The sequence below is a fragment of the Brienomyrus brachyistius genome, chromosome 6, assembly GCF_023856365.1.
Source record: "Brienomyrus brachyistius isolate T26 chromosome 6, BBRACH_0.4, whole genome shotgun sequence".
NCBI classification, from domain to species: Eukaryota; Metazoa; Chordata; class Actinopteri; order Osteoglossiformes; family Mormyridae; genus Brienomyrus; species Brienomyrus brachyistius.
In genome coordinates, this window is record NC_064538.1 from 12,266,804 (window position 1) to 12,327,751 (window position 60,948).

The 60,948-nt window shown below is 42.4% G+C and overlaps 1 protein-coding gene across 4 annotated transcripts; it reads right to left on the minus strand.

The window, feature by feature from the left end:
* Positions 1 to 23,866: 23,866 nt before the first annotated feature.
* Positions 23,867 to 57,970, minus strand: mbd1a (methyl-CpG binding domain protein 1a). Of its 4 annotated transcripts, none has more exons than XM_049017360.1 (20): positions 57,770 to 57,967; positions 48,839 to 48,900; positions 45,661 to 46,380; positions 44,015 to 44,152; positions 41,771 to 41,897; positions 40,921 to 41,585; positions 40,708 to 40,790; positions 39,287 to 39,333; positions 32,758 to 32,826; positions 31,490 to 31,654; positions 31,057 to 31,140; positions 29,127 to 29,174; positions 28,136 to 28,186; positions 27,883 to 27,945; positions 27,412 to 27,606; positions 26,702 to 26,941; positions 26,499 to 26,585; positions 26,230 to 26,355; positions 25,999 to 26,127; positions 23,867 to 25,905 (listed from the first exon to the last, which is right to left on the minus strand). In XM_049017360.1, the coding sequence occupies exons 1-20, from the start codon at positions 57,860 to 57,862 to the stop codon at positions 25,435 to 25,437; spliced, it is 3,663 nt and encodes a 1,220-aa protein (XP_048873317.1). In that variant the 5' UTR covers positions 57,863 to 57,967; the 3' UTR covers positions 23,867 to 25,434. The 4 variants fall into 4 exon arrangements, with proteins under 4 accessions (XP_048873317.1, XP_048873318.1, XP_048873319.1 ...); XM_049017361.1 differs by lacking the exon at positions 57,770 to 57,967 and adding an exon at positions 54,758 to 57,640; XM_049017362.1 differs by lacking the exon at positions 44,015 to 44,152 and having other exon boundaries at positions 57,770 to 57,970.
* Between the last annotated feature and the right edge of the window lie 2,978 nt (positions 57,971 to 60,948).

Consider the following 60,948-nt stretch of genomic DNA (forward strand, 5'->3'; position numbering starts at 1 on the left):
CAATCCAGTCCATGGAGACAGCCCACGTTTTTGCTCCCTCCCAGCTCCTGGATTGTGGACTGCCTGGCAGGGAGCTGGGATGGATCAAAAACGTGGAGTGGCAAATCGAGAATCACTGCATTAATGCATCCTGTTAATGAGTCAGCTTTGTAATAACCTGCCTAGTCTTTCATCCAGATACCCATCAATCCAACGCAACAATATAAAATACACCTGATGCACAGAGGGAAATATGCTGTGACGATATATTATTATTAATTCTTTACATAACCAACACTTATATCCAAGGCAGCAATGCAATTATTTAATTCATAAAACTGGATTTTGTAATAGAGCAATTTACACAGGCGCAGGTTCCCTTCACTGAGCTGGGTTTGGGTCCGTAATCACACACTCCCTGCCGCAATTTATTACTAAAAGAATTTTGGGGAAAAGAAAACAACACCTTTCTTTTCAGGTAGTTCGATCTTCATTACCACATATAATTTAAATCCAGAATGTTTCATTTTTGACTGCTTTTCCTTTATTTTATCTTCCAGCTTTTTCCTTGCATTCCCTTGTTACTCCAGCTAGCCCGACATATCACTGCACCACTGGTATCATTTCTTCCATTTCTGCTTTCATTCCGCTACCATCTCCCTGCACCCATGCATTTTGGTGCAATGCTGCACCAAGGAAGAAAAGAAAAAGATTAACAAGCATCCTACAAGCAAACGCATCTAATCATTTTTTTTTTCAGCCAGTCAAACAGACACAAGCTGGAATGTTCTGAAGTCAATGTCTATCTCCCTGTGCGTCTCTCTCTCTCTCGCTCACTCGCTCCCTGATGCTAGCTAGGCGTTTGATTCAAAACATGACCTAAATTTTTATGCCTGAGTGAAGCAATGAGATCTGTCACGGTTCGAGTTCTCCCCAGCACCACGGGGCTCAATAAGCTCAGTCGCACAATGAGGAAAAGCTACACAGCAAAGAAGACGGTCAATGGCAAAAGCAACCACTGCATGGCAACAAAGTAGAAAATCCCATTCTATAAATAACGGCATATCACAGGCAGGCAGCTCTCATAATGTAGCCAATAACCTTTCACCCCCAGAGCACTGTCAGAGGGATGGGGGATATGGGGTGCGAATGGGCGACAATGAGGGCAAGAGTGGTCCGATGGTGTACATTACGATTAGTCTCAAATCCAGATGTGTTCGCTGAGCTAGAGGGGTCATTCTTACGTGAACGGTCCGGTTCAAGAATTGGTGACAGGTGCATGCAAATATTTGAAACGGAAAACCATTATAGACTGGACCACTGCGTTGTCTACTGCACCATGTGGACAGAAACATAGCCTAGTTCCTCCAGGCCCCCTCTGTAATAACACACCTCTACCAGTAGTTACATACCGCGACCAGTTGTTTTCTCACTGGTCCAATTCATTTGTCTCGCTTCATCGATCCCTTTGAAAAATTTCAGTCCCGTCTCTTCAGTTCTTTTTGCTCTCCAGAAATATTTTAATAAATTTGTCAGTGTAAACCAGATCTTACAATCCAATTCTTCTGGCATACCTTTTCATAAGTGCATTGAACAAGTCAACAAGTCCACCAAAACATTGACAAAGCCATTGTCTGAATCCATACGGACGGATTTTTCAAATGAGAAACATTCATCCTCAACATTCAACAAATACAATCATTCTCCATTTAAAGCTTGACTTGAAATTAAGACATTTTCCCATTTATGTTTAACTGTCATAGTTAAATTGTTAAATGGCAGAGGTAAGGATATAAATGGTAATAAAAGGAGTTAAAGCAGAATTGGGGTCATCGGATTTCATTGTCAGTCAGTACACGTAATCCCAGCTGTTACTGGGTGTAGCTGCAGATTTTCACAGTGAAATACAAAATTATGCATAAACACAATTTCGATTACCTCTTTGTTATTAGACCTCGGTAGCATCCTTTTGCGTTCAATAGATCGTATATGAACACCACAATATTCACTGCCCTTGGTTAAATAAAATTTAAATCAAAGTCAAAAAGGAAAAGATCATATGCAACCACAATCGACTAAAATGACTCTTATGATGCCTAATAATGTACACAAGCTCCTCAGTGTTAATATGCATCCAGAAAACAAGCTCCAGCAATTGTACAATGACAGGAAATATATCATCAATAAAGCATGCAAAGTTCTTGTAACCGTTAGCAACATGTTAAAAGTGATTTTCCAGACTAAATCCCACAATTGGGTTGATAATCTGAAATTAGGTTCTGACCTTTGAATGAGTTCTGGTGAGTCACTGGAAACTCTGTCCAAAGTAAATGACTCAGTGAGGGAACCGTGGGCTGCTACTGTACTGATTCGACCAAACTAAAAAGGACCACGTTTGTACTCTGCACTTTTTCAGTACAGATCCATCCTATTTCCATGAAGCGCAATTCATATCATCACATGCCTTCGTGTGGTAACTGAAAACCAGAGCAGCAGAAGGAAACACAGATAGCGTGCAGACCCAGGCCTTCCCACTGTACCACCATGCCGCTTGCTTCAGGAGATTCTCAAACTGAAAGCATCTTTTCGTAATTATTCATATGGAATGCCACTCAGCACACATCTTCACTGGTGGCTTTTTCCTGATTAAATAACGGATTGATTTACAGTAGTTTGAGGGGAAACCCCATCCAATGTATGTAAATGGTAATGGTACTTGTTTAATGAGCGGAGGTAGACTTCGCCGTGTTATGTGTCATTTAAGTAATAAAAAGAATTCCGGCTGTTAGAAACGACAATAAATTTATGGTAATAAAAGGTCGACACTCTGCATCAACGTGGCCCGAGCCTAAATTATTGTTGGAAAGTTGTCTTATGTGAAAAACACATCAAATAGGCAACGAGGATAGACGGCGGAGAAGCGCACAAGTGATAGAAAGACAGAGCGGAATGGTTGCCATGTGAGCCTGTAAAGTGCAAGTCAACAGTGATGCAGGGTGAAATGTCTACTATTGGAACCATTACTGCTTTTGACAGTAGCACAGAGGACTGGAACTGTACTGCCAGGCAACTGACATGGCAAAGGACAAAAAGGTGACCGCATTGCTGAGTGTGATGGGGGCGAAAACCTACGGTGTACTCCATAGTTTGATGGCGCCTGAAAGACTAGCAGACAAAACATTTGACGATATCGCCGATACCTTGCAAGAACATTTAAGCCCGTGACCGCTGGTAATAGCCGAAAGGTTTAGACTTCACAATCAGAATAAATTACAAGGTGAAAGTATTCCTGAATATGTGGGAAAACTGCACAGACCTTCCGAACACTGTCAATTCAGGACGGATTGTCAGACACGATGCAAGATCGACTTGTCGGTGGAATGCTTAGCGAAAGCACGAGAAGCAGACTTTTTTCTGAAGAGAACGTGCATTAAACATTGAAATCTGTAGGGAGACAGTAGCAGAGGGTGCATGTGAATTACAGCAGAAGGGTGCGGAACCAATGAAATGTCAGGAGCAAATGATTGCTGGTTTAAGGACAAGGAGTGCAGGAGATGCCAGAAAAGGGAACATTTTGAGAGAGTATGTAAGACTGAGAAAAAATTCTCATGTAAGACGACCAATGTATACAAGGTGACTGAATCAGGTGACAGTGAAAGCGAATCACATTCAGTGATGACCGGTTGTGTCTTGCATTGCACAGTATTACAGAGCCTAAGCACAGAGTGATATGGATCACTGTGGATGCATCTGGTGTTAAACTTAAAATGGAGTTGGACACTGGTTCCGCCTTGCCAGTCATTTCTGTGACTGGGTACAGTATAAGCGGTTGTTCTTCAAAACCCCATTGCAAAAGTTCCCACAGGTGTTGAAGACCTACACAGGAGAAATGGTGATTCCTAAGGGTAAAATGGCAGTAAATGTGAAGTACAAGGACAAGGAAGGACTCTTAGATTTGTATGTACTGATAAATGGGGGTCCACCATTGCTTGGGCGTGATTGACTCTGGGAGATACATCTGGACTGGCATGAAATAAAGGTACTGATATGTAGCTGCAGCCCAGCTAAGAGGCTGTCACAGTTACGGGTGGAGAATCTGGAGAAGTCTGGAAATACAGGAGCGAGTCGACCACGCCTATAGTCCTGATGATTAAGAAAGGAAAAGAAAGGAATGTTTGCATTTGTGGAGACTTAAGGTGACTGTGAATCCAGCTGTTCTTAGAGTGCAGTACCACATATAGAAGACATTTTTGCTTCCTTGGCAGGTAGAGTATTAATATTGAGTTGGTACAAGCATATCTCCAGATGGACGTAGAGACGTTTTCAAGGAAATACCTAATGATTAATACACATAAGGGACTATACCTGAACAGCCAACTTGTCTTTGGGATTATGTCTGATCCTGCTCTGGCAGAGAAAAATGGACCTAGTGCTGCAGGGTATCCCAGGTATGCAATGTTACCTAGATGATATTATTGTGACTGGTAAGGATGACAAAGACCATTTAGATAATCGGCAGCAGGTGCTCACCAGACTTCGTGAGCTTGGACTGAGAGCTGACAAAGAGAAATTTGACTTCTTCTGCATGGAGATCTCTTACTGTGGACATGTTATCGATCAAAATGGCCGTCACAAGTCACAGAACAAAACTGATGAAGTACCGTCCCTCAAGCTCCCGGATGGCTCAGAAAGGCTGATATCCTTTGATTCCAGATATCTGACAGCAGCTGAGTGTAGTTATATGCAAACAGATCGGGGGGCCCTTAGTCTTGTATTGGGTGGGAAGAAATCATATTCATATCTGTATGGACGAAGGTTCACTCTGAGAACGGACCACCAACCCTTAGTTTCAATATTCAACCCCTGGACGGGGATCTCAGTCATGACAGCTGCATGTCTCCAGCTATGGTTGCTCTTTTTGGGAGCTCATCAATATGACATTGAGTATAAAATGACGAAGTAGCATGCTGATGCTGATGGCTGATGCTTATGGCTAATGCTGATGGCTGATGCTGATGGCTGATGCTGATGGCTGATGCTGATGGCTAATGCTGATGGCTGATGCTGATGGCTGATGCTGATGGCTGATGCTGATGGCTAATGCTGATGTTGATGGCTTATCAAGGTTTCCGCTGACGTCCGAGGAAGGTTCTAACACCGTTGACCCTGCTGAGGTGTTTCACACAATGATTGTCAGCCACCTACCTGTCACAAATGCCGTAATCCAGAAGGAACACAATGGTCCAACACCGTCAAGGGTATTTGACGTCACAGTGAGGGGATGGCCTATTCAAGGTGACCCAATGTATCAAGAATTCTCCTCAAGGAGGGAACAATTGACTGTTTGTCATTGTGTGGGCCCAGAGTGATTGTTCCTTCTAAGTTGCATGCTAGAATGCTAGATGCAATGCATGAAGGACATTTCTTCATTTCATCAATGTGGCCTGAGTCTAAATTATTGTTGTAAAGTTGTGTTATGGGAAGAACAAAACACTCGAGGAGGCCAAATGATCTGCAAATTTTGGTAAAAGCAAACAGGGATTCTTGGTGTATATAATATTATGAAGTATAAAATAAAACAAATTGTGACTAAAACCTATGCAAACATGGTGGACTGGAGTTTCCCATCTATGTGCTAATGCTGTCAAGGATGTTGGGGAAAGGAAATCCTAACCTGCTTATCAGCAAATTGCAGCTTAATAAAGAAATGGTACAGTAGCAGCATTATTGAAATGTTCAAACACGAGGATTTGCTGTATCTTGAGGGACATTCATTGTGAGATTAAAAGACAGGCATATCAGCTCTAAGCATCTCCACACAAAATGTGCAGCACTGTATATCAACGCTCACTGCTAAAACCATCATTAGAAAACCCCGTCAACTTCCGAAACTAAAAGGAGATAGTCCAGTATGCATACAAGTTACTAGCACACAAAACCACTTAATGAACAATCATCAGTCTGTGGAACAGTCAACACATATATATTCTCATTTAAATGTCTTTCTAGGTAGGTACCACGTTTAGGGATTGTACGTATGATCTGTGAAACTTATTTACCTTAATTAGTTTTCATCACATAAAAATATTTCACAGGGTAGGATGCCAACACCATTGGAACCAAGCCATTGATGACTTAGTAGATTGATTGGGGGATGCAAGTAAGTCTTTTGCCTGAAATAGAAGTATTAAAGCTGCATTTTTTTCTACTTCAAGTTCAAGCACTGAGGTAGTTTGTCCTCTGGTCTATTTTCATTAGACGGTCCCTGGTTTAAAAAAAAAGGCTGCAAATCCCTGATATATAATATCCGGTCCATTTGGCCACTGAAGGGACACCAAGAGCTGCATGGGGAGACATTAAATCCATAGCCATTGTCAGGACAAACCAAGAATTCCTTCTGCCAATTCAGGTCCTTCACATGAGACACGTTTGCTGCATGGTATTACAGGGGCTGCTGCCTCTGTAAGTAACACTGGCTTACTAATCAATGTGTGGAGCCGAGAGCCCAGGTTAATGCATCACTCCTCACAAGCAGAAAGAAGAGAGTGCACTCTCGCTGATTTAAGCAATAAAATGCTGCACAAAAAAATTGACATTTCATTCTCAACTGAGCCTTTAAGACAAAAGCAGGGTGGAGGTCTAGTTGCAAGTTAGGCACTGCATGGTCCTGAATTATCTCAGCATAATGATACTAGTTGACAGTCTCGTAATCCAGGCAGTCCAGTTCGAGTCACTTTTGCAAAGAAGGGAGGACTAAATATGGGGCCTACCCTGTGGAGCATTGGTAAATGTGAGGTAAACCTGCAGGGGTAGGCTCAGAGAAGCTTAACTTCAGGTTATACTTAAAGCACGAGTACAGAAAGCTCTTTATCACGTATTGTTGCACTGCATGGTCTTGATTTTGTCCTTGTGCACATTGTATTGTACCTTTTATATGCTGTTGTGTGTCTTGGAGAAACATTGTCTCATCTCACTATGTACATGTACACAGCTGCTGATGACAATAAAGTACCTTGAACCTTGAGCTCTTTTCCAGGGTGATTTTTCAAGCTTGGTTCTTCCCAGTCGAATGATGCCTACTGTCAGTTAGGTACGTGCACAGCTACGGCTGCTCTCAGGGAACCGGCGCTTGATGCAGCTTGTGAAGAGAAAAAGAGTTGGTGTCTGTGTCTGGTAGCTTTGGAAGGCATGTGTGCGAGTGACCCCCCTCTGAGTTGGCATGGACATTGTGCATTGGCATGGGAGCCTCGTGATTGGCTTAATTAGTCATTTCAGAAAACGCCAGTGAAAACACTGTCTATCGCATACGCTCTACCACTTTCATAATCTACATTTGCTATCTGCATTATAAGTGACATGAATACAGTGCAAGGCGACTACCAAGACTGAATGCACCTGTGAAATTACCTGTAAATTTTAAGACAATCGCAACAAAAACTGTGAACAAAGACTTAGCTATTTCCTCAAGAATATCTAAGCGTGCCTTTTACCTCGGAGGTCAGAAGTTGGAGCTGGGAATGATGTCACACGAGAGTTAAATGCTTTCCAGAACAGCAAGTCGGAAGCCATTTAGCAATACCGGGAACCTGTTTAAAAAAGCAAGTTTTCTTGCTTAGCCTGATAATGATGGATTTAATTTACCCCAGTTTACATGGCCTGAATCTTTGTTCACTTACATTTAGCCCAGACTACCTTAAATCTGACAAGTTACCTGGCTAAGCAAGAAATCCTGCTTAATGAAATGGGCCCCAGTTCAAGCCCAGTTAATTCTTAGTGACTATTAGCAATATCTGTTGATAACAACAAATTATGTGGTGTATTGCCCATAAAAACACCTTAGCAACACGTCCTCTGATAGCAGTTGGATGGTACTGTGCGTACGACCAATTTTATAAACCACAAATAAGACGTAAGTGCTAATAAACTGTATAAAACTACAACTTTAACTTCTGTTGATAAAGGGTGCAGCCATCTTGAATTCTGAGGTCAGAGTTGTGTAAATTCCAAGTACGAATTCCAACTTCAAGGGGCGTTCCAGTTGAACTGTCTGACTAGGAACTTGAAATTTCTGAGTTACGAGTTGAAATGGAATTCAGCAAAAGATCAGTTCCACTGACCATCACTCTCTATGATGTTGGACCAGTGCTGGGTGTGAATGTGCTTGATGGGCCACATTCTTGTCTCCCGGGAGAAACTCTCTGAAGCAATATTTTACAGGATGAGCAACTAAGGACTCATAGCCTTCTTTCCTAATTACTGAGAACAGTGAAACTATGATATATTCTTCAAAAAGCAGCAGCAAGTTGAACTACTTGTGTTTCTTTGCTATGGTGATATTCATACGGATGATTTCCTTGGTAAATCTGATTAACATTATTTAATAAAAACAATCAAGTAAATTTACTGCTTATATTAAATGCTCAGAATAAAAGGTCTGTTCAACTCTTCAGGTTCTTATTAACTTCCCTTGATTCCAAAGTGTATGATCTGAAGTGTATTTTTAGGTCTTGAAAGTACAAGAAATACCGTTTCCTCTAACATTTCCCACAGCTGATCTTTTTTCTGATCACGCACACAGGTGTTTCAGGGAAGGATTTTTTCATATAATTTATTTTTGTAATTATTTGTAATAAAAATCTGTTTTCTTTACGTCATTAATTTCAACTCACTTGCATGGATGGATATGAGTGTACGTGAGATCTGCTGCAGGAGAAGTTTGTTTCTAAAGGCTCTGTTGGTCTGTATATCAGACTCACCTAATATTATTTGGGTCGTTTCACTGAAGTGTCATCACCCCTTCTGTGAACAAATGCTAATCAGCTCACGGGTGTAGCTGCAGCTCCAGGGCTGTGGTTCAGCTCATTTCTCTTACGACGAGACACACTCAGTCTTTCATTTTTGTTTGGTGAGTGAGTAAACACTGGAACTGAATACATCCTTTTAGCGTTTTCGTATTTAGCTTCAGTGACGTTTGCTTAGCGATCGCTACAGAGCTGTAGCCTGTCCAAATACACATGAGTTCTGGCATCCGCTCCGCCAGCAAATGAATGCTGTGCAATGCATAAGGTGGTGAACGCCTCCTGGGTCTGTCGTCTCAGCTGTCCGGCCGACTGTCCCCTGTTTTGATTAGCGTCGCCACTCTGCTAGAGCAACGTTGGGAATTAGCTATTGACCCCAGGGTCACCGGAATCCACGTGCTCAGGGAGGGAAATCCCAGACCCAGCAGTGCACAGCCAGCCATCCATAACTTCACAGCCTCATGCCTTAAGGAGAAACATGGCTGCCAGAAACAGGGCTTTGCTGCTGCACTGATGCCCCCCCAGCCCCAGGTCCTGTACACCCTCTGGCATTGCTGCTCAATATCACTTTCTTTTCACTCTAGTAGGGACCGAGGCCGATGTTCCTGATTCCTGCACCCAATACAAAATTATTTCCACGGGGCCCCTGGGATAAGGATCACTGTCTCTCCTGCCCCCAACCCTGGGCTGAGCCTCGGATACCTTCCCCGGTTGCCCCCCTCAGACAGGTAGGGAGCAGAATTTCAAAGGTTTAGCACACATCTGCATCAGCATAAACTCCTGTCAGCGCACATGAGAGACTGCATGCATCACGGCTACTCTCTCTGCGATTTGTCACCGTGTCTTATTAACCCTGTCCCAATTCAAAACAAAAACTAACAGAGGAAATCTGTGCACGGTAGTGCAGTCGCCGCTCCATATATAGTCATGAGATAGACAGCGAATACGGCTGATAGCACCGCTCAGCTTAAAAATACAAAAGAAGATTTTTCCAGATCTCCAGTTAAAGATAACATCCAGTTAAATTTAATATTGTAACTGAATAGCCTTCCTTATAGGATGAACACTAAACGTTTTTCCAAAACCTTGCTAAGCCTGATAAAATATCTGAATTTTATCAAACTGAGACTTTATGTCCCTAAACGCACAGATAAGACATATAGACAGACTTGCAGAAAATGTGGCAAAGAGGCAGAAGTGTGCCTCGCAGAAGTGAACAGAATAAATGCAGCAAAGCGATTAGGACAAGGACATCCACCATAAGCTGTTGCCATCCTACGGTGTTGCACATATTTATGGAAATATCACTACTTTGATTAAAGTTAGAGAGATCCATGAATGACAAGCACTGTCGGCAATATAATGAGGGCTGGTGTCCTCAGAGTTACATCCTGTCTTTCATAAAGTGTACGTAAGGAAGAGCAGGACTGTGTACTCTTAGAAGTCATGATCGGTTCTGATTCTTTAACAGCAGTAGCTATGATCCCAGCAAGTTCGCACAATTCCAGCTGTGTGATGTCACACAGACGCAGTGACCCCTGGGAGAAGCATGCAGTGGGGGGGAGGGCTGGGTGCGGCCTTCTGCTTACAGCCCATCCCCAGCCTGGCAGAGCACCTGACACTCTCTGCCTGACACCTTCACAGGCTGCATGAAAAAAATGAGCAGAGAGAGCGATCTGCTCGCAGTGGCCCTCATTTCCTCCAGCGCACATCCTGTCCCACATGCAGCAGAGGGAGAAGAGAGCGGGAGAGGGATGGAAAAAAAGACTTTGATTTAGGCTCTGATTAAAATATTCAGTAAGCCTCCAGTGGCAGGGTGTGCACTGCCCTGAATGTCTAATTAGAAACTGGAAGCAGAGACTGCCCTAATTATACTCATCGCTGCACACTTCTTCATTCCTCCTCACCCTTTTTCGTTCTCTCCATCTTTCCCTTCATCTTTCTCTACCTACCATTAAAAATGTTCTTTTTCTTTCCTCATCTGTGTTCTTGCAGCCCCGCCTTCCCTCCTTCGCCCTGCTCTCCTGCCTGTGAGTCTCTCCTCGTCTCTAATTTGAGTCAAGCAGCTTTAATCCAAATGGACACCCAGCAATCCCACCCACCTCAACACCACTCCAGTTAAAAACAGGGGGAAATGCATGAAAGGGGCCACGAGGACGTCCGAGAAAAAGCCGTGGGTTTGCCGTTTTCACTCAGCATGCAGAATTCAGCTGACAGACTCTGCCTCGGTGCACATTCCTGTGCTCATCTGTCGGTGGATCCGGCGCACGTATCCCGTGTCACATGCTCACACTTGCCATCGCCGGCACCTTGCCCACGCCCCGCTGACGCTCCCCCAGCCCAGTCCTAACCGACGGCTTCCTGAAACGCCCAAGGAGCACAGACACCGAGAAGCCGGCAAATACAGAAAGAACACAAAGAAAAGCCGAAGTCCCCAGAGGATGGGAGGTAGGGGAGAAAAACAGTCTGGCCGGTTATTTATGGATTATTTCATTATTAATTTTCCCAACCACATAAAATGCATGAATGTTTCCATATGGGTAATGAGTAGGGAGGCTGGAGGAGCAGGGTGGTGTGGGTAAGTGGCGAGCTCTCATCTTTGATATCACTCTGCGATTGGCTGCTCGCATGTGAAGAGTCTAAAAAAAATAATTTCAAAGGCAGGGCTCTGTGATCTGTGCAGGGTGAGGATTTAACGTGCCGGACTGAAAAAAAACCTCACAGCATGGTACTGCATTAAATCAAGTGCATGTTTAACAAGCAGCCAATATGATATCAATCATAAGAGTAGAGAATGGGAAATGCGGCAGCGACGGAACACAAATTCCTTTAAACCAAACCACAACCATTAAATCATTAGGAAATTAGAATGTGCCTTCAGTGACATACAACACATGTGACAAATTACAGTTTGGGAAGATTAAGATATAAAAGGTGGAGGTGGGGGCGGGGGGCACGAATATATAGAGCAACAAGATTTTGCGGCTGTAATACCCATAGCTGTGAGGTGAGAAAAAGAGAGCATGCTGGGAAACAGCGGAAGGAAAAGGCTGAGTTGCAGAAATAGGTGATACTTTGAAATAAGTTTTACTTGGAAATAATGGGACAGCAAAAATGCACTTGGGTTCTAGTAAAGTCACAGAACAGGTGAACGGGGAGCCGGAGGGGTCTAGGTGCATTGTTGGATGATCTACACAGGGGTGGCCAATCTTATCCGAAAACGGCCGGTGTCTGTGGGGGTTTTTGGGGTAACCTTTAGGTCAGCTGTTCACACCCAGGTGTGAGGACTATTCAGCCAATCAGTCCTCTGATTAGTAGGCTAATTAGGGAGTTGCAGCAAAAACCCGCATGCATAATGGGCCTATCAGGATAAGACTGCCCAGCCCTGATCTAGATGCTGACTAACGACAAGGTAACCAGATGTGTCACTCCATCAGTTGTGAGTTATTATAGCACGAATGAAAGATTACACATAAGTAAACTTATCACAGGAAGCAAGGAAACAAATTGGCAATCTATCACTGGCAGGGATGCGGTTAGAAATTTCAGACCCCAAGAAAACACATTACTTTGGGCCCCCAACCCAGACCAATCTAACTATGTTCCAAATTTTTGAGGGCTGAAGCCCCCCCTTACAGTGCAACTGATCACCAGGCGCACCACTGAAAATGCTGGTAACCCCTGCCCTAGCCAAACCCCACCCCACAGCCCTGTAGCTGTCCACTGAGACACCCCCCTCCCCATTTTGGAAAATGTCAATATTATTAATTCTGAATAACTATTAATTCCGAATAATTAATTCTGAAATATGGAAACTAGACTAAAAGTGAGGGAAGCCTTGAATAACGGTTGTATTTTTGTACACAATCCATTTGTTTACTTATATTTTTATTCTTTCCTTTCTGTTTCTACTGGACTATTTTCCATCACAGGCCTCGAACATGAATCCTCCATCTTATCTAAATTTGCAAGTGGATGACTGTGTTTAAACTTTTTTTATAGATCACTATATATAATATAACAGCCTAATAATGGTAGGGAGTCTATTATTTGCGGAATACATATGATATAAATGTTATGATTATTCTGAGTACAGATCTTGACATGAGTTAGGCACTTAATTTTAAAATGGATTGCTCATTGAATAATAACGTAGATACATACGCCTGTTAGTATTACCCACTGCTACAGATTAAGTAGGTTACCAGCACAGATAAACAGATAAATTAACCTTTCATCCTAAAATACTTGGGCAAAAAACATACAGACTAACGGAGTAACCAACAACCATGGGTCGATTCAGGCAGTAACTCTGCAGTCTTACACACCCAGCCAAGGAAAAAAAATGTGAAATCCTAGTCAAAAATGACACAAACAAACCAGCCAAACACGCGGTCAAATCTTTCACCATCCCCTCCCCTCTCTGCTGGCGCGTATTGGAAACTAGGATACGAACGATTACCACATGGAGGGTAGGGATTTAATGTATGCCATATTTGAACTGTACCTGTATCGATTCTGTATGCAGCCGCAGCCTTTACTCGGAAAGGACAAGGAAATCTTCGTTAGTGACCCAACGACCCTCCATCCCAAGGCTCAATCTCCTTATTTAGAACCCGATCTTTGCTGCCTTCTTGCACTTGACCATAAAAATCAAATTCCTTCGGGGTGGCGTCTCCAAGTTCAGATGTCTATTCGCACGGATTTCAATATTAAAGAAAACAGCAGAAAAATACCACAGTGCGTCAGAGTCAAATTGGCAAAAAACATAAGCAGTTCTTTTCTTTTTCGTAATTATAAACTCTGATTCCCTATATCTAGATCTTGCCGTTTCAAACATGAATGATATATTCATAACAAAAATAACTCCAATGCCGATCAAAACACGCGGATGCTGCACGAGCGATCAGTGGTATATTCCCATTCATGCAAATCCAGCCAAATTTGGGGTATTCCGTATAACTGAGAATTACATAGTAGGAGAACCTTCACCGCAGTAAGTGTGCATTCTTAGAAAAAAAAACACTAAAAGTACATCTCGCCGCTCTCAAACTGGCCAAAAATCAACGATAGAGGATTTTTTTGCAAAAATCGTTCACACCTCTGAAAAGCAAGGTGATGTTTTTTTATCCGGCTTTTTCCGTTCGTTCCATATCTGCGATATCAAACATTTCAGTCGTTTTAAAATGAAGCAGCACGCACTTTGCCCTTGTAGTACAATAATATTTAGGTACTTCTTACAGCATGGCTAGAATTTTGTCGCTCACGTTTGTCCCGAAGCCGTCAGCATCCTTAGAGCATATGGCACTAGCGCATCTTTAACGGTAACGTATGATGCCGTTAACCCAGGGAGTGTGGTACAGCTTGACAACCCACAAACGCACACAAATAATATAAAAACACATCCGCAGAACGGCACGTTTTCAATCACACCCTCATTCATGACACATATATACAATCTACAGATTGAGCAGCGCCTGTGTGATCCCTCCAAGGCTAAAGCCAATCCTGCCCCTCGCCACTGCTCTGTATTCCACAGCCATGCCCTCTGCGGTTAACTCTTTAACAGCGGACCACCTTTTCCTGCATTTTCCATTTGAACGCGGTGTGTTTCCGATGAAAACATTTACATCGCAATTAATAGCTCCAGCATAATTAACGAGCGGACACGTTTCCAAATTTAGCTCTGCTCGTCTAGGCTTGTACTTAACTCTATATTTATACATGAATCAGGAAACTCCAATTTAGGTTTGAAGGAGAGTCATCTTACTAAAGAAGGTGACAAACAGATATGTTGTTTTAGATCTAAATTTGTTATTATTCATTTATTTATAAGGATTCTGACTTGCCTGTATATTGTGTTTTTGGCTGTTGTTTCATGCGTAGATAACACTGGTTATTTATAAAATATATATTTTCCATTAAAAGGACCAGCTTATTCCATTTATAAAATTTAATTAAAACGGAAAAAATGTCATAGATCATAAATAATTCCAGTATAAATATATGGATATATCATGTGCAATTTTACATTATTAATTTGCGGTTGAAACTACAGGAAAGTTTTTTTTAAGTGGAAGCTTTTTTGCTGTAATATCTTCGGAAATCGTCGGGACCAGTGACCGTCTTCCCATCCGTTTTGTCTTCTCGTTCTCTGATTGGTTATGTGCCGTGTCGTCATAGAGTTCATAATATTATAGTGAAAGGTTTTGTATCTTGCTATTTCTAAATGTTGTTGTTTTTTTATAAGCATTAAGAGTATATACTTCAGATATGACATAGCTCGGTGTCACACACACATGTCCAGCATACAAGGCCAGTGTTTCTTTGCCCAGTTGGACCTGGAGTTGTGGTTTGAAGGGTACAAATTGCAATACAACATGCAAGATAAAATACATTATTTGGCAATCGAATTAAAACTAGGAAATGGTCTGCTTTTAACATATTACTATCTAGACAGCATTTGTACATTTGCTTGCTTATAGCTGCTGTTCTTTGAGGGTAATTTCATGAGATTCGCTACAGCTGCGTATTTATTTTTATGATGCACCGTCACTCGGTGTGATTAGCGACTTGCTGAGTGCATACATTGAGAACAGTATCATACAATGAAATGTATAGATACATTTACAGCATATCTTCTTTGTTTTTGGACCGTGGGAGGAAAGACCACGATGGTGCGGGAAGAACACATGGTCTCCAGAGGTATGAGGTGACCACACTTACCATGGTGTCACTACGTTGCCTTCCCTGTCCGGAACAGTCCATTTCAAAGTGTTGTCGTTCAGCTCTGTATCATTGTTCCTCATTGGTAACGAGGTAATTGCGCCTGGCCTGTGATCTTGCTCTGAGACAGTGGTAATTAACTCTTAATCTCATTTAAACAGAGCAGTGAGCATTGCTCAGTGCTCAGTATTCATAGTATCTCTTACATCATAGGCTCAGAGCTGAATTCACTGCAGAGTCTAATTGGTGGTGCTTGGTTTAGTTGGTCGATGTTCCTCCTGGGTTTTTGCCAGAGTTGCCAGCATGATCACTGGTTCAGTGGCTTTGGATTTAAGGTCCATGGTTAGCTGCTGTCATGTTCCCGAGTTCATGGTCCTGGTTAGAGTTCCACAGCTGGTGTCCTGGGCAGCTGCTGTCCTGTTCTGGGTTTGTTCTTGCTTTATGTTGGTCAAACCCAGATCGGATTGGCCTGAAGAACGATGGGAGGGATGCTCCAAACTCTGTGATTGGGGTTTTCCTGAGGCTCAACAGAGAGAATCACACCACACTTTAATGTCATTCTCATGTTGATCCGCTGAGAGAATGTCTCTATAGAGTGTGGAGTTTAGTGTCCTCTGTCCTATCTGACGTAGCGCCTATCTTCCTGCTTCTCCATCCTCTGCACCTGAGTCCCTTTTGTGTGCCTCATCTGGAAACCGCCCATCCAGTCAGCAGCCCCAAGCCTCACAGGTTACCCACTGCCTACAGCTAAAACTGTACAACAATTCACAGATGGTTTGAGGGCAAAGAAGAGAAACATTGATTTGTTTTCTAATAAAATGGAAATGGCTACAATAAATCTAGACAGATAATGCACGAGATATACAGTCATCTCCAGTATCATTGGCACTGGTATGAAGATGAGTTAAACATTAATGTATAAGAAATGTTTTGGACTTGAACAATGGTGCACGCCTTATGTTTTATTGTAACACAATAACATAACCAAACAAAACAAAGACCATTACTTACTCCTATTTAGTCATTATTTAGTTTCATTTTTTATTTTTAATCGAAAAAGTATTTTTCAAAAATATTGGCATTGCCATGTTTAATATTTAATACAGCCTCCTTTGGCAAGGACAACAGCACAGAGCCACTTTCTGTAACTCAGCTAGGCCTGAGAGCACCTGCAGGGGGCACTTGAGCCACTCCTCCATACAGCATAAGTCCAGTTCTTTAATATTTTTAGATGTATGCTGGACAGCCCTCTTCAACGCACAGCACAGGTTCTCAATGGCGTTCACATCTAGAGACTGTTAGCCATTACAAAACCTTGACTTCCTGTTCTTATAACATTTTCTGTGTTGATTTAGATGTGTGCTTGAGCTCATCATCACAGGCAAGATTCAGATCTGATAGAGACAGCAGCTTGGTTTTTGGCTAAAATGTCCTATTTTGTGCAATTCATGGTACCGTTGATATTCACAAGGGCCCCTGCACCATCTGCAGCAAAACAGCCCCAAAGCATCAATGATCCACCAGCACATCAGACAGCCGGTACCAGGTGCTTTTCTTTGTAGGGAGTTGCCATTATTTGTCGGTGGTGTGTGTGACCAAATAGTGCAATCGTTGTCGCATCTGAGCATAACACAGTTCCAGTTGTATTTCCAATGTAACTTGGCAAACTTCAGGTGCTGCATTATGTAGTACTGTCTCAGGAATGGTGGGTTCTTTTGAGAAAGCCTTCCAAAAAGCTTCAGGTGATGCGGGTGGTCTCTGACAGGATTCAAGCAAACTATGCAGTTCAGAAACTTTTAGAGTTTTAAAATATTTTTATCTCTGTCACCATAAGTCTCACCGTGCTGTGCTAATGCATCCTCTTCTAGGCCATGCTTATCATTCCATGCTTATAAATTGTTTAAATAACTGCCCTGATTGTGCTCACTGATCATTTTTAAAACAACTTTTCCATCTTTATCTATTCCCTACTTTGTAAAGGTTAACAACCTTTAATCTACTTTGAGATGAAGGCTCTTTGAAAGACAAAGGGATTTTGCATTTGCATGACATCATATATAAACCCTAGAAAAACAGGAAATGGTCATAGATCACATGATGCACTGTGCAACAGGAACAATATAAAGACATACTTTCTTTCACCAAGCATCCAGGTTCCTTAAGATATTCTTCAGTGGTGCCAAAAAGTTGTTTTTAGAAACATGGAATAAAGCTGGTAAACCCAACATGAACTGGGCAGTAATCAGCAGGTGACAAACCATCTGATCCCAAATCAGAACAATGGATTTATTGAAAGTAAACTGTTTAGGGTCACACCGGCAAAACCTCAGTTTTCCAGCAATTGACCTCTTTGGTTCGCCTCAGCTGTAATAAGTGACAAAAAATAAGTTCTTAGATTTAGAGGATTTCTGAGAACATATATATTGTAAATGTAATACTGCTAGCAAATAACAAATGTTATTATTCTAGAAACATGGGATGGGGCAGACAGCTGGCTGTTTGATAGCTGCTTCAAGAGGTCCCTTGGTGAACCTCTTAACAATGGGAGCAGTATCTATGCACCACGCTCTCTACACGTGCTTCATTCCTCTCTCAGCAAACACATCTCCTGATATCTACAGAAAAGCTTTTCATTGACAATGGCTTCAGTAGTTTGTCATTTGATCCATACCGCTTCCACCGGCACCAGTAAGGGACTGCGCAACTTTCAGGACACAGATGGGGACGGCCTGCCATCAATATAAATGAATCTATCACAGTATGAGCCTATGCTTTACTTTTTGACTGCAATGGCAATAACTTTTTGAACGTTTTGAAGTTTGAAGCAGCTGGAATTCATCACCAGAAAAGGGAAGAGTGATGCTAAAGGTCGCATTCAAAGTAATTCATGACCCTTAGCTGGTCTCTGCCTGCTAATTATGGGGCCCTTCTGCCAGTTCAATATGCTTGCATGTCAGATAATGGCTTAGAATCGATACTGTTTTCCAGGTCAGGTATTTTTTGTTGTTGTTATATTTCATATGTTCTTCAAAAACATCAGTGTGACACGGATCCTCTCTGAAGACCATTCAACACTTTTGAAAACAATCAGTATAGAAGACACACAATAACTGGAAAAGCTATTATGGCATGAAACTTAGGACTGTGTGACAAACTGAGAAAGTTCAGCTTCTAATTACAGATAGCGTCTTAACAAGTAAGGTGAAGATACATAGTTTAGCTAGATGTCTAGCCAGATGACGTGTGGATTTGCCGAAGGAGCAGGAATAACACAGTGGGATGCTTAGAAAGCAGTAAACCTGCTTGCTACGCTCTATGAAATAATCCAGTGCTAAGTGGAGATATTGGCTCTAAAATTCCTTGGCTAGTTCACTGAATGCTAATGGGGTGGGACTGGACAGTAAGCAATAGCCCCTCTGCAGCTCCTGCAGTTATGATGATGCAGTGGAAATAGGACACTGGGATATATTCCCCAATTCAGCACTATGGCCATTTATGACTAAGTAGTGCAAAGTCAGCTGTTGTACATATTACCCATTAGGGGGAAATTAAACCTCGAATGGCAATGCTTTATGATTATATTGAATCATCATTGAAATATATCTTGGCAATTTTTGGGCGGAGCCTATGGAATCATTACCTTGTTACTTGACTATACACACATTTCAGGTTGCTTTAGCTCACCCAATACCGATTATAACAAATTAGCACCGAAGAGTGGATGTTTGAGTAGATAGGGGCCGCTGGTAAGGCACATACCAAGACATGCAGCCAGATGTATAGAGAGCTCTCCACCTGCTAGGCCTGGGTGACCCGTAACACTTGTTCTGTAATGAGGAGCCTGAGTGATGGTGAATGAAAGGCCTCCTTTAGACAAGATCCTCTTCTCATTGAGAGGGACAAAGGGGCTCTTTCACTTCAGGCCACATTGGCTGTGCTGAATGACCCCTCTCTCAGCTTTCATTAGGGGAGTCTCCACAGGCTGCAGGTGTCTCTTAACAAAACATGCCCGGTGTCTTACGCCTCCACCGCAAACGGAAATTGCACTAGGATTGACTTGACACCCACAGGCACAACTCAAGGACCACGAGAAAACAGAGATTCTTTCAAACACCTCAGGTGTGGCGGCAGGAAGGTGGAGGAGGCCGGGATACTTAACGAAACGACGCCGATGACGTCACTTCCGGCAGGCCTCCCCTCCAGGCCCCTCCCGTCTGCATCCATGCCCTTGTGCAGTACCCCCCCAGAGGCGGAGAGTTCAGGTCCAGAAAGTAAAAATCAAGACCAAGACTTTGTTTCACCGAACTAGTTGAGTGCAAAGAGTCACAGTCACAGAGTACTCAACTGGTTGGCTGAAACTAAATCTTGGACTGGATTTTTACTTTCTGGAGCCGGATTATCTACCTCTGGCACCCTGGTGAGGCTGATTTACTCTGCTTGACTAACAAAAGCACCCTGAGTACATCCTGCCAGCCCTGTACTTACTGCTGACAAGGAGAATAACGGCATGTTCCACTACAACTATGATTGATCTTCAAAAGCTGGGGGGGGGGGGTGACCTTTGTTACAATTTCAGCATATATCACCACACCACAGCATGTTAGGCTAATTAACATATTAGATAACTTTTGTAATAAAACAAAAAAATTCAAGAACAGCAATATAATAAAACAGAAATGCACTTTGTTTTTTTTTACAGATAAATTAAATTCTTTTTAATATGTTGCAGTTTAACTAAAGGTCTTACTGGGTACCGCAATACTGTATAATACTTAAACATACATTACTGGAGAAATAGTGTGCATATAATGTTTCCATTATTACCAGTATTGAGAAAAATTTCTGCTGGGAATAAAAGTCTAATTTTGGGTTTTATACCTATACTAAATCCGAAGCAAACATTTGCAGCACTTATAGAAACCTGGCGTTCTCACCAGAGGAGTGAGGCCACCTTGTGGGGAAACAATTGTAATTACAAGCACAGTTGGCCTAAATCACAATCCAGAAGGCATTCATTCACCAAGCGCAGGAAGCACGTGGATTTTTTATTTTTTTTTGGTACAGGTGGTGGTGATCAATAACACAATCAAGACACAATCACAAAATAACAAAGACAAAAATAAAAGTAAAATATAGAAAGTAGAAATAAAGTGAGAACTGGATGTAGGTACAAGCAGCTTCGGGGTTTGCGGAAATAAGCTAATAAGTTATAAGTCTCAATAGGTTCTCGTGGGTCTTTATTTAGGAGGGCAAAGATCTGACGAGTGCAGCTGTTCAGATGGCAAATAACCATGCACTCAGGGCCCTTACTCTCAGTCTTTGCTAAAAGAGAGACACTGGCAAGTACAGCAGTGACATCACAGCACTGTCTCACCAAAAATGTCTCACCTAAATGTTGACGATGCCAATCAGAATAGATCAGACAGAATCGAACTGCAGCAGGAGAAGAACATTTTGCATAAATGAGGCTCCTATGGGGCGGCACAGGGGTGCACTGATTAGCTCTGGTTAGCTCTGTTGCCTGGGGTTAAGTCTCCACCAGGGTTCCATGTGTGTGGAGTTTGCATATTCTGCCCATGTCGTGGGGACCCCTCCACGACCCTGAATAGGATAATCAGTTACAGAATATGGATGGATGGATAGACACCTAGGATCAACCTACTTTAAGAGCAGACTGATTAACATAGTCTAACATGGGTTTTGGGTCAGAGCTACCTCCTGATGATTACTTGATGGTAAGTATGGTTATCACCTAATTCAGGTCACGGAGCACACTAGGGTTAGGGTTAGATTTATAAACTACCATTTCAATCAAAACCCGGATTTCACTTAAGCACCGAGTCCTTGCTGTGTGCTGATTGGTCAGTCTCTTATAATAATGCAGGTGTCACTAATGTTAATGTGAAATGATTGGATGAGTCTTCCAATCAAAGAAACAAATCAGTCAAGACACAAGAAGAGCTGAACTATTTAGCCAAACATAAGAGCCTTTCAGTTTTGAATTAGTCTGTAAAACCTGACGTACGTCAAAGAGCCCTCCGGACAGGGATTAGGTGGTAGCCAGATGGACTGGGACAACCCAGACGATCAATCAGGGTTTGCCGCAACATGTTCATGACACGTTCATGGCAATTGTTGCAGCAGCTGCAAAGAGCTATGGGTAGAAGGCAGTAAGTGCATTTCACAGCAGTAACCCTAGGAGGGCGAGTGGTGGCTAGCTGTGGTGAAGGAAACTGTAATGCAGAAGAAGGAGGCAGTGCTTCCACAGGGACAGATGAAGGGCACCAATAGGCCAGAAAGGCTGTACTGAAGGCAGTCAGACGCAAAAGCTTGTTCATGGCAGGAATTTGGAGAGGCTCCCGTGACGTTTCGGCAAAACTGTTTGATGCTACAGGAGGTGGAGGCGGGACCTTGTGCAGGCCGTGTTCAGCCAGGGTGGGGAAGTGCTGGCCAGCTCTGGCAATATTATGAAATGGTGAAAGAATGCTTTGAGGAAATTCCTTAGCCCAGCGAATATGCCCTCTCTGCAGGAGGCAGTGTTGGAAACTTCTGGTGTATCAGAGTCACTGCTTACAGCTGTTGCTACAGTGACCAGGGGCCTCCATAGCGGAAAGGCTGCAGGAATAGATGAGATCCATCCAGAGGTGTTGAAAGCACAGGGTGTTGTTGGGTAGACATGCTTGATGTACCTCTTCAATGTTGCATAGCAGGTAGACAAAATACCTTTGAAGATGCCTATTTTTAAGAAGTGGAACCAAAGGTATGTTTCAATTATATAGGCAGAACACTTTTTAGCCTCCACGGGAAAGCTGACGCCAGAGTACTGGAGAAGAGAGTTCACCCAGCAGTCGAACCTCGGTCTCAGGAGGAGTGATGCTGTGGAACTGTGAACTAACTCTCTCACAGCTATTTGAGGGCCTGCAGGAATAAGGATCTTCAGACTACGCATGTTTTATGGAGCTGGAGTAAGCATACAAGCGCAGGCCTAGCCACATACTGTGGGAAGTGGCACGGGAATGCAGGCTACCAAGCCCAATACTGCAAGACATCTGGACCCTGTACAAATGCAGCAATAGCCAAGTCCACATCCCTGGCATGAAATCAAAGCCGTTTAGAGTGGGTATGGGCCTCTGGCAAGGGCACATCTTGTCTCCACTACCATGGAGAGAATATCAAGGTGCTGCTGTGGCGTGAAGGCCATCCGGTGTGGGGGACTGGAAGAGAGCATGCCAACTATTCGCAAATGTCCTGCTTTTGGCATCGTCCAAACAGGACCTTGCAAGGCACCTTGATGTTGAACACGGGCAGGTAGTCACATTGCTGTTCAGCCCTCGAGCAAGGCCCTTAACCCCCGAAAAATGAACTAGATGCACCAGAGAAATGCCTGACTCCGTGCTCTGCCCTCTCATGTGTGTATACCTTAAAGGAGAGCAAGATTGGTGGCCTGTACTACGAAGTGGGGTTACTGGCTTATCGGGGTAACTTCTCGGATTTAAGGTAGCCTGGGCAAAATGTAAGTGAACGAATATGAAGTGCATTTAAACTGTGGTACCTTAAATCCGACGAGTCACCCCGATAAGCCAATAACCCCGCTTCGTAGTAGAGGCCACGGGTATGTGAAAGCTAACATTCTAATGGACATATGGCAAATAAAAGCCGTCCCCAGGTCACAAACGAGATACATTCCCTTCGTGTATGTCGAATTCGAAAGGCAAGTCAGAAAAATAGAGTACATAAATCACAGAGTAATAATGACATACAGTACTGTACCTCGAGCTAACAAACTGTTGAAGCTGCGCAATGTTTTCACTAGCTTTACAAAGTAACGCGTGCGTTCGTTATGAACCTTTGTATTTAAACCAATTATTTTAATATAATAGGTTTTATGTCTGTTCGTAAATATGAGTTGCCTGTAAGTCAGACATTTTAAACTCAGGCACTGCCTGCAAAGCATCATTATAAAGTGGCAGGCACAAGTGTCAGCAGCTCGAAATCGGAGGCCATAGTACTCCAAAATCAGGGGCAGCGCCTTTCAGATGCGGTTTTACGTGTACTGAGGATATCTGTGGTGGATACGCTGGAGTCAAGGTATATTACGAGACTCACAGTTCTACTGTCAAGTATACTGGAAGTATACTAAGCATACCGGTTTCTGGTTAATTGATAACTAGTGACTTACATAACAGAATGTTTATTTAAGTATCTGCAACAGCACCCATGTGATACCAAACAATCTAGTTTAAGTCACAAAACGGATTATTTTGCAGAATTTGATGTCTGAGGGACAATTTTGCCTTAATTACATAAGTTAGCAGAACAGTGCAACTAAAGTCAATTTTAATTCAAACAAACCCACTCAAAACCAAAGTAAAGATAATATTTAATGCAAAAGGTGTAATCTGGTAACAAAGGCAGAAAGTGTGACATTTGGCGCTTTCCGATGTGATGGCATCTTCGCAACAGAACACCAGAAACAATTATCCAGTGTACCAATTTAACTTATTTAAACATTTTAAATAGAATCATGTTTATTGGTATTTACAAGAAAGTTACTATGCACAGTATTTTAAAAAGTTCTATTTGCTTTGAGGTAAAAAAAAAAAAAAAAAAAAAAAAAAAATCACCTCTGGAAGTGTAAGGTACCTTATAGAAACTCACGAGTCACACACAGAAAGTGTTGAACATACTGGATTCCAGGACAGCCAGATTCAATTAATTAATTTTTGAAAATGTAGGATATTTTACTATTTGTGTTGTAGAGCCATTCAGGCAAGAGTTTCGGCACAAAACAGCAGTTATCCATACGATCTTTTCCCCAACGTAAACTCTTTAGAAAACGCACAATTGTTTTTTGCTCCTATAAAACTTATGATACTGTAGAGAATTAAATGGATGCTTGCTTTTTCTTTTTAGCTTTCACAGGTATACAATAAGCAACGCTCAAGAACAGGAGTACAACAAGCCCTGTGGTTCACTGTAAAATCCTGGCGCAGATTAGCTGCTTGGAATACTCACTGCTCAGCTGGATGCTTTAAAATGTTAAGGATACTTCTTTAAGGACCCAAAGGTCAGTGCTGGTCCAGTATTCCTAGAGCTAATCTCTGTGCTGTGAAACTTCCAAACCAAAAAAACAAAGATTTGGAAGCTCAGAATCAACAGGCAGCCTGTAAGGGGGAAGGAAGTTAACAGATAGACAGACTGACTGCCCACCTTATTTTATGCTTGAAAAATGATGTAAAAAAAACATGGAATGTATCTTAATACTTCTCAGTTACTGCTGCTATAAATGCTACACAACAGAGAAGGATCTCCAACCCTAATATTGAATATAAGGTGCAGCTTGTTACATACTTAAATTGGAAACCAAGCAAGCCTGCATCCAAATTTGCATATAGTTTTTTTGGCATTTAAAAATAATTTTCTCTTTAAAATAAGACCTTCACTGCTCTGAAGAACTAAAAAGATGCACAACATTCAATAAATTAGGTGGAGATAAAAGGAAGGAGGAGCACATTGTATGTATTGTGGTATCATAATAAGTCAGAAAAATAATGCAGGAAACTACAGAGAGGTAGTTAGCTTAATCTTTACAAGGTCCCCAAGCCCACCCACACGACATTAATGTGTAGTAAGAGTTATGACAGAGTAAGCAGCCCAACATCAAGCAGCATTTCCATCTGGTTTAAAAACCACCTCTCCATTCACGGCCCCAGACGATGTCCCGTTTATATACAGCACCACAGAAACACAACTGTAGTAACAGTAGGTGACGCCGAAACTTCCAGAAATCTCCTGCAGGGTTACCATGTGGAAAAGAAAAAAAAAATAAAACAAACACTGGCTCATTGGGACATGGAGGTAACACTACTCTCTTTAGGACCTGAGGGCGGCTAAGGGAGGTACATCCCCGATGACCCCGCCCACCCATCCCTCACACAACCAGCGAGGTGACGTCACACTTGTCACAGCGCTCCTCTGACTGTAGCACCAGCAGCTCGCAGGCGGCCGCCCGCATGTGCAGGACCGGCTCCCGGTGCGGCATCTCGAAGGCGGGGTATCCCTGACACACTGAGTAGTTCTCCAGGTCCAGGAGCAGCGAGGTCACCTCCGACGTGGAGGCCAGCCGGGGAGGGTGGGCCTCATACAACCGGTGCGTGAGGAGCAGTGGCAGCTCCTGCACACTGATGTGGTAGGAGAAGTCGGGCTCGATGTGCAGCACGGTATCGGCCATGGTGGACAGCTTGGAGCACTGCAGCAGCTGCAGTCGCGGGCCGGTCACCATGACGCCGACCCAGTGGGCCGGCAGCACTGCACGCCGCAGCGCCTCCAGCAGCCTCAGCAGCTCCTGGTCCACGCCACCATCCAGCGGGCTGCTCTCAGCCAGGCTGAAAATCTCGGTGATCTGCAAAGCACCAGAGAAGGCAAGGGTCTTCGAGCGCCTGGCTCACGCAACACAAGGCCAGTGGATGCAGTGGAGGAAGAGCCATGAGCTCACCACAGGCGTGACCTCCGCCTCCCCGGTGTCCACCTCCACGATCCTCACATCGTCCCCCACCGCCAGCCCCAGAGCTCCAGTCGCTGCATCCGGCATGAGCTCGGCCGGGTTAAAGACCGCCTCTGACCCCTGGGGACACAGGAGGTGCCAGCTGTGATAGCACATCTGCTTTTTAGCGGAACAAGACTGACCATGCAGCAGTGATGGATTTGGGAAGTCCCCTATACTCACTGGAGGAGGAAGGGGTTGCTCCGCATCCAGTGTCCTGGCAACAATGTCACTCATCTTCATCATTTCCAGCATTCCACTGTTACCCTGGTAACAAGCCTGGCGAGGGAGTACCAGCGGGTCGGGCACCTGGGGGACCCACAACAAACATCAGCCAACACCGTGCGAGCATTGCGATAATCTTTAGGCGCCGACATGAAGGTTGACCCTCCGCTCTGACGCCCAACAGCATGCAGCCCTGGGAAAGGCCTGATGGGAGACGGAGGCCCTGCCTGGACGGGGAGGGGGTAGCTGCTGATGTAGAGAGCCTCCGTGTCGAGTCGGCCGAAGCCGGGAATGAAGCTCGGCGCAAACATCGCCTGCGTGGAAAGAGCTGCGTAAGAAAGCTGGTGACCAGCACTTTCTTTGGTCAACGCAGGAAGCAGCTACATGCATACAGCGAAAGGGGGCTGCAGCCAATAAATGGACAGCTTACCCCGGCCATCTGCGAAGCATAGCTGCCAAAAGAGTCCGCTCCGTTGTCATTTATGTGCTTGTCTTCCATGCTGGGCGCCAGGCCTCCCAGGGAGTCTTGATCACTGTCGTCGTCGTCAGTCATACCAAAGTCCTCCCAGGTTTTTCTGAGTTTGTTCTTGGAGCGTCCTGCCCTCTTCCTGTGGCGACCCATCCAGCCCCTGCGTTTAGACTGGACAAGCTGGAGGGGCAGCAGGTGTCGCTGTCACACGCACAGACACGCACAGACACGCACAGGGGAAAAAGTATATCAACTTCAAGATCTCACAGATATAATCTACATCATTGAAGAAGTGCATATATACAAATGTCATGAAATGATCCGATAGAAGATCGGAAATTCTGAGTTTGAATGAATCCAAATATGAGAAAAATGACAGCATTACTGTAGAAACATGCACCTAACCCTTCAGACATAATAATAATTAGCACTTTCAGAACAGAGGAGCCAATATGTTTACATGCTAATTAACACACTCCCCGATTACTCATTGAGTTTTATTTCCAAAATGTGCTTTGAGGTTCAGATTCTGAAAAACAATACCGCCTTTAAACACTCGGTTATTTTCACAGACGACCTCAAGCAGGACCTTCACTTCACATTGACTGGCCCCACTTCTGCAGTCGTATTGCTTCCAAGTGTCTCCAGACCAACTCGCAGCGTCGGCTCACCATGGCTTGGCTCTGGCACTGACGCAGGCGGCATTTCTGCCTCTTCTTATTGCTGCCTCCGAACTTGGGCTTGTCCATGCAAAAGTCGCATTTGCCGCAGTCCGTCGTGCGCAGACAGGCGTCGCACTTCAGGCAGGCGCGCCGACTGCGCCGACTGTGCCTCTTACTCCGTCCCTGAGGGGAGTCTGGGGGAGACTGATGCAGGGCGAGTAAAGGATCGAGCCACAAGGGGGAAGAGAGGAAAAGCAACAAGACGGAGAAAAGATTTGAAGACTGTAGAACAAGCTTGTTTTTACCATGAATCGTTAACATGTCACCTTTGCTCCTCTAACTGCGCAACTAAAATTTCTACTTTGTACTGGAAAAGTTCTCAGGTAGCATAACCCATTCGTACTGCTCCACATCACTCCGTTTGATCAGACTGGAGAAGCTGGGGAAAAACAGAAAGCAGGAAGTCACCCCAATCCTCACCTCAGCATTGTCCGAGTCCAACAAGAAACCTTCAGGTTCACTGGGGTGGGAAATGGTGTATTGCTGCAAAACAAAACAGACATTTTTTTCCCCCACCGGGTCTTATGCTGTTCACAGTCATCCACTGAACTTTCTCTCTCAAATCTTCTGCATTCAAGTCTTTCACTAACAGGAGAACGCTGATCTTCAGAGAGTGAGAGAGCAGAAGGAGCAAAAAGACTGACTGTCGGTTGACTGTATGATGCGCCCTCACCTTTTTGAGCCTCTTAGCTTCTGAGTAAGCCAGGCAGCGAGCATTTGTTCTCTGAGGGAACACACACATGGAACAGACAAAAGGAAGATCGCTCATCTGCTGAATGCTCTACGAGTCCAGTTTAAGCAGAGATCAGACGCTAAGACAGCACTTAGGACCAACATTATGAGATAACTGCCAACAGTAGAATCGTATTTATTTGAAAGTTGCCTTTTGTTTTTGCAGGTAAGTTTGCTTATCAATACACTTTCTAGATTGCCTTCACTGCCTTACTGTTCATTGAATCAGTGCATGTAATCTTCCCCTATGTCATTACACTGTAAAGACCAATCCATACTTCACTTTCCAGCGTGCGCTAAAGGGGCTGGTTGCGGACAGCTGAGCTCGGCGCGCGTGTAGCTCTTATTTTCATGTCTAGTGTTGCTTTTTGGATAGAAATCAATAATAAACACAAAACTCAATTTCAAAAAATATTTTCCCACCCTGAACTCTGGGCTCCGTGTATTCCACCCATGTCTTAATAATTATTGATTTCTATCCAAAAATCATATTTTAAATCGAATAGTATTGTCAGAGAGAAACATGACCGGGCAGAGGTAAATAGTAAATATTAAGCATATTTCCTGACCAAATTGTTTGCGAGACAAAGCTACCATTAGTTAAGTAGTTTTACAAAAGAAAGTCATGTTTATATTGTTGTAAAAACCCAAGAAGACTTGAAACTTGCGGTTATAAACCTTACGCCATCCTACTTTTGCATATGCTTCATTCACACCTAGGAGATCTGCGCTCTGCTGGTCTGGAGGAATATCGCTGCAGTACGCATGCGCTGACCACAACCATCCGTATCCACATTATGAATACAAGCTACCGTGTGGGATGACCGTCCCCAGACAAAAAGTGCACGTGGAAAGTGTAAAGTATGAACCAGGTTTAAAGTGGCCTTTCAAGGAAGGCAATTGATATGGGAATTCTGAATTTTCCAACTCACCAATACTTTCTGCTTTTTTAGAAGCATTGGTGTTCTCCTTGTTTTCTTCTAAAAGACAAAAACATTAAATAATGAAATTAAAATCAAGACACCCAACAAGACACATTATTTCTGGACATCTTGGGAATTACACTACTGAGCTGAGATTTAAGTGGAGGAAATAATGGCCCAACTGGAAAATTTAGGAGGCCTATGTCGCGTAAAAAGCGGGACGAGGAGGCCTGACCACACCGAGGCAGGTAAAGGCAGGATGAGGAGGCCTGACCACACTGAGGCGGCTAAGCACTAAGCAGGAGCTAGAGGAGGTGGGCACATCCAGACATGCAAGCACATGAATGCCGCCTTAATCAGAGGCGACTGGACCCCGTCACTTCTGCAAACTCTGCGGGGGCTCGCAGACGAGCAGAACACCCTCAGAATGGCAAGAGAGAAATCCTGATTCATTTCAATACTGTGAAAAGTTTATTTGCCTCTAGCTGTGTAATTGTGACTTCAGGCTCACATGTTGGAAATATGCAGCCCTGACACACTGAAGGAAAATCCCAAATGCTAGAACTATTCACAAAAAAAAAACACAGTAAAAGCTGTTCATCACTGTTTTTCTCCAGAACATCAAAAGGCATAAACAGACACAGATGTGCTCTATGCCAGTCAATATGCAAGGAGATTTCAAATACAGAAAGACCTCAGACATTCGCGAGGTTACGTTCCAGAACCCGTCATGAATAAGGATTCGCACTAAAAATAGTAATTTCTGCTTATTTCTATAGTTTAAACCCTAAATATGACCCCAGTCATGTTCCCAAAACACTTTAATTTAAAAGTTCTCTTTTTAGCTTTTTTTTTTTTTTTTTTTAAAAAGTGTTTCATCTAAAAATAGAGTACAGTATCGCCTAATGGATACTTGTCACACTAGCACATTTACAGTACAGTATACTAATGTTACCCCTACTAATTCATAGAACACGACATTGGCTGCCGTGTTCTTTTGAATTCACAATAAGGTAAAATGAGTAAAGGAACCTTTCAGTGTTTATAGCAAATGCGCCTCGAGAGGGAAACCAGGGACGCATTTGCTATGTGCTTAAACATTAGCACCTTTCAAGAGATGTATAATTTTTGTGAGTTAAATTTATGTTAATGTGTACTTACTATTACAAAATAGTAAATTAACCATTTTCTAATATTTATGTAACCATTGGTGTTCCTGTCACATATTGCCGGGGCACGGACTGTAGAAGCAGGGACAGGACGCAAGGAATTGGGGAACATGGGGTTTAATCAAAAGGTAAAGACAAGCAGGAAAACGGAACAGGCAGCAAATGCAAAATGACGTTAATGACCGGACTCGGGAAACATACTTAAACGCAGACTTAAATACAGAAAACTAAAGACTCAAAACAGCTGATCACACAGATTCCACACGAGGTAGATGAGGGGGCGTGGCACATGAGAGGATCGGACGAGCAGGGCATGACAGTTCCAAAGGCAATAAACTTTGCGAATGGGATTAAAGTAAAAGTATCAAGTAAAACATAAATAAAAACTAAATCTAGCCTCATCCATCCATTTTCAGAAACCACTTGTCCTATTCAGGGTGGCAGGGCGTCTGGAGCCTAACCCTATCCCAGTCACATACATGGAACCCTGGCGGAGACTCAAACCCAGGGCTCAGAGGCGTGAGGTGAAAGAACTAACCACTGCAGCACTGTGCCGCCCCTAGTCTCATACAAAAGATGTATATGATAATATTCGTTCATATTAAAAGAAAACACCAGCACTCAGATCCTGAATAAAGGAAACTCTAAAGTATCTATAAAAAATGTGGACCTCCACACCTAGCTCAGGCCATGGCAGTAAACTTATATGTATACATAAGAAAAAGCAACTATTAGTTTGTTTAGAATAAGTTTTGTACTTAGCAACATACAGGAGAGCTGGTGAAATATTCCGCTGGGATGCAGCAGCTTTTTTCATTCAGCGGTCCTCTCCTGTCAAAGGGGCTCTTCTTTAACTATGAAGATGACAAGCGGGTGGGATCAAGTTCCAGTGCTTCCTTCCCCCCCCCCCTCTCTCTCCCTCCGTCTCCCCCTCTATCTCTCTCACACACAGACACACACTACATTTCTGCTCCTCTCCCCCATGATATTTGCTTGCTAACATTCTTAGACATGTTGGTATTGGATCCTACAGACAGCAACATTCAATTAATTTAAACAAGGGTTGAAAAGCTTTTTTTCCCCCATTGCTGCTAGGAATATCTTATGTTGCATTTCAGGCTTAATGAAAACAACAGTAACTTGCATAAACTGATAACATAAGCGTTATCATGTAATGAAACAACTAATGACAGGTGTGCTTACCTTGGAATGAATTTCAGGGTGGAAAATCTGCAAATGGCGTTTCAAGTTTGTGGTGTTTTTACCCATCAGTGTCAGGCTACACAGTTTGCAACGAGTCTTTTTTCTTCTTGCATCAAATGTGAAATTTATCCATATGTCAGTACGTTTCCTTCTACCTATATTTGGCTGCAGCACAGACACAAGGGCACAACAATTTACAGACTGACGTTACAGACAGAGCTGCATGGTTTTCACTTGCTAATTGGATGTATGGTTTATGCACCTGAAGCCAATTAGATCAACATGATCCAAAAATGTGCAACTACAATCAACACTAAAGATGCCACTTCTCACTCAATCAGTTTCAAATTAGTCTCTGCATGACATTTTCATCTAGTCTTTAAATCGCCAATACATGTTGTTTTTGGCATTGTACATTTTTATTGTATGTTGTATATACAGACGCTCATCTACTTGCGAACGAGATACGTTCCGAATGGCCGTTCGTAACTTGAAATGTCCCCAAGTCATTATTCGACATCATTTTAAGGCTATACGCAAGAACAAAGAGCTAGGATGCTGGGAGTACGCATGCTACGCTGCTGCGCGGCAGGAGTAGCGGCCAGAAGTCGTACTAGGTGGAATTGGCCCGCAGAAAAAAGATTTGATGTTGTGGAAAGAAAACGGGAGCCCAACGAACACAATTTGGACTTACAGTCCTCTTCGTTTGTAGGTCTGAAAGTTCATAAGTAGAGAAGCGTCTGTATCTCATTTTAATTAATGAAAAATCTTCATTGACAATTTGCATCAGTTTTTGTCAACAAAAGTATCACTGCCTGCAAGGCTTGCCTTTTGGGACAACAGCAGCTCGCTATTTCTCAAAAAGTGATGTCACCTGACCGCAGCAGAGTCTTGGCTAGCTGCTGCACGGGCACCTCCAAGGGTGAAAGCGAAACACCTGCCAAAGCCAAGCGCTGCCCCACCGATGGTGTGACAGCTCTCCTGCCGTGCAGCAGGAGTGAGAAGTGGAGGCTGACATGGCCTCTTCCTCTCACCTTTCCTGGCCGGACCTGGTTTCCCTTTAAACTGCCTTTAACTTGAACTGGCTAAGCCATCTATCTGGCTTCTATGTTCTTCAATAGACTTCATGCCCATAATTATGTGCACCTTGATTACAAACAAGTACTCTTTCGGTTCTGTTCACATAATGCATACTTACATTTTCTCCTTCTACTACAATTAATATACAATTAAAAACAGGTCAATGATACGATGTAAAAGATTCGTACCCTTTCACTTATAGCCCGACCCTCATTCATCCTGGATGCCTTCCCAAGGACCCTCTCCCTGTGGCCGACCTTGGGGAAGGTGAGATCACATCACATCAGCCTAGTCACATCCTCGGCATTCATTCACAAATTCCAGAGCAAGAAAGGAAAAGGTCAAGACTGTGGACTGTTTTAGAGTCAATAATTTCAAAGCTGTAAAGACACAAAGGAAAACCAGCTCGAGATCTCAGCCTTTAGGTAAAGAATGTTGCGTCTCTCTTCCCTGTAATGGAGTGAAAGCCAAGTGAAAGTCACTGCATCACTTCATAATCAAAGAGCAAGATGAGACAGAAAGGGTTCTGATGTCTCTAAGTTGTTACCAACTGTACCAAAAAAGGAAATTGGCATTTAATTGCTGCCTCAGTCAGCCAAGCCTGGAACATGCTGCTTACTTGGTTGACCTTGTTATTCATTCAGGTGACATGGCTCTGAGCTATTTCCCTCTGGTTTTAAAGCTGTTAAAGCGAAGCCTGCCCATCTGAAGTTAAAAACTCGCTGTCAGTGTAGGACTGAGTGCCGGCAGTGTGGGCTTGCCATAGTCTTCCCGCCCGCAAGCTCGGCAGTGCCGTTCAGATGGGACGCTGGCATTTCCACCTGTGGCGACACTTGGGCTTCTGGGAGCCGTGGTGATGGTAGCATGACCTGGTGTCTGTTACACAAGCCCCAGTGCTCCAAGAGGTGACAAGCTAGTCACTGGTGACACAGCAACCACGGTGAGAGCCCGACTCCCCTAGTCCGTCTCCCAAAGCACCACAAGACGGTGGACATCCTACTCCCTCTCCTCACCTTTTCTCTTTTGTACTTTACTCCGACATCCAGTTTTGAGTTCCCATAAACACTGTTATTGCCAGGGCGGAAACACAGCACAGTGTTCAATTCTTGGTAGTTTGTTTAGAAACAACATTCTGTCACTTCACATTTCACTGAGATACTTTCCAGATACTCAGTAATTTTACTTTAAATGAAATACCTCAATTTAATCGAGATATCAAACAGTTTAACAAGGTGAAACACTTTACTAAGAAGGAGCAAACCCGGGACTTTTTTGGGATGTGACCCTGGGTCATAATAATGTAAACTCATTTTTACTGGGTTTACATTTCCTATATCCATCCATCCATCTTCTGTAACCACTTGTCTAGGGCTCATTAATATATTAGGCAAACTACTAATTTTCTTATGAAATGTATAGTGCCGAAAAGCTGATGTCCATTATCTAAAGCTCGGCAATAACATACAGTTTGTTGTTGTCAAAATTAAATTGACTTAAAATAAATGGTCTTTTTCATTTTCTGGAGGAAAAGTAATGATTTACATTAAATCGACCAATCGATAAAATAACCAACAGACTAATCCATGGAAAAATAGTCGTTAGTGGCAGCCCAATTAGGTATAGTGCTGCAAAGCCCGTGTCTATCAGCTAAACCCCTGCATTTGACATACAGATTGTTGTTGTCAAAATAAAATGAACTTAAACTGAGGAAAATTAATTGTTTAGATTAATCGACCGACAGGCAAAATAGTCCATAGATTAAATTGTATTTTGCATTCTATAAAAAATAGCCGTTAGTGGCAGCACTACTTATTCGGGACTGTAGGGGTCTGGAGCCTATCCTGGAGCCTATGGGTGCAAGGCAGGGAACAACACAGGATGGGGCGCCAACCCATCACAGGGCACACTCACACACCAGTCGGTCACGCATGCACACCTACAGACAATCTGGTAACTCCAAATTGGACTGTGGTGAGAAACCAGAGAACCCGGAAGAAGCCCCACAACGACACTGGGGAAACGCAGGCTCCACAGACATGGAAGCATGGCAGAGACTCGAACCCGGGTCCCAGAGGTATGAGGCAACAGTGCTAACCACTGCACCACCCTATTTCATCCATCCATTAATCTGTAAAATGAAAACAAAGGCCCATCAAATCATCTTTAGCAGCATGGGAAGTACTGATGGACTACATACGTCCTTGAATGGTCATGTAATAAAAAGCAGAACTGTGAATCAAAACAAAACTGTCACTCAGTCACATTTATTTTCATGGGGTTGAAATAAATAAATAAATACTACAGCATGCTGACAGTGACCAATAGCTTGTAGTAGCTGCACAGGGTTTTGCTGACTTTACACAGCTTCGTAGCCAAATTCTCTCTGTGTGACCCCAGGCACAAACTCCATGTGGAAGCCACACAGCCAAAGCATTATTGCAGAGTTCATGAGAGAGTTATCAGACAGAGAGGGCCATCTGGAGCCACATGCTTATAAACTCAACACTCGACTGTTAGTGACCCAGGAGGTCTGCATAACAGCACAACATTTATAATGTCATGGAAACTTTCCAGCATGAATAGAAAAAGTCCTGACAGAAAATACGATCTGACAGCTGCAGCAGAGATTTCCTCATTGCAAACTCCCACGGTGTATCATCTAGTAATGACTAGAAGCACTACTTACTTAAGCTTGTCCGAATCAGTCATTCCAGCAAGGAGCTCGCCTGACCGCCTTTCTAACCCACAGCAGCAGCTTCAAACGCAAACAGCTGCAAAACTCTCATAGCAATTAGCAGGTCAGACAAGGTGTTTTTTTTCCATAGCCACATTCTGGGGGATCCCTAGATGTTCCCAAACCAGTTGGGAGATAGAATCCCTCCACTGTTTCCTGGGTCTTTCGTTAGGGGCATCACCCTCAAGAGCTGTCCAGCCTTTCTGGCTTGTTGGTATACCTTATAGAAGCAACCCTCTCGTCCACCAGGAAAACATTCAGCCGAAACACCCTCAGCCTGGGACTTGTGAGTATCCTCATACCTGCCTGAGGTCTACCACCACAGGAAATTCTAGAGTAGGAGACACTTCATCCCTCATGAAGAAGTCTGGTTCCCGTCCTCATACTATGCATGGAGATGAGGCCAACTGTCCAGTAGAGCATTTCCCAGTCCAATCCTCGGGAACCCCAGTCAGTCAACATTTTTGCTCCCTACCAGCTCCCAGCTGATCCAGAACACCTGCAACTTGGTATTGGTATGTTGGGAGTTGGGAAAGAGCAAAAATGTGGACTGTCAGGGGTCCCTGAAGGCTGGACTGGAAAACACTAATCTAGCAGATAGTTTTCCATCTCTTGCACTAGCTCAGACTCCTTCCCCACCAGAGAGCTAACGCCCTGCATCACTAAAGCCAGTGTCCACTGCCAACGTCCAATATGTCTGGGTCTTAGCAACTCATGCCTGCATCTAAAAATTTCTCTCACACGGAATGTACAGTTATTTTAAAAGCTGCAGCAAAATCTGAGATTCTTCTTTAGTTCCACCGCACCTCAACTGGAGGTGTCAGGACCAACAGAGTAGTCACCACTCTCTTTCTGGCTCTAACTGAGACCTGGCTATCCCCTGACAACTCGGCTACCCCGGCAGCTCTCTCCTCTGCTTATGCTTTCTCTCACTCTCCTCGCCAGACTGGCAGGGGTGGTGGCACAGGTCTGTTGCTATCTCGGAACTGGTGCTACTCACCCCTCTCTCTGCCCCATCTCAACATTTCATCCTTTGAATTCCATGGAGTTGCTGTTTCCTCTCCATTCAATATTCTGATCATTGTTGTCTACCGCCTTCCTGCCCCTCTAGGCTACTTTCTAGAGGAACTCAATACTCTCCTCAGTCTCTTCCCCACTGACGACACCTCTCTCATTCTCCTTGGTGACTTCAACCTCCCCCATGACAAGCTCCTCTCTTCTGGTCTTCTCCCTTTTCTGGACTCCTTCTCTCTAACATCCAACAACTGCTCTTCACACACAAAGGAGGTAATGTCCTTGACCTGGTTTTCAGCCGTCCCTCTCCAACTACTGACATCACTTCTACTCCTCTACATATTTCTGATCACCACTTTGTATCCTTTACCATTGCCCTACCCGTCTTGCCCAATCCCAGTTTTCAACATTTCTTGCCCACTCGACCAAACCTCCACTCTGTCTCCCCTTCTTCTGTTGCTTCCTGCACCCTGTCTTACCTTCCTGACCTTGACTCCTTTTCCTCCCTGGCACTGGAGTCTGCAACTGATACTCTCATCTCCTCACTTTCCACATCCTTGGACAAACTCTGCCCGCTGTCTTCCAAACCCAGGAAAACTCGCCCTGCTTCTTGGCTTTCAGCTGCATTACGCACCAACCGAAGAGAATTGCGGGTAGCAGAGAGGACGTGGAAGAAATCTAAGCTTGATGCAGATCTGTCTTCCTACCGTACTCTACTATCCAAATTCTCTTCAGACGTGACTGCAGCTAAAACTACCTTTTACAAAGAAAAACTAGAATTATCCTCACGAGATCCTCGCAAACTCCATAATATCTTTTCATCACTACTCAACCATCCACCACCTTCTACTCCCTCCTCCCTGACTGCTGAAGATTTTGCCAATTTCTTTGCCGAGAAGATTGACGGAATCTGTCAGACATTCTCTCCCTCATCCATTACACTACACACTAAGGATTTCCCTCCCCCCTCACTGGCCCAGTTTTCCAGTCTTACGGCAGATGAGATCATGAAAGTCATCTCATCTTCCAATCCTACCACCTGCCCACTTGATCCAATCCCCTCCGCATTGCTTCAGACAATCTCTCTAGACCTTCTGCCCTTCATCGCAACTATCATTAATGGCTCCATAACTTCCGGTCATGTACCAACAGCATTCAAAATAGCCAGGGTCATTCCCATCTTAAAAAAAACACTCTAAATCCCTCGGACACTTGCAACTACTGACCAGTATCGCTTCTTTCCTTCCTTTCAAAAATCCTCGAACGTACAGTCTACAACCAGCTTTCTCTCTCTCTCTCTCTCTCAGAGCAACCTCCAGGATCCTAATCAGTCTGGCTTCAAAGCAGCTCACTCTACAGAGACTGCCCTCTTAGCAGTCACTGAGAAGCTACATGCTGATCAGCCAAACATCCAGATCAGCCAAACAGTCATCTGTCCTCATCCTTCTTGACCTATCAGCAGCATTTGACACGGTCAACCACAAGACTCTTCTGTCCATCCTTAAGAGTCTTGGCATTGGTGGCTTGGCATGGCACTGGCTTGCTTCCTACCTAGAAGGCCAAACATACCAAGTGACATGGAATGGATCCACATCTACCCCACGTTGTCTTTTCACCGGTGTCCCTCAGGGCTCGGTTCTTGGCCCTCTCTTATTCTCCCTCTACACTAAATCTCTTGGAGAGGTTATATCCTCACATGGCTTCTCCTACCACTGCTATGCCGATGACACTCAACTCATCCTCTCCTTCCCTCCCTCAGATACTCATGTCTCCACTAAGATCTCTGCATGCTTGGCAGACATCTCATCTTGGATGACCGCTCACCAGCTAAAACTCAACACTAGTAAAACCGAACTGCTTTACATCCCGGCTGACTTATCCCCCCTCCAGGACCTTGCAATCTCCACTGACAACTCCCTGATCCGTCCTTCGGATTCTGCTCACAACCTTGGAGTTACCATGGATAATCGGTTGTCCTTTTCCTCACATATCGCCAGTCTCTCGCTCTTGTCGGTTTCTCCTCTAACATCAGGAGGATACGTCCATTCCTTTCTACTCGGGCTACCCAGATACTCATCCAGTCCCTCGTCATCTCACGCCTGGACTACTGCAACTTGCTTCTAGTGGGTTTACCACTGCGTGCCATCTGTCCCCTCCAACTGATTCAGAATGCAGCTGCTCGACTGGTTTTCAACCTTCCCAAATTCTCCCACACCACTCCTTTGCTACGCTCTCTCCACTGGCTTCCTGTAGCCGCCCGCATCAAATTCAAAACACTGATGCTCGCATACAAAGCCAAAAATGGTCTGGCACCATCCTATCTAAAAGACCTCATCACACCCCGTACTGCGCCCCGATCTCTCCGATCCTCCAGCACTGCTAGACTGGTCCCACCACCCTTCAAGGCACAAGGACGACACATCTCGGCTCTTCTCTGTTCTGGCACCTAGTTGGTGGAATGAACTCCCCCTTGACATCCGAACAGCGGAAACCTTGGCTATCTTCAAGCGACAACTCAAAACTTTCCTTTTTCAGAAATACCTGAAGTAGTACTCTGTATTCTTACTCAGCTCTTTTCCGCGTGTGTGTGTATGTGTACAAAAAAAAAAATTTGTTGCACTTTCTCAACAGTGTTCGGATAGATGGTATTCATAGCTTGGGTCCTTATTGAGCTAGTATCGGAAAAATTCATCGCAGCGTCTTAAAGCACTTATGTAAGTCGCTCTGGCTAAGGGCATCTGCCAAATACTGTAAATGTAAATGTAATGTAAATGTAGTCACCAGGGTTGCTAAAACACTCATGCAAAGTTCAGGTTAATACAGCAAGATAACAGCATTATTTATAAGCAGCATCATTTATAAGCAGCAGATATCACTGTAAAACTCTAAAAATAGAGAGCCAGTTTGCAAACAAGGTGTCAGTGTGTTGTAACAGCATGTTAGTAGTAGTGTGTATACTACAGTCTTACCCTTCTGAAGACAATGCTGCTCTGGGTATCAGCCTGCTCTTCCTTGGCTAAACAACAGAACACAAAAAAAAAAAAAATTTCATGCTTTGTCAAGGCACCACAATATGATCAGTTTTACTGAAATTAATTTTGACTTGAAATGATTCTACTCAATTTATAAATGCAATTTTGAAAGAAATTACATATATATTTTTCGTGAGGCGATTCTGTTGTGAAAGGTGCTATATAAAAATAAAATTAAATTTACAGCAGGTATATCTTGCACCTTATATTTCATTCAACTTTTATAAATTCCATATCTGATTGAATTAATGACATTTAAATGTATATCAAGTGAACTTCCAATATTTGCTCTAAATTTAACTGACGTCTCAAGTAGAATGCTGCCTTTAAAACGCTGGTTTAGGGGAAGTGAAACTTTATATCTTAGCAGCGATGCATGGCATTCATAGCAAAGACACATAGCCAAAGGTCTGAGATCCACTCCATCTAAAGTACACTTCAGACCCCCATGATGGCACCAATTAACACCAGAACCGAAAGGAGTAAGGTAGGAAAAAGAAACTTTCAGACAGACAAGTGAAACATCTCAAAATTCTCAGGTCTTAAGGACCGAGGAAAGACCTCACGAGAACTGCGTGACGAGATCAACACCACAGTGACTAATGGCGCGTCAGTGTCTTCAAGAACTGTGTGTCGGAGACTGGGAGAAGGAGGACTTGTTGGCAGAATAGCAACAAACAAACCATTACTGAGAGAGAAAAATAGAGTGAAACGCCTGAAATTTGCCAAAGAAGAAAAAAAAATGAACAAAGGAAGATTGGTATAAAGTGTTGTGGACTGAAGAGTACAAGTTTGAACGGTTTGACAACATGCAAAGAGTTTATGTTCGATGAAGGGAGGGGGACAGATATAAAGAGTGTCTCTTGCCAACAATCAAACACGGAGGGGGTAGTATTATGGTGTGAGGTGCCAATTCAGCCTCAGGAACTGGTGATTTAGAGAAAATTGATGGCATCCTAGATAAGAAAGTATACCACGACATTCTGGTGAGGCACGGAGTACCATCTGGGAGTCGTCTTATTGGGCCTAGATTTACTTTCCAAGAGGACAGTGACCCTAAACTATTGTCAGAACTACCTGTGACAGAAGGAATCTGCTGGAACATTGAAATTGATGCACTGGCCCGTTCAAAGACCGGACCTCAACCCCATTGAGCACGTTTGAGTCAACTGACATTTCTCGACTCCTTCTCTGCATATTTCGTGGATTTTATGAAATGAAATCCTGTGTTGGAGGCAAAACGGTCAATATTTTCAGATCTGTCAGGTGTTCTAATTATTTTGGCCACCACTGTAGCTGACTAGCAATATAAGAATTGCAGTGCATATGTGCGTAAAGGTAAACACTTATTTACATACGTCTGCAACTGGGACACAGAGATGCACCATCTGGCTCCACGATCTCCTCATTATGGAAGGAGGCTCCACATTTTATACAGGTACTAAAAAGATTTTTAAAAGAATGGCAGAATTATACAAAGAGAATTAAACACACAATTTCTGAGACTTCAAAAAAAAACTAAATGTGTAAGAAGAGGAGAAAGAAACTGAATACCAACAGCTTGTACTAACCGGGGAAGAGACTCTGATGAGTCGAAGAGTGGAAGTACTCCATTGAGGGGCAGTTTGGAGTTGCAGGGCACAGACAGGGGACTCGGGGCTTGACTGGGGGCATTGGACACTGGGGAATTCATGAGACTCTGGCCCTGCAGCGCTGGGTTATAGTTTCTTTCAGGTGATGAGGTAGGGCTCAGTGGGACCAGTGAAGGGTTCAAGTATGGCAGATTAAGGGGAGGGACGTCCCTGCTACGGGTGGAAGGAGTACTGAATCCCTGGTGAGCGATATCTGTGAGACAGAGGGACAAAACGCTGCCCCCTCTTCGGCGCGGCATGTCGAGGGAGACAGAAGCGGCTTTTACGGAGTGAGGGGAGGCACTCGGAGAGCAAGGCGACCCGGGTGAGGTGCCATTTCTCCGAGTGGCTGGCATTAATCGTGGGGACACAGCCTTCTGCGGAACAACCACCCGGGGAGGGGTGAACTTCTGGATGGAGAAATTTTGGCCATGGGTGTTGGTAAGGACAGATGGAGGGGTGCAGGAGCCATCCCAGCTACCGGTCTTTTCAGGAGTCAAACTCAGTCCTGATGACGCAGCACTTTCCTCAGTGATGACTGACGCGGTTCCTTTCTCAGTGGCGACTGACGGGGCAGTGACTGATGCACTCGTCCCCTTACGTCGCTGCAACAAAGGGAACCAATTCAGGAAGAAAATACCAAATATTATCACAAACTGCAGCAGAAGAACTGCACCAGGACAAACGCATCATGGCAACATACAACTTACTTCACTCAAGTGTAAACCTTAAGCTCTCATGTAAAACCTTTAAAGATTATGATTTCAGAGAACAACATAACAGTGATTACCTTCATTCCCCTAATGGCTCTGTCACCCAAAAACACTCCAGACTTGTAGTCAAACATGGTAAGGTCGACGGACCTTGCAAGGTACTTGGCCATCTCGATTTTACTTCTTACACGTTCCCCATCAGGACTAGAGCAAAAAGATACACAAGCAAAACCGTATGCAGATATTCGCCACCCTTACAACACAAGTCAGACGAGAAATATGGCTGCAGACAGGATCTACCTTTACTGCAACTGCGACTGAGTTCACAGGCAGGTCAAGTTCGTTTTACTGCCACAGCTTGTCATCTGATGTTGTTAACCTTTCATTATACCACAGTCACATTTTGATAAGTTTTAATTAGCAATGTTATTAATGGCCTATATGAAAGAAATCATTAACACTTTGGAAAATGTACTTTTTTTTTTTTTTTTTTACATTTTAGGCATTGCAATCTGCAGGCTTATACACACAACAAGTCAAATGTTTTTGCATACCACAGGTTTTACCACTTTTCCATTTATTTCATAAACTGCTGATTTTTTATTTTTGTTAAGCATTGAAAAGTTGTATAAACTATAAAAAGAAAATACAACATCAAATAAAACAAGTTTCCCTCATAACACGGAAAGAGTATGTAACAGTGCATGTCTGACATCCTGTTAACTGGTTGCGCAGGGATGGCATAATCAAATTTTAGGCTGTCATTTAACTTTAAATGCACTACTTAACTCTTTCGTTCCATGAAACAGAGCAATACTTAATCTCCCATGTATAAAGAATGCCTCGAATTTTCTCTGCTGCTATTACTGCTAATAAAGGTTACAGAGACGTGACATGTTCTTGCTAATAAAGGTACTCAAATGGTGAACATACTGCAAATTTAGTTATTGGCAAAGACTATTAAGTTTAAGTAAATAAGCGAGTAACATCCAAATATAGAAAATCTCAGGGTCCTATTTTGCACCGGTGTAAAGCGCAATTGGTTTTGCTATTTTCATATCAGTGCATGCCTCATTTTCACTCCATGCGTGAACATCATCAAAAGAGCAAATAATTTTGCGCCCACTTCACGCTCGTAGGTGGTGTGGCTGGGCACATTGTTGGCACGTTGCTATTTTAAGGCAGTGGAATGACATTGCGTTTTTGAGTTCATTATCAGGATTAAGCTCATACTGTAATTGAAAAAACATTTAGACTGTTGAAAATACGTTATAGATATTTACACAAGTCAGGTGGAACATTACAATGCAGCCCTCAGAAAGTTGTGCCATTCCTTGTGGCGTGTTGTATGTACAGTATTGTAACATTGCCATGCGTGGTGGATGTATGTTGGACATAAATAAGGACACATTAGAGGATGTAGAAATATAACAACCCTATTGCATTTTATTTGAATCTTTTAAAATGCCTTAAAACTTGTGGGTTGTGTTTTGTTTGAGCAAAGATTGCACTTTATATTTTGCGAACTACAGACTAGGGATGGAACGATACACTCAACTCACGATTCGATACGATTCAACAATACAATTTTCTCAATTTTTTTAACAGAATGAGCTGCAGACAAATTTATTCAATTAAATTTATTTATTTTTCTAAACTGTGCAAAACATGTCCTCTTCTTAATAGTGCAACTGAAATTGAATAAAATACTGTTTTAAAAACTGGCTTGCATGTGCAGCTTTTTAGCGTGGTTTGCCCTTTTAATAATCTTCGCTCTGGCGGTGGTAAATTGAGCTCACTGTGGTGCCGGTAGACATGCGGAAGCATGTTCGTCTTGTCTGTGCTTTTCTTGCCATTTTCGTTTGTGATTACCGGAAAGCTTAAAATGCTGTCACACCGCCGATTTAAGATCGGGCGGTGCATCTATCCATCCATTTTCTGAAACCGCTTAATCCGAACTGGGGTCTCGGGGGGCAGAGCCTATCCTAGGAACAATGGGCGCAGACGGGAACCAACCCTGGGCAGTAACCAACACACTATAGGGTGCAGACACTCACACAACTATAGGGTCAACTTAGACTCACCAGTCAACCTGTCCTACACGCTTTTGGACCGTGGGAGGAAACCGGAGCCCCCGGCAAAAACCCACGCGAACACGGGGAGAGCGTGCAAACTACACACTGGAAGGAGCTGGGACCGAACCCGAACCCTACTTGCTGTGACGCAGCAGCGCTAACCATCATAATACTACCATACTAGCAACCCTTGTGACCTTAGAATTATGGGTGGATGCATGTGTCCTTGTGTGCGTATGTGTGTACCTTTTGTAATATGTGTCTGTCTTGCCTACACTGAAACCTGATCGTCGGAAGACTTCTTTGCGTTTCCAGCCTTCTCCCAGCACTGGCCAGTCCAACCAGTCGCCGTCTACATCAGTACCCCGCCGCCTGCGTCGGAACCTGTCACGCAAGGACAGATATGGCCATTTAATTTCATACGCTCAGTCCTTCATTAAGCCCATAATACATACAAATTGCTACAAATATCATGCATATTAATTCTGAATTCTTTAATGTGTTTTCCTTCAAGATCGATGTTTTCCTTTTGTAAGACATTGCTTGGTCGACAGTATCGCATATTCAAAAAAAAATTATAATAAATAAATACAAAAATGACAAGTAAGCTCTGTCGCCGATTTTTCTTCATTTTCAACTCCTAACTACACCCCCACCTAAATTGAATTGACAACATCAGGGTCAAATCAAATATTCTGCCCAATTATAAGATTGTAATCCGACCTGACAGATGATTTTAGAAAACTTAAGATTTGTAAGATTTTTCAAATCGATCCAAGTAAAAAAACCCTGCTATTCTTAGTTTTTCCCCTTGTGAAGGCAATGAAATGCCCAAGGAATACAATATTCTACAGCACTGTTGTATTCCTCAGCACGGTAAGTCTAACAGCATGCAATGGCAACGAAGAACAGACAAAATAAATTAACTGCTGGAGGGAACGTAGAAAGCACACCACCAATACTCCAATTGCGACATGCCAGCACAAAGACGCAAAAATCAGGGACCCTTGCAACACACGTTATATGATAAAGGAAGTTGAAGACAGCATCTCAGATCTCGCCTATTTCCATTGATCGGTATTTTGTGATTTTCTGCATAGTCATTACCTATGTGAATGACGCTGAATGGCTGCTATCACACTACCTTACTGCAGCCGAGATCACAGACAGGTCAAATTGTTACTGCCACAATCACTTATCAGATATTGTTAATCTTGCATTATACCATAATCACATTCTAATAAGCACCATAAATGATTTTAATTATTGTATTGTAAAGGTAGCCTATTTGAAGGATAATCTGGGAAATTCGCGTTTCATAAGGCATTGCAGTCTGCTCATTGTAAAAGATCAACCTGTCTGTACATTCTGAATGCATCTTGCCATCCTACGTTTTATATAAAATAGGGAAAAAAAATGCAAAAGGTGTGTGTAATATAAACCTGCACACATACATTTCCTCGGTCAAACCCACCTGAGACAGGAGTGGATCAAACATGACTCATGAATCTGACCACCCTCATTTATACACTTACACTGCTCAATATCTATCCATCTATCCAGTACATGTTCACAGTAATTAGTACATATGTTTAGCTATGTGTGTGAAATGTTATTTAGCAGGCTAAATCTGTTGCTACTTATTATGATAGTATTATTACATTAAAATGGCTGACATTACAGCTACCATTGAAGCTCAATATTGATTTTTTTTCTTCTCAAATCACACTCATACACCACCTATCTAAAAATGTAGCCGTCTGATAAACAGGATCATGTAGGACAAATCTAAAATAATGAGAAAGCAAATAAGCCATTCAAACTAAAAAACAGAAAAAATAAATCTTTGCGCCAGACAGGCATCAAATAAGCACTTAAGGATGTTTACTTACCGCCCATTGCTGTTCATTTTCAGGACACTCTTTTTCTCCTTGATCACAGTCTGCCTTTTTCCATTTACCTGCTTCCCTCGTCTAAGTGGGTTCACCTTCCACATTTGGTTGTCGAGCTCTTCAGTGTCGTCGTCCTCCTCCAGGGGCTCCAGCCAGTCTGTGGGAGGCTGATGTAGGACGTTCGATTCACTGCCCGTGGGATCTCCTGCTTCTGCATTCTCCTTGTGGTTGAGGGGCTCGATCCCCATGACCTCTATACCTATGGAAGGCAGCTGGCTCCCAAGCCGGACGGGTTCTTCCAGGGTCCTCTCCATGCCATTACATGCCACCTGCCCTCCCTGATCTTGCGCTCCTGCTGCTACATTGCACACCTGCCCAAGGGCTGTTGAATCTTCTCCCCCCATAGTTTCTTCTCCAAGGCCAATCTCCTTCATAGATTGCACTGATAATGCCTCATTCATTTCCAGTTCCCTGTTTCTGCCGTGATGGCCTTCAAGGTCTTGGATAGACTCATAAATCCTCAGGACGCTATCTTCTCTGATGCCTCCCCAGCGATTTACAAGTCTCCCAAGGCCTTCATCTATACTAAAGATGGTGCTTTTGGCATTCAGTTTACATTTAGAGTACGTAACAAAGTCTTGAGTTGTTCGGTTATATGCGCTCTTAAGGATTTTCTTTCCATAACGCCGGCAAAATCCTGAAGTAAGGAATATATCAAGCCTGAAAGGAAAAGAAGCAATTAATAAAAGTACACTTAATGCAGTAAGACTAAACAAATCCACAGCTCAATGTTCACTACCAGTCTGATGCCTGGACACACCTGATTTAACGGCTGTTTTTAACAACAGTAATTACATTTTAAGCTAAAAGCTTGTTCAGTGTTATGGTGGCAATAGTAACACTGACGCCCGCTACAGAAGGATACTGCAATGGTACATTATCATAATGGAGATCATTTTAGATTTTCTGTGTGAATGCACACAGAAAATACACACAGTGTAAAGATCTATAATGCTGAATCGATTTTTAAGACTGCCAATTTATTTTGGGGGCCAAAATCCTCCTTAAAAAGGTTCTACTTTTTTTGTCATTAATATTCATAAAGCAAGTGCTATGTGATTCACACCTGGTATTAAAATGAATCCTGAGTGATCCAATCACAAGTGTACAGCGCTAATACGTCACTACCAACGTATTTAAGGAACAATTGACAAGAGTACCAAGGAAAACTTAAAATCTAAGCTTGTGGTCCGTCATATGTGGTAGCCTTCACTGGCGATAAAGCTACCATTAGCTACTTTCGTTCCTGAGGACAAAATTAATTTATATCAGCTAAACGTAGGAGTTTTTTTAGCCACTAAGCCTGGGTAAAAGAAGAACTGATTGGTGAACTTGACGTTGCATATTACTGTATATATATTATTACATCTGGCGGTTCCATTTTTATTTTTTGAATATATCTGAAAAACAGTTTCGAGTTTATGTTTGGCACCCTACTTTAAGACAAAGGTGGGAAATTCACACATTATGATAATTTAAGAAAGTGTTTTTGTGGTAGATTACTTCAAATGTTATGAGGAAATCACTCGGCGAACATCACATAAGAGGGTGACAATCGGGAAATATTTTACGCTTGAAAACAAAGATTAGTAGTACAGCAATTTGCAATCTTCGCAAAAACAAAGATTTGACAAGTGGAAATGGCGCTTAGTGAAAATCCCACTAAACAAAGTGCACAAAATTGTACGAGACAACGCAAAAAATATTTTAAAAAAGCAACAGATGATTTGGGAGACGATAGCTTGGCCTGTTTTGTGTTCTCCCTGCAGCTAGTGATACACAAGGGGCTGCTATTGTAACGACATGCAAGTGAAGCCGTTGCCACAGGGAGAAAAATTTTGGGGCATTTTAAGCATTCACTGCTTTGAATATCTTCCAACAGAATATACAATTGAAATGCAAATGTTGCAAACATGCTTAAAACAAAAATGTACAAATGAGGCGGAGCTGTTCATTATGTATGTTTCTAGTAGCCTAATTATGTTTTGGCGCACATTTTTTCATTTGTGTTTACTAGTTCTAAAAAATTATATATAAAGTATAAATATTTATTATATATATTAAAATATTAAAGTAAAAAAAGTTCTAGTATCAGAATTGGCAGTTGTGTATTGGAATCAGTTCAGAAATGAAAAAATGTGGATCAGCCCAACCCTAATAAAAATGGTTAAGACTTTGAGGTGGCTACATAGTTGGCGAAGTAAAAAAATTGCCTTGTAGATGTACAATATATTGGTTAACGTATCACTATCGGCCGATATGTTATAAACCAAGATAACTTGCATCAAAGCATCGGAAATGTCAATCTTGACCAATATTGTTGGCCAATATTTAAACTGCATCAATATTCAAAACTGTTAGCAGCAGAGCTAAACACACAGCTGTTGAAAAAAAAACAGAGGTGATTGCCTTAGATAATCAATCGTTTTCTGTACCGAAGGACGTGGGGTATATTTTTCAGCAAAGTTAAAGGTTAGAATTAAGGTTATTAAATTAGTTTGATAATCAATTAATGAAATAAAATCACTCCCTATGGAACAGTTCCTGAAGCATCGGTTCGAATGAAATAACCTTGGGACCAACGATTTACACACACACACACGACCTAAAATCAAGATAATAGTATTTTTAAAATTTCCAAATTCCAAATTAATAGTGCTCGTTCAACTAAATCAAACTTTCTGGAGGTTTCGAAAGTTTACGAAAATTTGGACACAGCTTGTACATTTTGCATATGTTTAACATTATATTTAAGCTGCATTCTATTTTTTTTTTTTTTTGCTAAACCTGCATTCCTAATTTTTCCCAGCCATTTGTGAAAAATAGCTGGGAAAAAAATGAAATATTAAAATCGTTACAAAATTTGCTATCTGCCCCAAGTGTGCAGCATTTGGATGTCAAGTCTCATTAAATGTTCATAAAATTCATTCTTACGGTAAAGACCCCAGCAATAATGACTGCAGAAAATCCTTAAGCTAGCACTTCTAGAAACGAACACATCTGGCAAACACATCTGTACCCTTCCCAAACTGGGGCTCTTATAAAAACACAAAAATATGAGCCAAAAATCAACTCAAAAGTAACAGTAATAATGGTAGGGAAATGATAGACACTTAACCTTTTCCTAAGGGTCTTTCTTCTCTCCTGGAACAGTGGAATCAGTTTGTGTAGAATGTCATTCTGGAGGGCAAGAAAAATGTCCAAATTTCCTTATAACAAATTCAAAAAACATTAACTACAATAACAAATCAACCAAAATTATGACAATGAGAATTTCTCTACTAAGCAAGCATAAAATATCTTTTGTATAATAACCTGAAATAACATGATTAATCAGCAATGCCAAAATTGACGTACATTATTTTAATATTAGGTGATATTTAAGTTTGTAATACTGTGATGTTTACACAAAGGTTTAATGCTCATCTCTTTCCAAGCGTTTCAGAGTGAGGCTAAAAACCAGAGTGGGTCAAGATGGAACTTATATTTAGCGGAGGGAGTTTGGCGAGGGGAACCAGGTTGCCACGGTGACAATATTGCAGCACGCAGTACAAGCCGAGGGGCAGAGGGAGACCAAAAAAAATGAAGCGGAATTCAAGAACTGCAATGCAGCGATTTGATTACAACAGTCCAGAGCCATTTTGAGAGCTTAAGCTGAAATACGTTTAAGCTAAATAAAAGAATTTAGAGTTCATAAACTGAGAACACAAAATCACAATCAAATGTGGACATTACATTTATTGACCATATACTCACCTAGCTAGAATTCATATTTGTTGGCTTTTCTATTTGGCACATCCGGTATACAGAAAATTTGTTATTCCATTACATTATCTAGCTTAAATACACAAGAGCCAGTTTTAGTTCTTCTTTATTCCTTCAAGCGTGACACACTTGGATGGCTTTACCGTGAAATATCAAGCGACAGGGGTGCTATCGCTACCAGACAGAGATGTACCACCAACTGATCTGTATTTGCTGTGTTTTCGAATTAGCTATCATGCATTCAGGTTCTGATAGCATTATTACACATTATTATACTATGTTATTAATATCGCTGCAAGCAACTGATATTCCAATACATCCACTAAAAGTACAGTATATTATATACGGATTACCTATAAACAGGTAAAACAGTTATACTAACCCTAAAACGTAAGGGGTATGGTTTGTTTCTCCTCATCTGACAGAACACATTCAATAAAATTACACTGAACAAACAATTTAACAGAACAAGACTAGGAACTAATTCCCCTTGCTACATTTAACATGCTAATTAAGCAGCTCTCTGTAACGGAACGCAAGATCCAAATCACCTCCATCTGTACAAAGGATGCTCAACGTGAGCCAAACCATGTGAACTCGATATTACTATAGCGCTCCTGAATTCTTGCAAATCTAGTTACTACAGTAGTTACTAATTACTTGCAAGGCAAATGCAGAATGTAACTTTTTGTATAATTTGAATATATTTAGACATCAATACACACTATTTCGTCATGTATTTAATAATGCCCCAGTAGTGATCATCAGGAGATCAAAGTTGCATGGCTTAGTTAAGTTGGCTAATGACTGCTAGGAAATAAATGGCATTTGTTATATATTTTTCTAGTTTATGTCAGTTTAAAACTACGAATAGTAAGAAAGGAAGAGTTACCGACAGCATCATTACAGATGACCAGCTTTAGAAGCTTGAGGAACAATAATGAGTGTTTTGCATGCAACCAAATACACTAAAGATCCTCAACTGCTTCATTATGTCACTTTCACTGCATTGGTAGATGACACAGTACTGTTGTATTTATTGCAAGAACTACACATATGCTTTTGTTGTAATCCGAATTCGTTTTCTTTCTATGTATACATATAGCTTTATGCCAACTTGAAGATATTTCATAGGTTGTGAAAGTGGCACCTTCCAAACCTTCCAGGTACATTATCAAATTTGAAATTCTTGTCTTGTACCTCTACACTGCAAACCTCGTTCTCTGTCTTTACTATGAACGGTGCAGTTGTATGCAAATTGCACCCCACAACTACATCAAAAAACACCTCCACAGTTCAACCAGTCATCCATGCCAATTTATAAAAATGCAGCCCCGGCAGAGTACAACACCCACTGGGAACAAGTAATTTACTACTGGTAATACAAACCAAACTCTCGCTCCATTTATACACCTGATGGCCCGCAAAAGAGAACCCAATAGCCCTTACTCCTGAAGCATCCACCACCAGGCCCCCCGAGGGACATTATCGAATGCCTTTTCCAAGTCCACAAAACACATGTAAACTGGTTGGAACAAACTCCCACAAACCCTCCAGTATCCTTGTGAGGGTGAAGAGCGGGCTCAGTGTTCTGCAACCAGGATGAAATCCGCATTGTCCCTCCTGCATCCGAGGTTTAAACAAAGGAGGGACCCTCCTCTCCAGTACTCCGGCATAAACCTTCCCAGGGAGGTTGAGGAGTGTGATCCCCCTGAAGTTGGAATACATCTTTCGGTCCCCTTGCTTAAAGACTGGTACCACCCCCCCGAGTCTGCCAATCCAAAAGGTACAGTCCCCAACCTCGATGCAATATTGAAGAGGCATGTCAGCCAAGACAGTCTAACATCATCAAAAGCTTTCAAGAACTCAGGGCGAATCTCATCCACCTACGGAGCTTTACCACCAATGAGTTCTTTGACTACTTCATTGACCCAAGCCTCCTTGATGGGTAAGTCCTCCTCCGAGTCTTCCAGCTCTACTGCCTCCAAGGAAGGCATATCAGTGGGATTCGGGAGGTCCTTGAAGTAGTCCTTCCCCCTCCTAACCAAATCCCCATTTGAGGTCAACAGTTCTCCATCCTTGCTGTACACAGCATGGGTGAATCCTTGTTTCGCCCTCCTGAGTTGCTTGACGGTTTGCCTTAATCTATTCAAGATCAACAAAAAGTCCTTCTCCATAGTCTCACCAAACTCTTCCCACGACAAAGTTTTTGCTTCAGTAACTGCCAAAGCCAAATTCCACTTAGCCTGCCAGTACCTGTCAGCTGTTTCAGGAGTCCCAAAAGCCAACTGAGCTCAGATGACCTCTTTCTTCAGCCTGACAGATCCTTTTACTGCTGGTGTTCACCAGCGGGTTTGGCTATTGCCACCAAGACAGACAATAACAACCTTACAGCCACAGCTACGCATAGCCGCTTCTGCAATGGAGACCTGAACAGGGACCTCCACCGGGTGCTCCCAGCACACCATCACTATACGTTTTGGTCTACCAGGTCTATACAGCATCTCCCCCCAACATCAGATCCAACTAACCACCAGGCGGTGATCAGCTGACAGCTCAGCTCCTCTTCACTCATTTGTCCAAAACATGCGGACACAGATCCGATGATATGATTATAAAAATAATAACCAAACTGCAGCCAAGGGTGCTCTGGTGCTAGATGCCCTTATGAACTCACATGTGTGAGTGAATGGTGTGTGTGTGTGTCCTGCAATGGGCTGGCCCCCCATCCTGGGTTGTTCCCTGCCTCATGCCCATTGCTTCCGGGATAGGCTCCGGACCCCCCACGACCCAGTAGGATAAGCGGTTTGGAGAATGGATGGATGGATATCTCCCATTCTACATTTATTCTCCTGTACTTTTTTTAAATGGACAAATATCCTCTTTGGTCAATTAATTGTCATTTACATATTGTGGGGAATATTCCCAGCAGGATAATCACATGTCCATGCGCCCTTGAACAAGTCCCTCAACCACAAACTCCAGGGACACTCCACGTTGGCTAATCTTGCACCGACACCCAAGCATGGTCTCACCTGCACGTGTCTGTGTTAATCATGCAGAACAAGATGGGGTAGATGAAACCGTAATATCCCCACCGGAATTAATGAAGTATCACTATTCTTTCAAATTTATGTATCAGATACTTTTTATGAATTTGCATTTTATTTTACTATATTGTATTTTAATGAATAGGCAACATAGCTTTATATTACCGTTTTGCTCTATATTACATTGCAATGCAAACACACCAACAAAACACAGAACGTCTAACTTCAGCCAACCAATGAATTAAATTATATCAATCAGCCTTTTCAGAATGTCACGCTTTTCCCTCACTGTGTCGTTGTGTTTGGTTAACTGAAGACAATCATTCATCAAACTATCAATCCTAAGGTTGCCAGCTCCCCAACGATAAAATTTGCTGGGGGGGGGGGGGGGGGGGAGTCTGAAAAATATGAGACAAATCACGTCTGGCATTGGTTCAAAATGAGAAACTACAATAGCAGAGAACGCAGGTTTTTTTGGGGGTAACATTAACATGAGCTGTTCAAACCAAGGTGTGAGGAATCTTCAGCCAATCAGTCCTCTAATTAGTGACCTAATTAGGGAGTTGCCATGAAAACCTGCATACGCTGGCCCTTTGTGGATAAGACTGGCCACCTCTGATTTAGAGTATACTAACTCTTTGCCCACAAAACAACAAGGAATACTGAGAAACAAGTGACTATCTTACATGATGGTTGAACTCAAGTTCTAAATGGTTTATCTGTTCGGAAAAGCAAAAAACCGTGATAGGATTATATTATCCCAAGAGCTGCCCACAATATATCTTTCCAATCAGCTAGTAGACTGATACCAAAAAGATTTGCTGAGCAAGGAGGCCGATGATGAAAAAAAAGATATAAAAACTTTACTGAGGAATATTCCAAAAATGACCTCACTCATCACAGTTTGGAAATCACTGACCTGTACAATGTTCCTGGGAAGTCTGCAAAGATATCCACAGAATACGTTTAGACGGCAGATGGCTGTGTTTAAAAGATGGCAGCTGCTGCCTCCATTTTGCCCTTCCTGCCCTCTATCGTGGAGTTCAATTTTGGGTGAAGATGTCCACCTTTTAAGATGGCAAACCACCACAATTTACACCATGTTCAAAATCACTCATTTCCACCAACGTGGTGCCGGGGCTGGCGTCATGCTTCCCCCCCCCCCCCCAATGTGGAACTGGTTCTGCACATTTCCGACACAAAAAACTGGCGTTAGTACAGAAAAAATATGGTTCCAGCATGGTAGCGCAGAAAAGCTGGTCTCAAATTTGGAACCATAATGTCCGTGAAAGTGGCAGAGGCTATCGCGTCCTCAGCATACCCGGAAACGTCAACCCTTAACTGATATAGTTTAATACCACTGGTGCCAGAAGTTAAACAAATTTAAATAATTTAAAATTATTAGTGAAAAATCGTTACATTGTTTTTTTTTATTCTGTGCAAAACAAAACGTTGATCTGCTGACCAGATTTACCAACGAATCATAAACATGCCGCAGTTCAAATAAATAAAATTTTGTGGCACCCAAGTGGCAAGCAGATCATGAGGCAGACAGCAAATTAAAATCTTTAGCAATCTTTTCTTGTGCGATCCTTAAAAAGACAGAGGTAAAAGAGTGAGGGAGAAAAACCCACTTACAAAGACTGGGGCGAAATACAACTTTTACAGAGACAAAAGCTGACACAGAGCATACAGACTATGAATCTTTACTCCCCCTTCTCCCTTCGGTTTCTGTAAAATTCCATTCTATTTTTTTTTTTAAACAGTGAAAATGCAAGCAGGTTCTCAAAATTACCAAATGAGAGCCAGCCCACTGCACAACTGGTGTGTGGAGTTCGGTAGAAGAAAACAGCTCCTGCATTAAACTGCTCCTTGCAAAGTCTGTAGATTACCTTGACATTGCCGTTGAATTATTCAAATATATTTTTGTGCTTTTAATACCACAGGAAAAATGCCATTTGGTCCCATTATCATCGAGAGAAGGCCAACATTTCTAAGGCCGACATCTCCAAAACTAGGCAACTCCCATCAGAACAGCCTATGTGGATAGATGGCACTAATGCGAACTGCCACTTTAACTTACCTTAAATAAATAAATATAAACACAAAATACTTAAAAATGCAACTTAATATGTTGTTTCATCACATTATGTTAGACACAAGCTGAGAAGATAAGCATGTTACAAATGTCCTACTTTGTAAATACAAGGTTTGCAACTAACCTGTGGAAAGGCTGCTGTCACTATCATCAATGGTCTCCACAACCCAATCGTCTCCCCATCACCAGGGCCAGGGACACCCACACTAATGTGTTTGGCAGGGAATCACACAAGCTGTCAAACACGGTACATCCCTCTGCTTTCAAGAGTATTCCATACGTCACCAGATGCTTCATTAAATTTGACACGTTCCCTGCTTTACATTTAATTGTTTTGAAACACTTGTTGAATCCTTTTGAGCGAAATACAGCCACACTTTAGACCTTTTACTTTTCGGCATTTTAACTGGATTTAAGGTAGCTACTAGCCAACGGTAGGCATCTGCTGATGTCAGAACAAGTGTAATATTACCTAGTGAAAGTACATGAGGTGCAGCAGTGCTTCTGTTACACGAGTACCAGACAGAAAATATTTCAAATGACAGTGCAGGCATTTAAGTGGCACCAAAATCCGTGTTGTATCACAGTCCAGTACATGACACACCTCTGCCATATTGGCACTGGGTTTTGGTACTACATTTGGTTGTGGGTGCGGCCTGTACAGGTGTACAGCAGTGATACTGCTCCACGCGTAGTGCAACAAACACAAATACAAGCACTATAGTGGAACAAGTAAACTTTGATGAACGGTTTTATAGTTACTAGTCAAGGCTTGGGCAATATTACAGTAACAAACAAAACGACTTGTACCAGGGTATTTTAAAATCCCCTTGAAAAAATTTGCCAGGACCCTCACCCCCCTGCTAGGCAAATTTTATCACCAATATTTCAAAATTCCAGAATAGTGCTGCTTTTCACAATACCGTAAACCTCAGTATAACGTCTAGGCAATATGAAAAATTAAAATATGCGGATATTTCCAACCTTGCTCATATAGCTGCTCACCATAACTGCAACAACAACAGCTATACTTCCTCTACTGTTTCGTCGTCGACCTCTGATCTATGAAAGTTGGAGCTGCCACCGACTGGAAATACCTAATTAATTATCTTCCACGTTGGACATAAAAATTTGGGCTACAAGAGCACCGACCACAGCCATCCACAGGCAACCCCTGATGACAAAATTTACATCACTTCCCCTCATCCACAACCGAAACACATGCGGAAAAGATCAGTATAAACTGGCCTTAGTGCTCAGTTGAACAGTAAGTGAATCTCTTCATTCATTTGTAGATGCATGACTCGTTTGGAAGAGCAGGCTGCATGCGTTAACAAGCAGGTCATCCAATCAAGTGGTCACTGAGTATTTTCAATATAATAACAACATATATTTAACTTGAAGATGTTGTATTGATTATCTGTTTAAAACATGGCACATGCCCTTGAGAGGTAAAGTTGGCTATCCCACATGTCAGTCAAAAATTAGTTTAGTGTCCAATATTAATTATTAGAGGGTCTGTCTGTTGTTATCCAAGTCATACCTCTGTGCTACTTATGAGATCATTCATATATCTCAATTGTAGGGTATAGGCACACTGATTTTTTTTATCAACTTTTGAGCTAATTTTCTCAAAACTGTTTTTGTGGGATAGCCCACTTTACCTCTCAAGGGCACAAATTTAAAACAAACATTGAAAGAAGAGAGAAAATTAGGTTTAAGCTAAAAAAGTTAATTAAATGTGGTATAATGCACTGTGCTGGATGTTTCTTGTAAAACTTAATTTATACAAGAAACGAAGTAAAAAAAACATTAATTAGTTAATGAATTAAATACTCATCAATTCTAATCTCACCACTCTACTTCAATTTTTATATACATTTCTCAAAAAACTATGCTGAATCTCCTCAGCTGGTACTAGTCGTTATGCAACAACTGGCTACCATAAAACCTGCAATTTTTGTCTGTGCCAGTACTTTTGACATGGTCACAAAATTGCAAGCAACCGTCTCCAAAAATATATGACTATAACTTTGTCAGACAAATTATTGTGGCTATTTCATGTCAAATACTGTACATTTTTTTTCTTTTATGCGAAACAACATTCTCGGTTGAACAGATTTACAAGTCGGAAGGACTTACAATACTTATCGTAAATGTTATTGTTATAAATTCTAAAAATATCAGTAAAGTGTACGGCTCCTAGAATTCTGATAAGACTACGCTATAAAACTACGCGCAACAATTATATCTCAATGTTTCGCAGAATATACGAAAAATTACGAAAAATAAACTTGGTTATTATAATTTTAATATAAAATTTAGCACCAACGAAATTTTACATGTGTGATGCGATTCTTCATATGGTTACCCCCATGGAGATTAGTTACGTTTCACATGTATAAGGTTAATAAAACAAAGACTAATAAATGTGTCAACTTCCACCGTCACCGTTAAAGTCTTCAGATCATACACAGTAATCTTGCGTTATTTAGACTCATTACTTGCTTCGCATATGGATACTACAGTTATTACAGATAAATGACACAGTAAACAGTCCGCGACCACTAGAATAAAACTTAACCTAAAACACCAAGTCACAAATAAAGGCGATATTCAACACACAATACAACATAAAGTCGTCATCAACGATTTGGAAGCTAACTCTCGCGATAGTAATCATGTCCAAATAAATAATATTAATTCGGGTTAACCCCTTGAAAAAAACGCACAGGACACGGTACGCAAAACTGAACGGCGTCTCAATAACGCGACAAAGCACAACATTCGTGATCATCAGCCGGAAACTAGGTAGAGCAGTGTAACTAAATGTCTGGCATGCATGTACCCTCCCCCATCGTTCCCCACTCTTTTAGACTGTTTCTGTCCTGCTCTTACGCTCGACGACAGGAAGAAGCGATACTGAAAACCGTCGGTAAAATGTTGCCCAGCTCCCAAAAAAATCGTGCAGCCATTTCTCTAGCTTTTCGCTCTCACCGTCTGCTTTAAATCCACTTTGACGTCACTGATCGCGTAGTGCGGCGCGAGCTCGGTGTCCCCACCGAAATGTTTTGTTCCCCGGTGTAGCAACAGAAGACATATGTGCATGAAAAGCGAGTAAGCCGTAGCTACTTACCGAACACGTCTCCCTCCATCGGACTGTCCCTCCCTCAATCGCTCGTTCTCCTGCTGTCTCTCCACCGCCGACACGAAATGAAAAACTGAGCATGTGCGCTGCGCAGGGCTGCTGTGGGAGCCTGGGTTTCAATTAGCGCTAGCTCGAGTGCGCGGTCCTTCCAATGGCTTTGCTCTCTAGCTACCGCCTTTCCGCTCATAACACAATGTGCCTTCGACGTGGAACGAATCATTTTTATTGCAGGAGCTTTTTTGCTAGTCTATGTGATTAAGTGTTGACGTTTGGTTGCTGGTGATCGAAGACAAGCACGTTAAACGCAAAAACGCACTGTACCTAATTTACATTTTTTGTAATTTTCATCATCCAGTCTTCTCATTTTATAAGCAAACGACGGTCTATAAAAAAGTTTGTTCGAGCTTTTGAAATAGTTTGTATTAAACAGTTAAAACTTGCCTTCAGTTAAAATGAATGAATGAATGAAAAGCGACTGAAAAAAATACAAAACTAATTGTTATAAGTATCACATGTTACCATTGTTCAAGAACAAATTAAATTGATTTTATTCTCGGTTAGCATAGCGACGATAACTCCGTTTCGCACCTGGGAAAATTACTGCATGGGCTGTATAGATGGTACAGCACACGTAGCTTTAATCGTTATTGGACTTACATCGCTGTATTTTAAATGGACTGTCACCAGTCATTTTCTAAAGTTGACTGAATTATAAAAACCCTCTAATTGATCTCCTATCGACGAGAGTTCAGAAACTTTGTGTTTCTTGTACACCCTTTAAATACGTAGGATTGGACTATTGTGTTTTATTTAATCAATGCTTCGGCCAGTTACGATGATACTATGAATGCTATGTCATTGAAGACGATAAGCTAGCATGTTTATTGAAATTCTAAACTACCCATTTGAATCCAATTGGTACAGCATATGGCATATTGAACCCCGCATACCTTTTTATAATTGATTTCTTTGAGAATTCTATGATGGTTCTGTTGCAACTCAAGCACTTCATGATCAACAAGCAGTACTTATAGATAATGCATTTCGTAATGTTTAAACAAGGTGAAAATAAATAAACTTGGTGACACTTTACGTGTTCGTTAACTTAGTATCTAAGATGAACTCAAGAAACATCTTTTCAGATGTAGGCTATTATTAGTAATATGAAGACAGCGTACAGTTGTTTTAATACAAACGCAGATATAGTTTGGAGGCATCTATACATGCAGTTTAGCTGTGGTTTTCATCTGTCTCTGGTAACCAATTAGGCAAGCGTAGAATGTTTAACATTTACAGGAACTCATCCCACAACTTTTTACAATTCTATTTCTTAACTATTTCTTAATGAGGGAAAAATAACTTCCACGTCGCTATATCCAACTTCTACGTTTATTCTTCCCCTAATTATTTAGATCGTGGCTCAATAAAAATTAATTCTGATTCACAGGGTATTGCGCCAAATAAAACGCACAATAGTAGGAGAAAACGTCAAATGGCCCGTTTTACAGCTGTTAAAAGTATTACTTTGAAAGAGCCATAAGCCCTAAAGTGTCTTTAATCCTGGGTCTATCCTAGCAGTCAAAATTGTCTCGTTCAGTTCGTCAACATGGCTGCCATCGTTTAGCATTGAAAACAATGCCGCCCATGATTTGGTTTTTATAAAATTTAGAGTTACTGTTACCAGCTATACTGGTAAAATTAACTGTGCCAATTAAGGTACACTATTTAGTCTTACTTAACAGCTGTTTTTTTATCGGTATCCTCTTCTTAAAGTTTATCACGATTGCCCCTTTTCTCGATTGTCTTGTTTCTTTTGCAACAAAAACACTTAATACCTAGAGTTATCAAGTTACTTCTTACTTGACAAGGAAGTATTATAAAACCATTTAAAACTCTATTCAGAGATGTCAACTGTGACTCCATTCAGTGCTTGGATTTTTTTATATTAAAAGACTCGTTCCCTGAATACTTTTCGTTCCCGGGGCTGCTGGATATTTTCTCCGGGAGGGGCGGTCTCTTTATGGTGCCGACAGGAATCGCATCTCTGCCTGGACGATATGATGTAGTGTGGCCGAGAACGAACTAAACTCTCAATCGCAAAATTACCTTAGCCAAATGAATAATCACTTAATTGACCGAATCTGTCCAGTAACCAAGATCGTTTCTTCAATTAAACTTAAAACATTTGGCTGAAAAAAAACGAATCCGTCACAAGCAACACAACTCAATGACGTCGCTGAGGACTCGCTTGTACGACTTCGTAACAGCTTTTTACGGCATAACTTTGGGTTGGGCAGGGGGGGGTGGGTTCGACTGCTTCATCTATTTAGAGGCGTGCAGGGGGTTGTATTGGCGGGGTTTGATTATGGGGGGGTTGTACAACACATGGTTCTGGCGCTGATCCTTAATACCACATTGCCATATTGTGGAAAAAATGCAACTAGCTTTCAGCTACCATTAGGATATTTCAGTACTGTACATTCTTACATAAATTAATTGACAAAATGTATTTTCTGAAGGGTGAAGAAGAGCACGTAGGGCGTAGAGGAACACCTGGGGCTGGCCCTGTACATTACCAAATTGAAATGAGTGAATTAGGTCTAAAAGGAAAATGAGATTAGTTGTTAAACAGCGCAACAACACACAGCTACTTAGCACAATAACTGACTCAGGACAAGGGCAGGCATTTAAATACACTGAACACAATGACAAGGGTCAGATGTGGCTATACGAACTAGGGGCAACGAGGAACAGGTGAGGACTATCCAATCAATTAAGGCACAAGACATTGTCTTCCACTATATATATAAATTTTTTTATTCTAGGTTGTTCCACTGGGAATAGTAGGGCCTTACAATCAACCACTTAAGTTTACAACCCCCTGCAGCCAGCATGAAAGTCATGCAAGTCTGGTTCTGCCACCTGTGCCTGCTTTAAGTCATGCTGGCTCAGGTCTGGAAGCTCAATCCGTTGCTGGGTTGTACCAGTTCCGGGAGGAGAGATGCCTCTCACCACTGCAGGGTTGTCCTGGGTTGTGTCAGGATGGGGACTTTGCAGTGGATCTGCAGTCATGGTAGGTGCTCCAGGCTGATACTGCTCAAGCCATTGACAGTGGCCACACTCGCCCCCACACGAATGTTGGCGTGATGCATCAATGTTGCCTTGGA

Bases quoted from the DNA above. Each gene is read 5' to 3' on its own strand.
- mbd1a (XM_049017360.1), bottom strand. From the start codon at position 57,862: ATGCTCAGTTTTTCATTTCGTGTCGGCGGTGGAGAGACAGCAGGAGAA. The intron at 48,901-57,769 runs GTAAGTAGCTAC...CTTGCCCTCCAG, and splicing joins GATGGAGGGAGACGTGTTCG to AATGACATTCTACACAAACT. The intron at 46,381-48,838 runs GTTAAGTGTCTA...TTTTCCTTTCAG, and splicing joins AGAAAGACCCTTAGGAAAAG to GCTTGATATATTCCTTACTT.